A 60,948-nucleotide genomic window follows, 5' to 3' on the forward strand; every position below is an offset into this window, starting at 1 on the left:
TACTTTATAATTTTTACTCCTCTCATCCCAATTCAATATATCATATTTTCTTATTTTAACGTTCCAATTCAATATGTCAATTTCTAAAATGAAAAATCAATAAATAAAAAATATTATCACTTAACTCATTATTTACATCAAATGTTATTGTGGCCCGCAAATAATTATCTATCTTTTCACTTAAAAAAAAACTTCATTATCTCTTCTACTTTTTTGACAAACATACCCTGAAAAAATTATTTTTTCTTTCCTATTTTATTATAAACTATTTATTTTTTTAAAATTCGTGCCCAAGTCCCGTGGCCTATTGAATTGGGACGGAGTGAGTAATATAGACTAATACTCTCCGTCATGTAAAAATAGTCCTATGAGGGAGTGACACGAATTTTAATAAAATTGATTGAGTATATTATGAGTGGAAAAAGGGTCTCATGCACCTTATAATTGTGTTAATAATGATAATTAATTAATTGTATTGTAAGTGAAAAAATGGTCTCACCATATAGTAGAATAGGTACATACCTTAATATATGAAAGGTAATCTATTGTAGGGTAATGTCCATAAATAGAATATGACTATTTTTTTTGGATACTCCAATAAGAAAACTTATGACTATTTTTACAGGACGGAGGGAATAAAATTAATACCAAATTTATTATTTACAAAGTGATCAATGTAATTTATACAAAAATATAACGTGTGTTTAAAAATAGATATAATATCACTTATATAGGGAGTTGCTATAACTGTACAAATCAAATTTAATAGGTAAAAACTGAAAATATTGAGAGATGCGTGCAAAGTGTAAAAATGAACTCATCAAGTTGATTTATTAGGTAATTAATAAATGATTTATGAGATAGAGTTTTTATAAATATTGTGGAGTAAAAATATAAAGGTATATGTCATAAAGTGAAAAGACCATATTTATTGTGGACGGATGAAAATGTCAAAAATATCACACTAATCATAGACAGAAGGATAATTATTCAAGAGCATTTACTTAAATGGAATATGAATATGAAAGAGTATAAAGAAAATGACTTTAGCTAGAAACAATTTCTTTTTTCTTTAATACGAAAGTTCTTAGCAAATCTTTATGGTTGATTGTAAAATATTCATAGTCTTGTATAATTCTATTATACTCCATTCGTCTCTTAAAAATATATACTTTTTTTTGGATCGTCTCACAAAAATATACACTTTCTAGTATTGAACACTACCTCACCACAATCACTTTATTTTCAGGCTTCGCTATAAGGTAGCATATTTAATACATTATATTTAGAAATGATCAAGTGAGAATGACCAAATATAATGAGAAATGATAATGAAAAAATTTCAAGAGAGAAAAGATTGGAGAGAAAAAATATTAAAAAATAAAAAATTTAGAAATGGAGAAATTTATGAGGTAGAAAATTATAGAGATAGAAAAATTAGAAAGAAATTTTTTTCTCTTTTCAAAAATTTTAAATTTGTCTCTCTAAAATTTTCTCGCAAAATTTATATTTCTAAAGTCTCCACTTTCTAAAAAATTTTCTTGATAATTTTTCTCTCTAATAAAATTATGTCTATAAGTCTCCCAATAATTTTCTCTCTAATTTTTTTTTCTATATTTTTGTCTTTCTATAATTTTTTCTATGTAAAATTATTTGATTAAATAATGAAATATACATGAATAGTTTGATTCAATAATAAAATAATACATGTATATGAGGATATGAATAGCTAATATGTTGGGGAGTGGATGGATTTACTATTCTCATTGAGAAAAGAATAGTGATTCCGTGTGAAATGATGATTTTCAATGGAGCCGCAACTAAGGAAACTTCTCTAATGAATCAAAGAAGTAGCTCATAAGACATATAAGTTAGGGTGCGTTCTGTTTGGTTGTAAATTTATCATAGAAAAAGAAAGGATAAATAAAATTTCACTATTTAAATCCTTTATTTTTTTTTCCCACATTTCCTACTTGACTATTACTCATTCTTCATTTACACTATAAATGAGGGATAATATTATCACACCATTTTTGGAGGGATAATATTATCCCTCCTTTGTAGTGTAAATGAGGAATGAGTAAGGGTCAAATAGGAAATATGGAAAAAGAAAATGAAGGATTTACAGGGTGAAATTTGTTTATTCCTCTTTTTCCCATGATAAATTTACAACTAAAGAAAATGCAAAAAAATAAAATGGATCATAGACGTAGAAATCATTAATTCATTCTCACTCCCATTCCATTATGCCAATCATTTCCTTAGGGTTCAATAACCATAGAATTTTTCGGATGATATATTACAAAAAAACATTTACATAAAGAGGCCATGATTAACTCCATAGAGAAATACCATAACAATAAGATTTTGTTCAGTCACAATTAACGAAAATTACCACTATATCCTTAATATGTATTATGCAAGTGAAAAAGGAAAGAAAAACTTAATCTAATCTAATCCGTTGATCTTATAACCTAGATGGTCTGGATTAGTTCATATTTCTCATCAACATGATTAGATTTATTTGATTTCCGCAAATATGAATATTTTTGCATTGTTGATATTTATTTATTAAAAAAAAGAAAGAAGCATAACACAAGTAAATCCACATGCACAAATACTCCTGTGCAACCGGTTGCATCGTGCAACTGATTTCCAGAATGACGCTACTTCATTTGAGAAATGATACTTGAACATTTGCGAATGACACTACTTCAACATACAAATGACACTTAAGGATCTTCAAGAGTCATTTGTATGTTGAAGTAATGTTATTTAGAAACCAGTTGCACGGTGCAACTAATTGCACGGAAGAGTGCCTCATCCACATGACCAAGATACCTTACTAGCGAGAAAACAACACAAAAAGCGGCCATTTTTATTATAAATCACGACTGTTTTAGAGAGTTCGAAAACATAAATAAAAGTTTTAGTTTCATCTGAATCAACCATCTTTGAAGCTGTTAACAATGGAATGCAATGTTGCTGATGTTATGATTCATTTGGCGACGAGGTAAACACAGCTCATACTTAGAAGAGCACCAAGCTTTCCAAGATTCAGGCTATCAGCCGACGCCGCCATCGCCATCGCATCGCCTCTTTTTTCTTCTCTGCACTTGATTTTCTCTTTGCTATTGTTGGTGTTCTCTTGGTGGAGAAGAACACTAGGAACACTAACACTATAAAGAATCATATGAAACAACCCATCAAAGCTTTTGTTTAATTAAGAAGAATTCTCATCTTAAATGAGTTGCCACAAGTAGGTGAATGAACCCATCTTCACTAGGAAAAAAGTAATTTAATCCATCTAATCATTACATTTTCTTGTCATGTCTCTACAAAGTGAGTCATGTGTTGTTTTAGATATCAATTTCTATTAAATTGTCGAAATGGTGATTGGTAGACGATTGTCATCTTCAAACTATCAATTTTAAAAATATTGTTTTTTCACTTAAATTTGTATCTTTGTATGTTTTTCATAGAAAAGTAGAGAAAACTGTAAAAAGAATGAAATCGATCGAAGTATAGTAACCTAACTATTTTCAATTCAGTCACAACATGAAAATTAGGTCGATTCCATTAAATTCAAATTATATCAATTGACCAATTTAACCATTTCAATTTGATTCCATTTTCAATCAAACCGACCAGTATGTTTAACCCCTACTTAGGGAAATTGATGCTAGATATTTGTAAAACAAAAATGATGTATTTAGTTTAAAAACATAAAAGGGTGTCCAAATCTAAATTTTTTGAATCATAATACATTTTGTGTATCACTATCTTTAGTTAAATGGTCATCAAAATCTTCAGAGAAAACTTTGAAACCTCCATCTCCCTTAATTAATTGAACTTTGAAAATATTTAACATTAATTTTTTGCTTTTAAAAAAAACCACATTTTCTTTCTTTCTTTCTCTTCCCCGCAAAATCACCTTATTTGAACGTATTCGTCTAAAAAAAATAAAAAAAAAATTGAACGTATCTATTGAAGAATGAGGGACTATGAAGTTTGACTCTAGAGTCTAGATAGAACGTTGAATTTTTGGCAATTATAAACACTTTGTTTCCTAGAAGAACAGCTCGAATATGGAATGAATACCCTCTTTTTTTAAGGAGAATTTCACTATGGAAGAAACGACTAATTCTTGGACATTTCGATTATGACTTAGTAATATTTCAAGTAGTATGAAAACTCCCAGTTTAGGAAGTCGTGATCTTATTGGCTCGTTAAAATTGGTTCATATATTTAAAACATGAGAAATATATTCATTGCTTAAACCTCTATCTACCTAAACTTGACAAAATTCCAGAAGTAAATAAACATATAAAATCAATAAATCAATAATATTTTTGTTTCTACACATTTTTCCCTAAAATTTATCTCATGCAAAGTTAATTCCTAAATTTTTTTGTCTGGTATGAATTTTTAATAAACACTAGAATATCATCATTAGGTTCCTCTATATCTCAATGCTATTGATAAGTTAAACCTCCTCACATGCTATAGCTATATATTTTACTTTGGAACATGAATGATCAATGATGGTGACTATTGCACTATCATTATTTCATCCAAACATTATTAAATCTACTGATAAATATGGTTTTTGTGCTTACTTTCTGTATGAATCGGTCGTCATTCACTTCATGTTTTATTTGTGAAAAGCGAGCTTGCACTCTATTAGGGGGCGTTTACTTTGTATGATTGATAAAATGGATGATTGAGTATTTTTAATCCTCAAGAGTAGGATTACTCCAATCCTACTCTTTTGATGGGATAAGAATTAAGCAAAACTAGCTTGGAGGATAAAAATAATCAAGGGCCTTGGGATATCCCAAAGTTGCAATCCATCAAAGTAAACAAGAGATTAGTCTTATTATTTTTATCAATCAAGGCTTATCCACCAAAGTAAACACACCCTTATTGTATTATTTTATGAGATTACACTTTATTGTAATTTTTGCGACTTTTCAGGGAAAATCAAGGACAAATTAAAGAGAGAGAATTCCAGATTCTTGAATCCAGTGTGTACTCGTGGTCGAAGTACAGCTCGGTAAGAGTCCATGAGCAAAAACGGTGCACAAATAGGTGCTTGAACGAAGGAGAACGGACCTGAGCAAGTCAAGCGTCATAGGACCCTGCGCCCGCCCACGACCAAACGATTGCATGAAGCAAGATCCCCTCGGTCAGGCCCCGCAGCCACATGTGATGAACGCGGGCTAGCCCATTCTTGGCCCACATTCCATGGCCAGCAACTACGACCTCAGGAAAAAGACGGAGTCTAGCTTTTCATGGCCCCAAACTAGAATTTTCTCTCCCATTATAAAAGTCTTAAATTTTGGTGGGGAAAAGGAGGATCCAAGAACCACCACCATTTTTTACTTCCTCACATCAAAGAATTGAAGGTTTTGGAGGAGCAGAATTTAAGGAAGTAAGATTGGAAGCCTATATTTATAAGATTTGACCCTTAAACTCTTATTTTCTTTGATTAGTGTTTCCTATTGATTTAGGTATTGTTTATTTCATGAAAATGATTAGCTAAGTCTTTTTTGCTCTAGGGATTAGACTAAAAGAATCTACACTACAATAGGAGCTCAAGGCATTTCATCTCGATAATCGAGAGGTTGAAAGTTTGGGCGGGGGGTGTTTGATGATCTTTGAAGTTATAAGTTAGCAATTAATCAAGGATAATGATTATGATTCGTAATCTATTTCACTCAAGTGTTATTGTACACTATTTTTTAGATCCCCTAGATAATTAGGCTCATTCAAGAGTTAATTAATTTAAATTAAAGTCCAATTACCATCCATTGATGTCTAATCCCTAAATCTCTTCTTAAGTTCTTATTCACCTTTGATTTTTGTGTTATTTTTTCTTATCTAAGCAACATGTTAGTTAATTAACCACTCTTGTTAATAATTAGTTTAGATAGATTTAGTTCAATGATTTAGTAGTAATTACAAGTTTAAATCAGTAATCCTTGTGGGGTACCACTAATACAATTACACTGTGCACATGCGGTGTAGTGAAATTAAAAGGCGAAGTTTATATTTTCTAATTCAATATACATGTTCAACTCTAACTAAACCAAACCAAATCAAGTCAAACCAAAAGCTATGTTCGAAAGAAGAATGCTGACACAGTTAGTTGTGGTGTGGGATGTAATTGTACTCGTACTTGAACTATATTCATACTGGCATAGGAAATACATTTTATTTTGTTATAAGATTATAGCAAAGTTAGACATAATAAACGATAGTGAAAGAAAATACATATGAAGATGATGAGATAGCAAAGAAAGACGGATATTATTTACCTATACGAGCAGTCTAGGACGAAAAGAGCGCATCCATGGACTTCTACTTGCGTCGAAAATGAGTCTTTCACGACTCCAAAGTCTTTCCCACTCCACACTTCTCTGCATTTGCACAAAGCAGTGCTAAAGTTTTTACCAGGAAGCACCTTCGCCAAGTCAGCTATCTTCATTGATACGTCGACCTTCTGATCATCTAAGTTGAAAAATGCAACATATATTTCTCCTGATAATAGAAAATGTATCATTACACATATCCTTCTCACTCAATAGTTCCAAATAAAACTAGAGACTCGAGCACGCTTATATATGTCTAGGCATTACTCAATAAAATTAACAAGTGCTGGTTTCTTTGCTGGACTTCTGAAACTCACGTCCTATGTCCAACTCGACACACAAGAAAGAAAAGTGAAGAGAAAAGGAAACATAAGATCACTAGTCTTTTACATTTAAGCTAGCTTTAGAAAAGGGATCTTTAGATGTGAACAGTAGAATTGCAGTTCTACTACCTCTCATGTTTTCCCCACAATTAACATTTTGTTTACACAAATCCCATGGAAGTACTACTGAAATATTAATAAATATAACAAAGAGTTCTAGATGATCAAACCTCTTCTTCCAGTTGCAACCCAAGCTCGAATGCTTTTGGAAACAGAATTAGCTGGAAGAAGACCAAGTTAACAACTTCATGTAACAGATTAACTATTAAATAATATAAATCATACATAAAGATCATGAAAAAGATTCATCACCTCTGACTTTCCTCATAGATGCGCATAAGCCAGAATAGCTATTCGTCAAGGTGCCATTATTGGTCAATTCCCACATCTGTTTGAATAAAAATGATTCGGTGGTCACATGCCAAGTATAAGTGTCACTCGAGAGTTTCTAAACATGTATATATTATCTAACTAATTTGTACTACTTATTAAGTAAAGAAAATTCATCCACAATTAAATGATTAAGAAACTATCTCTACATATTTTTTTGGATTACATTTTTGCATCCATAATATACATTTAGCAACATCCTCATCATCATGCACAAGGAAATGAGACAAAAAGTAGTTTGAAATTACCTGGTTGGTATGCAATTTACAAGTTGAAAATGAACCCCTTTTCAATTCCTTGGAAGTAAGCTTTGCGTATGGAGACGCACCCAGGCAAGCCTCCGCCTTCTTTGTCTTCAATAAATGGACTTTGCCATCATAGTAATGCTTATATGTCACATCATCATTTCTGCAACAGCATCGCCAACAAAAGTGAAGGGTACAGGTCATGTACATATTATGTATAAAGATATACAAACACATAGAAAAGTGATGATTTGTAGACATAAAATTATTACAAAAGAAAAGGTTGTTTTTTGTAAAGGCAAAAAGGCTGTTTCTGTCCGTTTCTTGACATGCCCTTCCAGCAGACTTGTTCATGACCATCTTCAGTAGCTCCAGCAGACCAGCCAGTAGCCTCAGCACCTTTGCAGCTAGTGAGGCCCAGAGTAAGCGGCTCGGAGATACTGGGTCCATCTAATGCATGATCTTTTACACGACAAAAGCTTGGACTTGAGAAGTAGGGGAACTGCAATTTGTAAAGTTAAATTAGACTATAAGTCTGCTCATGTCTCATACTGAGACATGCTAATGTCTAGGACATGCCTCCATATTGTTCGAGCTGAAGGCGTTTATTTCCAAGAGAGTAGGATTAGTGATCAGACTGAATGTTGCCTCATCAAGCTGTCTCATATCTCCTCCGAACATGAGAGGAGACTTCGCCATGGACCACAATGTCATCTGTCCAAAGACCTCAGTCATATTAATAAGTGCAATTTTTTATGTTATTAGAAAGCTAGCAAACAACATACTTAACGTATAATCATATTCATTTACCTGCGTTCTTTGTTCATCTAGAGAGAGTTTACATCGTCTATGAGGGCCTTCATTTGAACCTGTCAACAATTGAATAATGCATCTATATGCAAAAATGGTCTTTGAGGATCATAATTCCTAGAACTACTTCATAATTGTAACATGTAAGTAAATGAATTCTTCCAAAGCATTCAATATTTTAATGAAGAGAACTTTTTATCTTATTTTATCCAGCCAGTGGACACCCATACTCTAAAAAGATCGGTACATCGTTAGGCATTTTGTACAAGCTTTTTTAATCAAATAACATGATTATTAGATGGCAAATTATCTTTAACCAATATGTATGGGGGCGGCTACCCAGAATTGTGGCTGAAACATTGCCAGTTTAAGAAACATGTATCTACTACTGCTCTTCGGCAACTCAAGCCATCAGCTAGATGTCATATATCTTATTAGAGGCAAGCAACAACTGGTGAACCTAAAACCAACTTATCTCAATCAATTTTAACCAATAAGACTAGATGGATTTAATCCTTTTACCTTCATTTGTAAGCCACCCCAATGGAAGCATATCTAAGTCTGGCCAGGACTTTCCATGCAGTCCTTTTGCTCCAATCATATTTGCAGCAGAAAAATCCCTAGTACGGATAGAAAACTAGGTAACTAAGAAGATAAAATGAAGGACATGCATAACATATAGAATGACGAGAACTATGAAGAGCGCGGTAATAGCTCATAGAAAAAATATCCATCTAGAACCATTAGTGACAGAAGGAACAAGGTTGAAATATAAGTTGTCAGGACAAGGTGCAGGACATGTAATATACCGAGAAACATCAAAATGGCCAGCTACATCACTCCAAGAATCCCAGTCATCAGCTGTAACTCTGTACATATTGACCAGATTACTTACATCCCTTGCCATGGCTGGTGTCACACTTGTTCCAGGAGATAAGGAATACACAACTGGGCGGTTAAGTTCGGTCAAGACCTGCAGATTTCACCTGAAATGTCAATACTCAATGTTTCTGTTTTTCAGGACATCCTTTCTTTTCTTTCTCTTTTCGGAAACGACTAATGTCTGATATAACCACTATGCTCACAGAAATTACAGAAATCTGGAAAGATTACGAAGCAGATGTACCTTTGAAACATAGCTTATCTCTTCTAGATTGAAGTCCTTGCCAAATACACAATCATGTTTAACTGTAACGAAAGAGATGCGCTTAGCAAAAGGAAAATGGAAAGCAAAAAAGATATATCTATCTATACATAAACCTATTTATGTATATCCTGTTTAGCAACAAACTCAAATTCAAGGTTAATTGCGAACACTGAACAGTGTATCTGAGAAAAGTATAAGAAGATAAATAAGAAAATGGGTTTTACAAATTAGTCATTTAGCTATGGGAGTGTACGACCTACATTATAGTCACCATCTTCAATGACTTTATATGATCAAGTATACAGGGAAAAGATTGTGGCGATATGACTTCTTTGCTTCCAAGGAAAATGAGAACGTACCAAAGTCAACACCCCAGTCAGCATATTGTTGATACAGTGATCTCAGGAACGCTCTTCCAGCTCCTAATTTGGTGTCCACGCTCATGAAACCATTTTGCATCCATGCGCAAGTTCTCTCCTTGATTCCTATGTCCTTTGCATGCCACTGCCGGCCTGACTCCTCATATGCTTTGCCCTAATCATACAATTTAAGACCATATATTTTGATCATATGGCTGTGATTTACTCTTATACAAGTACTGAATAAAAGAACTTTTAGCAAAGTGCAGTTAGACTAAGTTACCGTATTAACATCAAGGATAGGTGTGTTTGCATTGAATGCCTGTGTGCTTATACCTCTCATAACATGAATGCCAAATTTCAAACCCATTTTATGCACTTCCTCAGCCACTTTGGTAAACCCTTTCCCATCTCTAGAGGAAGGCCATCTACCTGGGTCAGGCTTCATCCTTCCCCATTCATCAATAACATCGAATCCAAGAGAATCAACATAAGCTCCCTCAACTTTCCTCCTATACCAAAGATAATCCACCACCACGTACTACTTGAAGCCACATGGTGCAGAAAATTATCACAGTAAGATCAGTCAGTTATCATGATTCATATATATATATACTAGTTACTACATTGTTCATTGGTTGCAACTCAAGTACCTCATATCCATGACTACGCAAGCGGTGAGCAACGAGTTCAGCATTTTGGAGAAACTCTTCTTCGGAAATGGTCCAACAGAATGAATCATAAGAGTTCCAACCTCGCGGTGGTAAGCTAGCCTGCTCTACTTCCCCCAGGCTAACAAAATGCACCATGAATTCTTAAATCCAAAATTTCTTTAAATTCAAAAAGAAAAAAGAAAAAAAAATCTTCACAAGATTCTTATACACTTTCATTCAGTAAATAAACAATAAGAAAAGGCACCCCTTTTCCCAGTTAATCAGTCAGACCAACCAATTAATTAGAATACAGCGCAGTATTCGAAACAAGTGTCAAGAGTTACCAAAAAAAAAAAAAAACATATCCTATACATCAAGATTTCTGCTTTAAAAAACTGCTAAGAGATATTCCATTGAAATGTACTATAGTTTTTATACCTCCTAGAAAACAGTTGACCTATTATGAATTTTTTTTTTTTTTTTGATAATACCTATTATGAATTAATAAATACGAACATATAAATTCATCAAAAAAAAAAAATGATCACCCCACGCAAGAACAGGAGCACTTTCATACTACTTATAGCAACTGGGTAGTGATAAAAATGGCCTTGGTAATTGAAAACAAAAAATTGACAGACACGAAAAGCATGAAAATTTGAAGAAAGAAAGGAAAGCAGAGATTAAGGATACCTGCCGAGTAAAAGAGTTGAAAGCGCAGAGAGATAAACGGAGCCCAAAAGAAACCACCCCATATCAAAACTACCACTTTCAGTGTTCAAGCAAGAAATTAAAAAGAAGAAATCGCAGCTGATATATGCCAGAGTGTAGCGGTATATGCGTATGTGATAAATCACATCAACTTTATAGCTAAAAATAGATAATTGCAGTTTTTGTGATGTAAGGAATATGATTATGTTTTGAACATAACTTTTAAAAGATTAAATATACTTTTATGATCTAAATTTTGGAGTTATCTTATAAATAATTTGAACTTTTGTATATTTTTTAGCATTCTCTAACTTTGTAGAGAATTTCAATTTTAGTCGAATTTTCACGCTGAGAAATCAAATCAACTTGACAAATTCTCGCATGAAATAAATCTATGAAGCATAATGATCAGAATCATCTGTAAGTTGGTAAACAATATCCATCTAATCAATGCCAACACCATCTTAAATTAAATCTATAGTCTAAACTATAAATTTCAATCCGGAAATCTCACTTTATTAGCATAAAAAAAAAGTAGGAGTATAATCACGTTATAAATTGTTTAGCTTTATTTAAAGTGACCTTTTTTTTCTCTCTAAAAATAAGTGACTTATTTTTTCCTAAAATTTGATTCCGTACGCATGTTGAGAGAGATCTAACCTCTGGGCCAATCTTCACGTTTAATAGATTTTAATAGATTTATAGAGATCTTATCAAAAAAAAAAAAATAGATTTATAGAGATTTATAAAATTTGACTTTTAAAAGTTTATGAAAATTTAGGTGTATTCGTTCAAGATTTTTAAAAGTCTATAAAAATTTGGGTGTAATCTTTCAAGACTTTTAAAACTATATGAAAATCTGGATGTATTTAAAAATCTATGAATTTTACCATTGGACTGATTTCCATTGATTAATTCAAAAAATACACATGAACAAATCCGAGTTCAGACCACGAGAATTCGAAAATCTTAAAATGCCAGCCGATTGGGATCCAGCGGCCACGGCTTGAAGAAGCCAGCGCCGACTGGAACCCAACGATCGCGGATAACAGGTAGAAGAAGCCAGCGATAGCAGGTAGAAGAAACCAGCGCCGGCTGGAGCCCAACGGTCGCTGGGTGGTCCAGCGCTCGCTTGAGCCAACGGATACTGGGATTTTTTATTTCAAATCCATAAAAATCACCTTAAATTCATGATAAAATCCTTCCAAAATCTGTGTAAATTCCTATTAGAATTCCAAAATACACGAAAGAATCTGTGTGAAATCAATAGACTTTTAAAATCCTTGGATTTTAAAAATCTACAAAATTTCTGAAGGAATACACCCTTCTTATTGTGGTTTTCACATTCTAGAATCCGAACTCATAACCTTAGTTTGGGGCATTAACCCCCTATCCTTATGCCAACACACACACAAGAAGCCTTCTAACTTTACTAACCTATTGTGTGGCATAAGCATTAAGCACTGAGTGAGTCTCCGTTTAATTACAGTGACACACACACTCCCAGCTCTCTCTCTATCTCTCCCTTCGCAGCGAACGGCAGTGTGCGAGAATTTGGGGATTCTTGCATGAGCGATGGACTTGGGCAAGAGAATCCGAGTGGTATTTAAGGATGACGACATTTTGAGCGAGACCCAGAAATTGGAGGGCTTCAGCCGCAGCTGGGTTCTGCTGGAACCCCCCCGCCACGACGCCGTTTCCGACCTCGCCTCCCATCTGCTCCACGCTTTTCAACTCCACCAATCCTGCCCCCACGGTCTCCTCCTCTCCGTACGGACCTCCCAACTCTTCTATTTGTTTCAGCCCTCTAAAAAACCTTTCTTTCTTTTGATGCCACCATGTTTTGGGTTTTGCTCTATCTTCGAAAATCTTTTGTTTTTGATCAATTGTTGGGAAAATGCGCTTGGTTTTGCTTCTCATTTTTACCGGGCCATTGTGTCTCTATTTAGCTCTATGTTTTTAAAACCATGCATAGTGATCGAATATTATGTGGATTGAAGAGTAGCTTAATTTAGTTATTATCTGTATTGATGATTTTGCTTCTTCTTTGAAGAATTATCTAGCTCCTAATCTTAGAAACTCATGCACATTGCACACTATAGAGTTACTCTGGTCTGCTTGTTTTATGAATTACGATCCCCATTTTTCATTTTCTATGTTTTATAATTTGTGTTTTTGTAGGTTCTTGCTTGATTGTTTTCTCATTTTGGCGTTTCAAGATAGCTACTCTGATAGTGCGTCTAGAATTATTTTTACAAAACATTGAAAAGAGTTTAAGCTTAGGGCAAACTAGTTCTGTGCAAAAGTTGGGTTCCAGGAATTGCTTCCCTTGCTACTTTGGCGGTTATCAAATCAGAAAAGAAATCAAATTAATTAACTCGGAATAGAAAGCAAATGCTGTAATTTTGTTATTGTTTTTATTGATTTTTCCGATGAGATATGAAAAGTGGAATCATTGTTTTGGTATTTTATTATGTGCTACTAAATTCTTAATTTTGTTTTGTTTCTGAAACTTTCTGGCAGATATCTGGCTTTGTCTTACCTCCGTTTGTATCTACCAGCATTTTAAAAGATAATGAAATTATCAGGTTAGCGAAAAAGACTATTAATCCTGAAAGCGATAGAAGAGCTTGTCTTTTTAGCATGTATGTACAAAATGATATATTAACATTTTAACTTTTGCATTGCGAGTGAAGTGTGCGGAAAAGGAAAGACATTTTGTCAATAGAAGGAAACAAAGCTGCTAATGATGTTCAAAAATTGAAAGCTCTGGAGAAGCGACCTGTGGATGGTGGCGTTCTGCTTTTAGCAAATGAGGAGTTTGAGAAAGAAAAAGGTGGTTATGAAAGTGATGAAGAATTTGAAGATGATGATGAAGTCCCGTTGGAAGTTGTCGAAAATTCTTCAGGCAGAAACTCAAACAAGAAAAATCGCAAAAGAAAAGTAGCTGAATCTAAAGATGATGATGAAGTCCTGTTGGATGTTAACGAAGACTCTTCAGGTGGACATTCAAGAAAGAAAAATCGCAAAAGAAAAGCAGCGGAGATGCTAGAAGGGAATAAGTATGTGGTGCTCTGCTCCTTCCTTGTGTGATCTACTCAAATCTACTTTATAGTTTTATGCTTACACACTCTGCTCTTAATACACTGTTTCTTAGGGACAAGAAACATCGTTCTGTGGTTACTGGGAATGGTTCCAGTGATGTTTGTAAAGAGAAAAAAGATGTTGCTGTAGCTGGAAATAATGTGAAAAACAAAGATGAGCCTGCTAAACATAGTGATAAGAAGGATGTGGAGGAGCCTGGCGAGAAGAGGTATGGTTATTGGAAATGATATATTTCTGGAAATTTTTGCTTTCTCCAACTGCTTATAATCGAAGTGCAATGTCCAAGAGTATTCTGTATCTGGAAGACCTACTTTGAAGTCAACAACAAATGACAGGGTAGAAAGTTACAAATTTCCTGCCGGCTGCCGCTGTGACCTGTCTAGTTTATCTATGGAACCAATGTGATATTCCTTTTACTAAGTAAATAACATTTTAGTCAATCAAATAGAACTTATACCTACAGGTGACTGAGCCTAGGGCTGCATGAAGTGTCAATTAGTTTATTTTGGCTCTAAAATGATTATAGACAAATACCTTTAAGGCTTCATAATTGTTGTCAAAGATATGATGAGAAGGTTAGAGTCTCTTTGAGTCGCTAGCAGGGCTGTAACAAAGCTTGAGGTAAGCAGTTGTTCTATTAATAATAATATAATGAAGATGCAGAGAAAAATTTTATTATTAAAAAAAGAAGATACAGTTTCCATCATGGATGCAGATATGAAGAGCAAGTCTATAGATGAGGAATATATTTTACAATACCTTCCTATGTGCTGTGCGATAAAGTGATAATGACATGTCTTAAAATATTTATAGCTATTATATATTATCTTTTTGATTAGTGTAGAATGGTAAAATATGGAGACATAGGAGAGGAGAAGAATAGTTTATTATGTTCAATATAAAATACAAGAGACTCCCACATATATAGGGAAAACTAGGCTTATAAGATAAATAAGGAAACATATATACTAAATATTCTACAACAATTAGAATATTAAAGATCTATAACTGGTCTAGTGACCGCTACATTTTTTCTTGATGTGAAACAATATTTATTAAATTAGAAGGAAGTCAAACATAAGTACAAAAAGGAGTTGAGTTATCCTCTCAAATGTATTACAGATCTGGAAAATAGCAAATAAGACTCCAATCTCTTATAATGCCACTAACTAGAAAATCCTTGAACTCTTTGGTCTAAGACTAGTAACTTGCGTATACAGTTTTATTCTTGTTTCTCTGCCTTTTCTCCTTTCTTTTTAGACATTCGTGAATATATTTTATTTATGTATTTCTGTTAACTTTTTCCAAATGATCACATATCTATTTATATTCTATATAATCTTTGCTATACATGCATACATGCAGAACTGTTGATGTTCAAGAGAAAGACAACGAGACCGGTGATGCCAAAATTGCCCCCAAGGAAACAAAAAAGGTAACTCCTCTATCATTTTAATGGATTATATTCGTCTTGTAAGCTGTAAATTACCATTTATTCTGTTTGTCAATAGATTTTGCTGATTTAAGTATATAAATGTGTAGCACCTCAATGTTGTGTTGTATTAAATACTAAGAACATGCTTGGTATGATGGAACAGAATGACGGGGGAATGGAGGTAGGAATGGAGTGGAGGGGGGAAAGGAATGACAAACCTTGGGAATGCAATGGCTAATACGATGGTTGGTGGAAGGAATGTCTATTCTCATAGAAGTAGGAATGGTGATTCCTGAGGAAAAATATACCAATAAAGGTATGGAATGGAGGTAGCAATCACCATTCCATTCCCTCCTCTATTCCATCATACCAAGCATGTCCTAAGGATCATGTAGCCAATAATTTGTTCTAAATAAGAAGCTTTGCAGTTTTCATGAAATTCCATTTTCACCATTATAGGTTCCCAGTAATCCTTTGGTTGATGACTTGACGTCAAATTCCGAGTTGGTTTTTGTGGATGTGAAATTTCAATTTTGATATATCATAGTATATGGTTATGTTTTGGAATTACATGATTCAATTTTGTAAAGTATTTTCCTTGATTGTTCTAAAAGCTCCTTTCTCAGTCTCTTCCCTATAAGTCATCCTGGAATTGGTATGTCGCTGATTATTTGCAGGCTCGAAGTAGAAGTGCTCGGCGGAAGACTGAAAAAAGACGTTGGTTGCGTGAAATGGCAAAAATTCAGAAGCAAAATGCAACCTGTGAATCAGAGGGTCTTGTAAGCTATTGGATATGTGGATTAACTATCAAGACTCTTCCAGTGTCAGTAATCTAAAATTTGACTCACTTAATGTTGCAGCGAAACTGGAAAGAGGACCAAGCTAAAGCTGACAGAAAAAAACCGGATGGCCAATTGAAAGGACAGGTTAGTGCTTTATTTTCTTATCACCTCCTGCAATTAAGTTGAAAAACTGAATACCTCAACTTTACAGCAAAAGTGGAAAAAATACCAAGCTGATGATGAAAGGAACAAAGCTGATGGTCAGCCAAAAGGACTAGTGAGTTATCTTCTGTGCTTAGAATTAGAGCCTATTCTTGATCCCTCTGGTTGTCATTTGATATTGACCTAAGTTGTCTATCCAGCTACACTGGAAGCTATCTTCCCAAAACAATGGGCTTGTTAAGGGAAAAAAGCATAAACGGCATAACCAGAATGATGACTTTCTTGAACTTCTAAATCAAAATGGTGATGTACGCAAGCAGCAAACTCAAAATGGTGATGTACATAAGCAGCAAAATCAAAATGACGATATACATGAGCAGCTGACCCAAATGGGTGACAGATTAGAGCAGCCAAGCCTCAGTTTGCATGAAGAACCAGGTCAGAGTAGTCCATCCGTACAAGAACATACAAATCAAAACTGTGATGCATCAAAGCGATTAAATCACAAAAGTGCGGAGGATAATGAAGTTGTTCCAATTGAAATAAGGCCAGGACATATCCGCTTTGAACCTTTGGAGGAAGGTATTGCTTTCTGTCTGCGGCCAATTTATTTGGATTAAGGTTGTGATGACATTATAAACTTGGTTATTCTAATGAGGTGAATAGTTATGGGAGAGTTATTGCTCAATAATGTTAATCATGTTATCAACAATGTAGTTTCCAGCCTTCTAATTTTCGTTGCTAATATGACTAGCATTCGTTAGTTTTCTTCTCTCTTGTCACTAGTCTTTATTGTAGAGAAACACAGTGAACTAGGTTTAATAGTTCTTCAAGTTGAGAAGCCCAATTTTCTTTGTAAATTGTACCTGGAATTAAATACATCCTATATTATGCATCATCAACTTCATTAATCTGTGAATATGATATTAAAAGCAATATTAAGTTATTTCTCAGATGCTACTGTTCATAAAATGATTTTCCAACAATTTCTCCCTTCATGTCCTGTCCTCACTGTTGGGAACAAAATCTTCTATACTGCACTTGGATATTCAAATTCTACTTGGATTTACATGATACACAGTGAGACTCTATTTTGTACATCTCATATGTGATTCTTTTTGTTGATGCAGAAGAAGCTGTGCAGCAAGATCATGCACCTCTGGTAATTTATGTTATGTATTAGGTGTTGGTTGCACAATATATTTCCATAATTTTATTTCCGTACCTGAGTTTTAGGATAATTTTCATGACATGATATTACTTCAGAACAAATGCCATGTATGAGATCATGCAACCAATATGTCCATCTTGGGTTTCCTTTAGGGGTGCCTGGACTCAAGGGATACAACCCGTGTGACACAGGGTCAGACTCATGTATGCAGCATAGGATGTTAGACAACGTGGAAGTTAACTTTCTTGGTTAAGCTGCCTAAGTATGTACTTTTTCAGGAACTTACAATTTTAGCCAACCTAATATGATCCATCAGGTTTGAGATAAGGAGATATAAGAAAATTTACCTTTTATTTGTGCTGGCGTTGTTAACATGGAACAAGGCTATACAATGTAATGAGCCTTTTGATAACGGTGTGGAGGAAAATATTTAGCTCAAGGTTTCGTTGAGTTGTTGATGGATGTCTGTTCTTGCAAACCATTTATCCTTAGTTTTGTTATTTCTGTCAGTTTTTCTTTCTCATTCAAATTGCTGACACGCTTCCTCGTGATGAATATGTTTCCATTAGGAAACCTTTAATTGGAATGGAATTACTAGCAAGAAGAAAGGCCAACAGTGGGGGAAGGAAAATCGTAGATTCACTCCTAGAAACGACTACAGAACAAACAAAGAGGATTGTGAAACACTGACTAAAGAAAAAGAGAAACAACCAAAGGAGAGAATCAACTTTGATAAGCTTCCACTTCTTTCTGGCTCACCTAAGGTTGTTCCTTGATTTCTTTTAAGATCATTAACAGTAATGATTCCATGGCGTACGTTTTGAATTTCTTAATACTATTCAAGGAAGAAACTGACCTTAATCATCTGTCTCTTCTTTCCTTCTTTACAGAAAGGAGATCTCATTGCGTATCGGATTCTGGAATTATCATCAACATGGACCCCTGAGCTTTCTGCCCATCGAGTATAGTTCAACTATAGTTGAAGTGTTTTTTTCCCCTTGTTCTGTGACCATGATAAAAGGTTGTGAGACATCTTCTATTTTATAGGTTGGAAAGGTATCTTGGTACAACGTGGAATCCAACCAAACAATGTTATTGCCAGTTCCAGAATATCCAATCGTTTCTGAGGAAGATGATGAGGATGAAGCCGCTCAACTTGATAACTCCCTTTATAAAGAAGATGGGTCTTTGGAGGTAAGCAGTGTATCTGTGTATGCATGTAAAGTAAGCCTATTTTTATCATCTTCCTGCATGGAGATGTATGCCAGCAAAGCCTGATTCACCTTTGGTTACTAAGGCTGAATAACTATTTCTTATTGTTTCCACTGTGATCCATCTCTTGCAGGTTGATTTTTCGTCACTTATTGATGTCCGTGTCCTCACCAATGGGGGATCAAAACCGGACAATAAAACCGTTGCATGTGTGAATGAAGCATCTACAAGCAATGTAAATGCTCTGAAGACAGCATTGCCTGGCAGCAGTGGGGAACCGACAGCTGAACCCAGCCCAGGTATGATGTTTACTCATAATAAAGAGCCCACAAGTTATCTGCATCTGTGCATCCTAAATAATCCACCATCTGCAGATACTCAAGAATCAGACCAGGGTAAAGAGATGCAGCTGCCTAGTGGAGGTAAGTGCATTTATTGCACTATATCTATATATTGTTTATATATATATATATGTACACACAGTCCAACGACTCAATAATAACCTTGTTGTAGAAATTGGCGGGAGCGTCTGGGACCAATTGAGTGAGGCTCTGAATGCCAAAAAGGATCAACTATCCAAGGAAAATGGTTGGGGCAGTACCCCCAAGAAGGTGGTAGTCTCTCATGAGAATAGTTGGGGGAAGAATGCGAAAAAGGTACAACCATCACCTGGAAGTAACTGGGAAAAGAATTCCCAGAAACCACAGCCATCGCAGGGAAATAGTTGGTGCAAGCAAAATGCAGGCAGTAAATCATGGTCGTATAAAGCCCTGAGAGGCAGCGCACTTGGTCCAACGATGGCTATGCTGAGGTCGAAGAGGGATTCATGAGGGATCAGAACTAAAAGAAATTCGATTGTTGGACTTTTCGTGAAGCAATGGAACTTGTTGGCTTCAGTCTTTGCCAGTGGCGGTGAGGCTTTTTGCTTGTGTGATAGCGTACGTCATTGTCAATCCGTGTAAATGGCCGTCTGTTTGATGTAGCTCTCATCACTTATTGTGTAGGAAGCTAGTTCAACTTGTTAGATGGTTGCGCTGCTAACTTCACTTTCCAAGTTCCAACTAGTAGCTTGAGTTTCGCTAATTTTGCCTAGTTGGTTCTCTTTCCTACTGGCTTGATGGTTTCTTTTTCTAAATATTTTTCGTGATTGGTGTTTCCATCAAAGTTTTGGTATATTTCCATATAAAGTGGATGTGTTTTTTTTAAAACTCCATTAGATATGTGTTTGATACATATCTAGATCTCGATTTGTTGTTAGATGGCCGAGTACAAGCTTCTGTGCTATATGAATATTGGTGTCTCAAATCTCAACAAAATTTGCTATTGTATTAAAAATATTGAAGTACTGATTTTTCCCCCTCTTAACTTTACCCATATCAATATTTACTAAAAACAATAATAGTTTTATCTTGCATGAAACAGAAGAAAGATTTGAAGCAAGAATGCAGACAATGTACAAGCAGTGATTCAAGATACTTGGAAAAGGTACAACCATCCTCCTGCATTGATGTAACTGGGAAAAACAACACCTTTGGTGCTGAGCAAATTTGAAGAACGCACATAGCTCTTTACTTATATTTCCCAACCTTAAAATTCAGAAGATTATTTCTTGTACATTCTCTTCTAAAATTTCAAAATGAGATTATCGCCTTTCATCTCACAAGCAGAATCAACAACTTCGCCTGCTTTGGGATGCCAACACGCAACTCCTTGGAGCTGCGGCAAGTACGTACAAAACTAAAAGTTACTTACTGTCTGTATCTCCTGAGTTACACTTTCCCACAATCTACATCTTGTTTAGCGAGAGGAGACTCACATGCTCAAGGAGCTCCACTGGTTCCTCACCTTCCTTCACTATCTGTAAGAAAGTTGAATTAATTAAAACAGGGAAGCTTAGCTACTACTGCAACTTGACATAGGCACAACTTGACCATAACTAGAAAAGACATCAACTAATGCTTAAAAGTTGTCACTAATTACTTCTAGCACATGGGATGCACCACTCAAACGAATTTTCTCTAGACATTAACTGCCAGAATAAAAGAAGCTTTAGGTGAAGAAACCATTAGAGCATTATGAAGTCCCTATGTAATTGACAAGATATGATAGTGGGGCAGCATTACTAGAAGTTACAAGAATTTTCTTCTGCAAAATTTGATGTATAAGTTTGTGAACGAAAATGTAATTTTCATGCTCATCAGCATCTGCCCAACTTGCCAGAGTTAGAGGCAATATAAGAAAAACCACAGAGAGGAGGTCCTAGGGGCGTTTATGTCTAGCTTTTACCATAGGATTTAGTATTTGAAGAATTACATAGGTGATATCCCCAATCAACCCCCCCCCCCCCCCCACCCCAAAAAAAAAAAATCAAAGTTAGATACATCATGTGATTCGTCATATATTTTGAAAATAATCCTGGAACCCAAGTTATTCCAAATATTTCCATCCTTTGAAGTATGTGGTAGATTAACCTATATTATTTTTGTACATCCAAACTAACCACCCAAAGTAAACAAACCCCTCAATGTTGCTTGCATGACAGGGCACAGAGTTCTCTCTCAACTACTACTAAGTTTCCAAAATGCATCTTGTCACACCCATCAGACAACTAGTAAAATTGTAGGCAACTCAGAGACAAACACGCATTTTATGCATCAATAAAATCTGAAGTTTTCGAACATTTTCCAACTGATTCCTTGAGGAAAGATTCTGAACATTACAGTGATATAGGAAGATGATCCCTGATTTTAACTTACTTTTGCCCCATTCTATAAGAATCATACCAAATACAAAAAATAACACCAGGCAGTTTGGTCCCCAATTTGAATGATATTGTCACCAAAATCAAGGTTTTATAGTATTACTACGATTAGTCTTCAGTTGAAAGCGTACTGAGGATGAAAATAGCATTAAATGACAAATCTCGACACTTTAGGTAAGTAAAATATAGTTACTGTACAACCAACCTTTTCCATAACATAATAATATGCCATGTCAATATGAGAGGATTGAGTACCTTAATTTGAGCATCTGTGCTAAAACCCTTCTGAATGAGAAGATTACGATCTACCAATTCCACAATGGCGTGACTATCTTCACATTTGCCATCATTCCTGATCAACTGACTATAGCTTCCTTCTGATGACACATTACACCCTATCCATAAATATAAAACATCAACATTTTCCGTGCCAAAATGTGCTGCCGGCATAAGTATGACATATATGGATCCAGAATCAAGTGTGCCAGAATGTGTGTCCAGTTTAAGCATGGAGGGCCACTTGTAGAATACTAGGTTATTAGTGCCAGTTGCTTTATTATTAGCTAGTAATCTACTTGAAACTTCATCCTCAGCCATATAGCTGTTTGAATCTGAAAGCAGATCTTTCTCCTGCATCTCAAAAGACACATCACATTTGAAGTTGCAGGCATCAGCGTCTTTCATAATATCATCTTCCAAATGTCTAGTCAAGTTTTGCGAAGCTTCATAATGGGAAGGCAAACTCATCTTTGGAGGAATATTGCTTCCTCGATGCCCCAAATGGGAGGGCCAAGTTTCTTTATAGGTAGGACATGAACCTTCCGCTCTCAAGGCAAGGTTAGCAGAATTTACCTCTTTTTCCGGAGGCGAAGTTGCATTATCAAGTAAATATGTACTTTCACCATCAGCAGAACCAACAGTTTCCTCTGAAGGACCACTCTTGCTAGGATCAAAGTCACTGCATCCAAGTCCGTTCGGTGATGGCTGAGCAGACACATGTGATAGGTCAGACCAGTTAGACGATGAAGGAGAAAAGGTAAATGAACTTGAGTAATCAGATGTTGAAGGTGAGAGTGATGGTGACGTGGAACTGGACTTCGGTTTACTGACAAGAAAAGATGAAAAAGATTCCACCAAGTTGAATGATGGTGATCGTGACAGTGAACAATCAGAAAGAGGGGCTGGAAATGCCACTTCTGTCAAGTTATTCTTACTGCATGCTGGGCTGCTCGTTACATATGAAGAAAGTGAATCAGGTGAATCACACTTATCACTGGTAGATGTTGAAAGATTGGCTGGGGAGACAAAATCATCAACTTCTTTGCAAGTGTCCATTGTCAGCAGCTCACCACATATCGGTAAGGCAAATTTACAAGAGTTCAACTTAGAAGAGGTGAGAAGTTCTTTGACAACGCCACTAGAAAATTTTCTTCTGAATCTGTTCCAACCAGTCTCTCTGGCAGGAAGACATGTCTCCGTTTCTGCTCCTGATAATGGAGACAGTGGTACCACCCCACCAGCCAGTGCTCTGTTAAAGATTTCAAAATCTAAATCATACTCAGCAAGTTTCCTTTGATCAAGACCAGGATGAATTAATTCAGTCACTAAGTGAGACCCTGCAGACAAGCTCTTTACCTCCTCGGACATTGCTTCACATCCATCTGTCAAACTCTTCCTGTAAGTGAGGGCATCCCAAAACTCAAATGTCTCTTCACCTTCTTTGATAGTTATAACTGGACCCTGGGCCCTCTCATAGCGAATAACTTGCAAGGTAGCTGCCTTGGCATTATCTGACAGCATCGCAGGGCAGTGCTTCCCAATCCAGACATATAAAGCTGAAGGAATTTGAATGATGAATGCACCACGAGAGTCAAGCTTATCTGGACCTGGTTCAGACAACATTTTAGGCACAAGGTGAAGGGGGTCATATGGCGAGTGTGGTGCCATTCGATACATCCTAAGAAGAGAAGTTGGGCTTGCAGGCAGTGCGTGCACACGCTTCTGGCACTGCAGAAGTTGGCAAGCAAATCCCACATTTGGATTAGTCACTCCTCTTGCTGCTTTGACATGCTGGAATGCATCATCAAAGCTCTGCCCCTCCTTCCACATGAGATAAGCAATCACCAATGAAGTAGACCGTGATACCCCCTGGCAACAGTGAACAAGGACACGCCCACTTTGCTCCTGAACATCCTCAAAATAATCGAACACATCATAGAGAATGCTTGTGATATCCTCGGACGGGCAGTCCTGCAGCCAAAGAGTCTTGTACACAAGCTCATTCTTGAAATATTCCGGGCAAACAAACCCCACACAGTTGAGCACGTGGGTGATCCCATTCTGGCGTAGGATCTCACGATTCTTGGCAATTGCATCACTCCCTAAATAGATGTGATCAAGAATCCTCGAACATTCCTTATTGAAGAAGGCAAGCTTGTCCTTTCTAAACTCAAATTCTCTAGGAGGTTGATCAGAATTTGAGTTCTCACGAGGAGTCACTGATCCAGGAGGCTTCCCACCAGGGGTAGGAGGATTATTAGGCCATACGCCAAGATCATCAGAACCAGCTCTAGGCCATTCCTCAATGCTCGGACGGATGATAGAAAGAGGCTGAAGAGGCGGCAAACAAGAACGTGCTTTGCTGTTCCATTGTGGCTTAGAAGTAGAAGTAGAGGCTCTTGGTGGGCGTTCAGTCCATGACACTGAACGCGAGTATGTTCTCCAACTTCCACCTGAAGCCCCATCCTTTTCCTCTTCCTTTATCATTTCAAAACCTATGCTGCCACTCTGCAATCAAATAAACACAATCTCATCAAACTCATGCTATATTTGAACCTTTCAACAATAAAATTTCACATCAATCATCAAAATTGACCGAGTCTTCAAACTTGTACAAAAATATTATAGAATTTTCATAAGCATAATCATCCCTAAATCTGGTCTTAATATCACTAGTAAGATTAAGAATCCCCAAAATTTTCATCTAAAGTGTTCTCACCCAAAACCCATGACCATGAATTCCTTTTCCATATTGATCTAGAGAAGTTAAAAGGGAGGAAAAATGAAAAAATAAAATAAAAAATACCTCAACCAAGACCAGTAGAACAACTGAGCATAGGCATCAAGTGGACACAATTAAGATATTAACTACACACACAACTGATTATACGAAACAGCAACCCATTTGAAAAAGATTGGAATTAACTAAAGGAATCACAAATCAACAGTAAGAGTGCCAAAGAGAAGAAGGTGAAAAATGAAGCCTTACATGAAGTAGGAGGATGTTGGTTGGTGTAGAGAGGCAGGAGGAACTTGATTAGCTTATATGAATAAACAATATGGTGATGGTATTGTTATAATTATTATTTATTATGATGAGCAGTACTATTATGAGTATGGAAAAGGGAAGGCAAAAAAGGAAAGATCCGTTCAACGAAGAAAGTATGTCGATTGAGAGAGAGAGGAGGGAGTTGCAGGTAAGAGGCAACGGAAAGTGAAGAAGACAGGCTGGCAAATGTGTAGATCTGGAGCTGAAATGGTCAAACTCCCACATCATCATTGGATCAACCCCAAACTTACATGCACACATTATTAAACAGTCATCAAATAAACATAAATTATCTTGCATTTTTTTTTGAAGGAATAAATTATCTTGCATTCAAATACTACAAACTTTTCATCTCCTAGAAATGTAGAAATAGTTCTTGGACTTGAAAGTTGAAACTAGAGGGAGCACTCATACTATATAAATTTTAATCTAATAGATCTTCATGATAATCAATAGGTGCTGTGCTAAATTATTAGTATGACTTTGACAGTTATTATATCTTCCAGTGATGAATAATTATTTTTTCATCCAATCCAAAAAAATAAATATTATTCATATGTCATCATCGGTATATATGGTCAACAAAGACTGATAAAGAAAGTAATTAATCTAAATTTTAGTTTAGAAAATCAACTACGTACTACCAACGTTGATCAATACTCCATATATATATATATATATATATATATATATATATATATATATATATAATCAAGATGAGGACTTCAACTCTAATAAATCTCAAATTTCATCATTTAATAAAACCTAATTTCCACAACATATATATTTCCATTTCTTTTAGATGTAAGGTGATATTGATAAAGCATGAGCAATTATATTTAAAAATTAATTGTAATGATCAGATTGATTAATATCTCCACAAGTGACAAATCATTTTACTGTATTTTATCCTTACTCGCGTACTATTATCTAGAAATTTTCTCATAAACAGAGAATCAATGCATATAAGTTAAGTTAAGGCCGGAATTCCTAATTCTAATTGAATATACAACTATTCATAAGATCTATATAATTTATAATATATATTAAAAAGATAAATTTTAATTTAAAATCAATTTCTTGTATATTGTACTCAAGCAAATGCTAGTTAGTCTTAATATAAGTACGACATAAATTAGCACGTTATCAAGTGATTGTTAATACGACAATTGGTGGATGGGCGATATATTGTTTATTTGTTTTAGTAATATATGAATATAAATAGTAAGTGCAATTTGAGTCTTAGAATCACAGTAATTCTAGATATTTTGGTGTTAACAGTTTATGAATTTTAGACCCAAAAAAACATCTTATGAGTTTTAGCCTTTAGGACCAAATACAAAGTCCAGATCATTATTTATTTGTAATACTTCACGTTGAATAATTAATGATGACAAATCATAATTTTAGTTGCCGCTTGCTTTAAAATCACTTTGAACAATTCATATATTTTTTACCATTATTTTATGTAGGTAAGAGTGTACAATACAAATATTTGGGTCGAGCCTATTTTTTCTAACAAACATTAAAAATTAGAAGGTGGACTATTTTTAAATTTGAGTATTGTTAGAGTAAAATTAGTAATCTAGTATATTGTCACTATGTAGATAAGTGATAGTATTCACAGATATTTTTCTCAGAATTAGTACAATATCTTCGGATATACTAAGTGGCGACATAAACAGTTAAAAACTGTCAACGTGAAGCTTAATTGGATCACAATTATAGATATACTCTGCTTTCATTGATCGAGTTCTATTTGAATTAGAACTCTTATTAGGGTCGTCTATCTACAATAGAAGATAGAGACGTGAAGGATATATAAGAAGGCCATATTTCATTCAAGATGGTTGGGAAAATTCGTTCTTAATTAATCTCGCAATTTAGTCGAGAATTCTTGTTCCTGCTAGGTGTCCCCCGAACTTGTTACAGTCTGTAATACAATCACTGATATTGTGCATTGATTTGTTCTAGCAGTAAAAGTTTTTGTGAGGAATATTACACTTTAGCATATATTGTAAAAGAGTTATAAACTCTTCTTTATTTAATTTTTGTTTCTCAAGGGATTAGGAACACCTAAGAAGTTAGTCATTGTCTAGCTTTTAATTATTTATCGTTTGTGAGGTCTTGGAAGATATAGAGGCTATAAGTAAGAGAGAATCTTATTATGCAAGTCCTTGTATATCTTAACCGAACTGGGTTGTTTCATTCTCTATGTATTGTTCTTTCTTGTTGCATGCATGATACATCCGTGATATTGTATCATCTTCGTATTCACATTGATTGTTATAATACATCTCACCATATATTTTATGAATTAGTCATTCTTTCAAGTATTAATCTAGAAAGAATTAGTTATTTTGGAACTGTCATGTAAATGTAAGTGAGAATTCGGGAAAAGATTTCAAACAGGTTTTACTATTATAAATGAGTTTTTTTTTTTACTATTATAAATGAGTTAAATACAAGGAAAATAATTTCAATTTTTTTGGTGAAAACGTTGCTGGGAAACTTTCATATTCGGGAAAATATTTCAAACTGAAATGATTGTTGCAAATGACTCAAGGTTTGCTAGAACCCCAATAACACATGATATGAATCATCTATGCAAAACCAATGGTGAAATGCTTCTCAAGCAATAAAACATTCGAGCATCATTGAAGATCTGTGTATCTGCATATGAGTAAGATTAGTAAGTATTTGTTCCTTTATTATTTGACAAATTCAAACTTTATCAAAGAAGCATTTAAAAGAAACTAACGAAAAAATATGAAATATAGCAAAGTCAATGAACAAGTCAAAGATTGACGACATATAAAATTTTTTTTTTCTCCAACACGCTAGGGTTTCTCTAGGGTTTGAGAGAGTAGATCTTCACCGCCGCTGGCAAGGTGATAGGTTTTCCTTCGACGGAGGAGGCTTTGGCCAAACGTTTCCATGGATCCTGACGAGATACAGAGGCTGGTGGATCAACTTAAATTGACGGAGGAGGCGGATGAAGCTACGGTTGCTCTACCGGCAACTTTAACGGAAGATTTGAAGAGTAATACAAAGTTCTGCTTGGTGGGGAAGGTTTTCGCTGGAAAACAGATCAGTAGAGATCAATTATTACTTCATCTCCCGAACATTCTTTTAACACAACAACGGATCGATATTGAGATTGTGGGGGCGAATATATTCATTGTCAAATTTACGTCCCTCTTGGATAAAAAGCATGCTTTGCATGGAGGTCCATGGCACTTTTTCCAAGATATGCTTGCCCTTGCTGAAATTGAGGGATTTCAGAGCCCGGCGGATGTTAAGTTCGATACTTTTACTGGGTGGATACAATGCCATAATCTCCCTTTGGCATGTATGCATCCAAGAGTTGTTCGTAAGATTGGAGAACAAATTGGAACGGTTGAAGAGGTGGACCTAGGGGTTGGGGGTCAATGTTGGGGAAGGTTTGCGAGGGTTAGGGTCAGATGGTCTTTATCCCAACCTCTCAAAAGGTGTGTGAGATTGCTACCGGATGGGGAGATGCAAGGCGCGATTATTTTACTATTATACGAGAAATTACCTAATTTTTGCTTTAAATGTGGGAAGATAGGACATATCCTGCGTTTTTGTGAGGAAACCGGTAACGTACAAGATGAATTAAAGTACGGCACATGGCTCATGGCTCCGAAACCAAATGAAGTCAAGCGAAAACAGCCACACATGCCAAAACATACTGCTACTTCGCATACTAGTTCGACACAGGGGGCGACTCACTCGACTAATGAAATAATGAGAAGGGAGGTGTCGGAGAAGAAGAGAGAGGAGGAGGTGAGCCAACTGTTGGTTATCAGGGAGCCCATAGAGGAGGTTTCTAGGGAGCTTTTGTCTGTTGATCCTGGCGAAGGAAAGGAGGGTAGCAAGAGGAAGGTTTCCTCGAAGGGGAAGGTTATAAACGATAAGAACAAAGGGGGAGAAAAGAGTTCTACTTGGAAACGAAGGGCGAGGGAGAAGAAGGGAGAGAGTGGACAGAAAGGGGTTTTGAGGGAGCTGGAGAGGGGACGAGGGCGAGGTGGGAGAGGAGGAAGAGGAGGGAGAGGTATGGGGGGTGTTTCAAGGGAGTTTGGAGGAGAGAATGAGGGAGTTCAGAGTTCCTTTGAGAACGGTGAGGGAGTGCTTCAGATTGAAGGGGGGAATGAGACTATTTCAGTTGGAAAGAAAAGAACCGGGAGCTTCGCCGAGGCTGAGGAGGCGACGGCTCCGTTGAAGAAGATTCCTCGCACAAATGACAACTCTTATAATGCAATAACGGCGGAGGCTGCGGAGCAGCCCTGCCGAGCACAATGAATTGCGTTGTATGGAATGCGCGAGGGTTGGGGAAACCTCGGGCATTCCAAGAACTTCGCCAGCTGGTAGCTGGGAATTCCCCTAGTTTATTATTTATTTCTGAGACAAAAACATGTAGTCGCAAGTGTGAAAGATGGAAATTTATTCTTGATTTTGATGGACATTTTGTGGTCGAACCAAGAGGTTCGAGTGGGGGTCTGATGTTATTCTGGAAATCGCCTTTGGATGTGAAGATTGGTAGTTTTTCGAGTGGACATATTGATTGTACGGTTACATGGGATAATAAATTCTGGCGCTTTACTGGATTTTATGGGAACCCGGATCAGTCTAAGCGCTATCACTCTTGGGAGTTACTTAGACGTCTTGCATGGGGCGATCAAGCTGAGGTTCCTTGGTTTGTTGGTGGTGATTTTAATGAAATTCTTTGTCAGAAGGAGAAGAGTGGGGGTCCGAAGAAACCTTGGCCTCAAATGATGGGATTTCGATCTGCTTTAAATGAGTGCGGGCTGAAATCGATCGATAATGACATGGCTTTTACCTGGAGTAATCGAAGAGATGGAGGTTCTTTGATTCAGGAGAGATTAGATCGATTCATTTTGAACGAGTCTGCTGCTTTGGCTTTTGGTGAAGGGAAGGTGAGTGTTATTGACAATTATGGCTCGGATCATAGAGCTGTTTCAATGAAGATGGAGGATAAGGAGAGTGGTTTGGCAGTTGGGGGCTTTCGACGTTTTCATTTTGAGCAGAAGTGGCTGCTTGACAAGTCTTTTGCAGCTGATTTTTTAATGAATTGGAGATTGCTTGGGGGTGAACCGATGGAGTCCCGATTGATATTGTGTCAGCAATTCCTTGCCAAATGGGATAAGTCTGAATACAAAAATCCATCAAAGTCTATCATTGAGCTGCGGAAGAAGAGAGTGAAGATTTTAAATGGCTTACAGCAGACTCATACGAGTCTGGATCTCCAGTTGATTGACAAGGATATAGAGAGGTTAACTGAAGCGGAGGAAATGCATTGGAAACAGAGATCCCGGGCTAACTGGTTGAGTTTAGGGGATAGAAATACGAAGTTCTTCCATTCTTTCGCTTCTACTAGAAAGAAGAAGAATACTATAAAGAGCCTTTTAGATCCGTTCGGTGGTGAGAAAAAGGATGATAAAGAAAAGGCTAGTATCATTGAGGATTATTTTCGGGAGTTGTTCACGACGGCGTCCCCAGACAAAGAGGATTTTGTTCATATTACTAAGCATATAAAGAAGTTTTTCGATGAGGATGATCGGAAGATTCTGAATAGCCCGTTTACTAAGGAGGAGATAAGAAAGGCTATATTCCAAATGCATCCTCACAAAGCTCCGGGTCCGGATGGTTTTCCTCCTTTGTTTTTTCAGAAATTTTGGGGTGAAGTGGGAGATGACGTCACTCGTGAGGTTCTTAGTATTCTAAATGGGAAGAGAAGCATCAAAGAGTGGAATAAAACACATGTTGTTCTCATTCCAAAGACCAAAAATCCCAAGAGGGTCAGCGAGTTTCGTCCCATAAGCTTGTGCAATACCACCTATAAGATCGTGACGAAAGTGTTGGCCAATAGACTCAAAGGGGTGATGGGTAAAGTCATTGATGAGACTCAGAGTGCTTTCGTCCCGGGACGATTGATTTCTGACAATATTCTGGTTGGGTTTGAGTGTATGCACTGGTTGAGAGGGAGGACAAGTGGTAGGGATGGTTTTGCGGCAGCTAAGCTTGATATGAAGAAAGCATATGACCGAGTAGAGTGGGGTTTTCTCAAGGCGATGATGTAAGTGATGGGTTTTCCGATGGAGTGGATTTCTATTGTTATGGACTGTGTGACTACGGTGGACTTCTCTTTCATTATCAATTCAAAAGTATTCGGGGCGGTAACTCCTTCTCGCGGGCTCAGACAGGGGTGTCCTCTATCCCCTTTTCTTTTTGTGATATGTGCGCAAGGTTTGTCGTCTATTCTCCATCATTTTGAAGGAAATCGTGAGTTTGAGGGGATTAGGGTGGCGCGCAATTGTCCATCTGTCTCTCATCTTTTTTTCGCGGATGACAGTCTTCTTTTCTTCAAGGCTAAGGCTGATAATGCGGCTGTAATTAGAGAAGTGTTGGATTCCTATGCTCGAGCCTCTGGACAAGCTGTAAATTTGGAAAAGTCGGCAGTGAGTTTCAGTCCTAATACTTGCCAGAGGGATGTGGAGGATGTGGTGGAAACGATGGGGATTAAGGAGACTAAGGGCCACTCAATTTACTTGGGTTTACCTACTTTCATTGTGAAACAGAAAAAGATCCAATTTGATTATCTTCGGGAAAGAGTTTGTAAGAAGCTAAGTTCATGGAAAAATAAACACTTTTCGGTTGGAGGTAAAGAGGTTCTTCTGAAATCTATTATACAAGCCATACCCACATACACTATGGGATGCTTTAAAGTGCCAGATGGAGTGAGAAGAGATATTGAAAAGGCGTGTGCGAACTTCTGGTGGGGAGAGTCGGAGGCTGGAAACAAGATGCATTGGACATCTTGGAAGACTTTGTGTAAACAGAAGGTGAATGGGGGAATGGGGTTTAAGAATTTGGAGATTTTTAACAAAGCTCTACTCGCTAAGCAAATTTGGCGGATTATCAAGTTCCCCGACACTCTTATCGCGCGTATTTTGAAAGGAAAATATTTCAGAGATCGTGATGTTATGGAAGCTACTCCACCGCCTAATGCCTCTTACTCTTGGCGATCCATGTGTTGGGGTAAAGAGTTACTGGCAGAGGGTTTGAAATGGCGTATTGGTGATGGTACTAAGGTTCGAGCTTGTATCGACGCTTGGATTCCGGGGAATGGAGAGGGTGTGGCTGCTGAAAAGAGAATTATTGATGCTACTGTTAAGGTGTCTGATCTGTTTTCACCGTCTGGTAAATGGGATGATCAGAAGCTCAAGGACTTATTCTTGGAACACGATCGGCAGGCTATTCTATCTCTCGAGCTTAAGAACGATGCTCCGGATACTCGGTACTGGCGTTTTGATGAGAAGGGAAGATTCAGTGTTAAATCGGGGTATCTTTTGGGAGTTGGCTTCTATTCTCCGAATCCCTACTCGACGTCAAAGGCGGATAGGAATTTCTGGAAAGAGTTGTGGGGACGGAATCTGCCTCCGAAAATTAAAATTTTCGTTTGGAGGTTGGTGAATGATTGGATTGCTACGGATGAGAATTTAAAGAAACACCATATCCCTATAAATGGTATTTGCTCTTGGTGCAAAGGGGACTGGGGGACAGCTGCGCATTGTCTGATTTTCTGTTGTAAGGTGCGCGAGCTGTGGAAGGGAACAATGTGGTGGAACGTCTTGAAACAATACCGATTCAAACCTATGAGGGCTCTCTTTGAATGGATGAATGAGAACTTAGATGATGAGGAGATGAATCTGTTTTGTGTTTGTTTATGGTGGACGTGGAAGAGGCTATGTGATATCAAGCATGATAAGGTGACCTCTAAGGAGTGTGATATGATTGGTTTTTGTTCTCTCTTTCTGCATAATTTCCAGGAAGCTCGACGCTTGAGCAACGTGGAGCAGCGTCTACTTCCTAAGGAAGGCGACAGGCGATGGGTTCCTCCACGAAGAAACTATCTGAGGCTGGATACGGATGTCGCGAGAAAGGATGGAGGAAGTGCAGCTGGTGTGGGTTTGGTTGTCCGAAACTGGAGAGGAGAACCGGTTTTAGCTGTGGCGCAGAGAATTGGATGTACAACCACCACGTTAATGGGGGAACTTCAAGCTATTCTTATCGGTATCGGACATTGCCTTCAGCGGGAGTTGGGACCGATCATGGTTTTCTCGGATTCTTTGCTAGCAGTTCATGTGATTAAAGAGGATCAAGTGAGTTCGGATTCTCTTTGCGAAGATCTCTATTCTGTTTTTTCTAGTGCTAAGGAGGCTTGTGTGGTGGATTTTTGCCACGTTCGTAGAGAAGCTAATAGTGTAGCTCATTCTTTAGCGAATTTCGCTATTTCGTGTTCTGATGTAAAGATTTGGGAGTCGGATTTCCCGTCCTGGCTTCTCGACTTGATTCATCGGGATCAAAGCTAATATATATCTTTGCTTTCCCCTCAAAAAAAAAAAAAAAATGAACAAGTCAAAGATTTTGATGTTCAATGTTCAACTTAATAATATTCAACATTGTTGTAAATTCCCCTAAAAAAAAAACATTGTTGTAAATTGAGCCGTTATAGTATGTAGTATATGTGACATCCCTCTCAAAAAAAGAAAAGAAAAAGAAATATGTATGATATCATACATATTTTGTAAGGTTAACATATTTAAATTTCTAAGGGTCCGTTTGATTCGCAGTTTAGGATTGATTATGATTAAAATTATCTTGAAAAATTAGTGTGGATTTATACTATTTCATGGGTGTTTGATATCATGGCTACTTAATACTATATTGTGTTTGATATCCATAGGGTTATGTTGGATTATATTATCTAATACCAAAACTATCCTCATATAATTTTAAAAATATCATGTGTGTCCACCATTACTTGGGCATTTGCATCGATATGCGTGAGGAAGGTTAGCAGAATTTTTATCCAACTTCGCAGTATTAAAGTTATCCAAGGGGGGAGGGGCGGATTATTAGTATGTGTTATTCCCACAAAATAGCATGGAGAAGTGAGATTAAGTAGGAGTTGACCATATTAACTGCACATGATATCAAATATCACACTAATCTGTATTAATTTAATTTATCCTACCTATAAACCCATATCAAACAGGCCCTAAATGCATGCATAATTAGTAGTAATTGGTACATTAGTAAAGCGGTGCAACGACAGTTCAAATTACTATAATTTTGAAATTGTAGTTTTATATTCTACACATTAATGTTACGATCTCATATGGTTTGATTGGAATTTGAACTTTTCTGACCCTCCTTATGATATGATGACCTTAACTAATATTAGTAGTATGTTTGTAAAGGAACTTTGAAAACTATTTTATTCATTATATTTTATTATACGAATTTAGAGCATTCGTAATGGGCTTACTTGATAGCCTACTTGATAGTGAGGGACCACATTTAGTAAGTAGTGCTGCATTGGGGTTACTTGATAGCCTACTTGATTTTTTTAGTTTTGATTTTTATGCTTTTCAATTAAACCTCATAAGACCTCTCGATCGCTCGAGTATACCTGAATACTCGAGCAACCCTCGAGTAACCCCCCGCAACGCCTTACTCGAGTGCAACGCTCTACTCGAGTAAGTGATCGAGTAGAGCGTTGCGGTTTGTTGTGAAAAAAAAGCACCCGATAAATACAAGATGCGCAGTGAAATAAATTAAAATTTTAAAAAATCAAGAAAGCAAAATTTACATAGTTCAACAATTGATAAAATTTACATATTTTATTGATAAGATTTTGTGTTGTAGTGCAACAATTGATATCAGAATAAGGCTAGATGGTTGAGGTATTGGCTTGACGTGAAGTTTGATCTCATGAAGTTCGATGAAATTGAAAATTTTGAATTATGGCAAAAACGTGTCAGGAATATTTAATACATGCAGTACTCAAATAGTCTTTTTATTTTATTATGTTCAGATTGGAAGGGCTATATAGGGAATTAGCAGACAGAATTCAAATTATAATCTCATTATAGTAATTTATAACTACATTTATTAGTTCAGCCTTGTCACAACTTTGCAGTGATAGCAATAATAACTAACGAGAAGAAAGCAGATTTTTAGGTCACATTTATTTAGTGGGTTGCTTCAGTTGGAGGGCAGTCCCCTCATATGCCATTTTCACGGCAGATTTCTATCGTACCACGTTTCCAAACTTTTACAAGTTCTATGTATAAATTTATTATTATGTCACGATAAAAGAATTATTCGTATTCATTATTCTTAGGTGGAATTTGGTCGAGTATTATTCAAACAAGAATTCTACAATAAATAAATCCACCTAATGTATTAAAATGTGTATGTATTGACCTAACTAGTCATAAAATTCATGCACCAAGTGTAATGCAATTTTTCTGCACTATGTGTATATATATAGATAGATAGGGAAAGGATCAAATAACTATTTTCTAAGTTAAATATGAATCTGACCATACGTACTAAAAATCAGGAAATAAGCACATTTTGAACATTTTTCAAGCGTTTCCTAAGTCTTTAACGAGTTTGAGCTCGAATATCATGTATACGAACATCTAACAAGTCGAGCTTGGTAAGTGGGTGACGAGTCGAACTCGATCAATAAGACAGAAGCTTGAATCGAGCTCGAGCCGAGCTCGAACACTCAAATATTCAAACAAACCAAATTCGAACCTGCTGGTATTTGGCTCAGCTCGTTTACCGCCTAATTGTGTTGGATTATAAAATTAAAGGGCGGAGAAAATTGGATGGGCCTTACCTGCCCCCAAAAAAATACACTGCCTTGATGGACTTGTGCAAGGTTTCAACTAGGGCTGATAAATCGTGCGTATTGAGTCATTATCAAATTAACTCGATAAGGTTAATGCGAACACAATTTATTAAAAAAATTTGACACCAACACAAATATAACATGATTTACAGTTACATATGTGAACACGATAATAACACGATTCAATTCGTGTTGACACGGCACAAAAGACAATATGATTCAATAAAAACTTGAATTATGAGTGAAGAAAAAGTTGTTAGCAGTATTAACAATGTGCAAAAGAAAGTCTCAATTCAAAGAAATTCTAACTATACACTATGAATTAAAAATTTTATTTAATAAAAATAATAATACTGTCAATTATAACAAATTATACGAACTCGAGACAAAATTGTCGTGTCGTTATCGTGTTCATATTGACACAATAAGAACACGAACATGATGAAGCTTAATATTAATTGTGTCAATATGAACACGAACATGATGAAGCTTAATATTAATTTACTAATTTCGTATGTGTTCATATTGTAATATTATGTCAGTGTGCAAAATTACCAACCATTAATTGAATTATTAGACTATTTCTATCAATGACTTTTTGATGATTCATTTTGCTAGAAGATGAGAAAAAGATTGAAAAATATAAAGTAGGAAAGTAGTTCCCTCAGAGATCACCACCTGGATCGGTCTGCCAATCTGAGCCACCAAATAATATTTTCATCAATCCTCTTGTTGTCAAATGATGCAATTTATTGCTTTATTAAAAGGGAAAATTACACCTAAATACACAAACTTTGTCGAAAATCCATATTTGACGCGAAGTTAGGATTTTACATTTTAATACACCAATTTAAGAAGTTGTTCAATTTTGACACAATTTTGAATTCCGGCGACCGGGATATTGACGTGGCAGCCGGAATTGCCACGTCACACACACACACACACACACACTCCACTCTCTCTCTCTCACACCCCACTCTCTCTCTCCTTCCACACGTCAGCTCACCCCCCAGCCACCCCGGTCGGACCCTCCTCCTCCCCACACCGCTGCCGTCGAGCCCCCAGCCGCCCTCTACTGCTGAGATCCAGGTCGCCGCCGCCGATTGACCATGGTGGAGAAGGCGGCGTGTGCCTTCGGCGAAGATCTGAGCAACGCCAAGTTCAATTTCCCCGAAAATCCGCCGAAGATCGAGATCCAGGTTGCCGCCGCCCGCTTTGCCCTTGCGTCCACCGGCGCCGAGACCTCGGGTCAGGTCGACGATCTCGACTCCCAGTCGAACTCGCTCTCCTCGTCAAAGGCACTGCAGTACGCTGAGTCGCCGTGCCCGTCGGTCTCCAGAAGGTTGTAGACGACGGCGGGGGATCGCTGCTGCTCGCCAGAAATCGTGGCCACAATTTGGGGCCTAGGGTTTCAGGCCCCAAATTGATATACAATCGGCGGCGACTGAAATTGTGGGCTCGCCTGCTGCAGTCACCGAGAATTGAGGGCGAGGCGACAACCTTCACGGAAGAGGTGTGGTGGTGGAGAGAGCAGGGGCGGCGGTGGGTGCGACGGCGGTGTGGGGAGGAGGAGGGTCCGACCGGGGGGGAGGGGTGGGGTGGGGGAGCTAACGTGTGGAGAGAGAGAGAGAGTGGGGTGTGAGAGAGAGAGAGTGGAGTGTGTGTGTGTGTGTGACGTGGCAATTCCGGCTGCCACGTCAATATCCCGATCGCCGGAATTCAAATTTGTGTCAAAATTGAACAACTTCTTAAATTGGTGTATTAAAATGTAAAATCCTAACTTCGCGTCAAATATGGATTTTCGACAAAGTTTGTGTATTTAGGTGCAATTTTACCTTATTAAAATTATATTTAGATAGAATATACTGTATACATGCACTCTATTGTAAATAATTATTATGAAAAGATATAAAAAGTTATACCAAAATTCATAGTATTATATTTTTATATAAATAGAGTTTGATGTTGTTATGGAAATTTTTCTTTACTGATCATATAATATAATTATGAACTTAAGAATCTGTTCTCATATAAGGTTATTATGAAGATTGAAATATACTTTGTCTTATACCTTTTAAATATAATGAATTTATTTTAGATAATAAGTAGCTAAAAATAAGGTACAATATGTAAGTGGACGAGAAAAAAATGTTTGTTTGCCTCCACATATATTTTCAAAGTTTTCATATTTATGTCTTATTTCATGAAGTTAATTAGTATAAATTTCTTTATATCTGTATACAACATTAAATTTTGAATCCATTTAATATTATTTGTGTATCGTACGAGATAAACTCTAGTAAACTTCACAAGGTTTTTTGTTTTCTTTATGGTGTATTGAGCTTGAGATGGAGAAATAGAGACATGTGCAATGAGAAGGAATTAAATGACAAAACTTCTAAGTATTTAATCAGAATATGTGTGTAATGTGTAAATTGATTAGAATTTGTGCAAAAAATTTATGATTGTATTGTATATTTTGTCACAAAACTATAGTAAACATGATTAATCCTAGTTAATTGAAAAAAAAAAACTATAAGAAGCCGAATAGACAAACATCATTTCAAAGCCCAAAAGAGAAGCCCAATACTAGAAACTCAAAAATTACTGGTCTGAAGGTGGAGAGTGTGGACTTGGTTTTGCGCCACCACCGCTTCCGCCTCCTTCTCTACGGCCGAAACCAGAGGATTCTGATTCCTAACACACACATACACAGTGTAGAGTCAGCGGCACCCACCCCTTGCTTTGAAATTTGAACCACTTTGTAGTTACAACTTTTCTTTTGTCGCATTGCTTGCACTCAACATTTCTTTTTCTTGTCGGAATTGGAGCTCAAATGCATAAGCTTCTGCGGAAGCGATTTCGATAAATGTATAAGGCTCTTGGCAAGCAACGACTCATATACCGTTCTCTCATCGCCAGCTACGTCAAAGCCGGCCTCATTGATAACGCGATCAAAGTGTTCGACGAAATGTCTCAATCAGACTGCAGGATTTTTTCGGTGGACTACAACAGGTTTCTTGGTGTTTTGATAAAGAACCAGCGTTTTGAGCTGTCTGAATATTATTATGATTCAATGAATTCCAAAGGGTTTTCTTTGAATTCGTTTACTTACTCTAGATTTATTTCTGGGTTGTGTGAAGTTAGAAACTTTTACCTTCTTTCTAGACTTTTTGGGGATATGGATAGGCTTGGGATTGTGCCCGACATTTGGGCGTTTAATATTTATTTAAATCTTTTGTGTGGTGAGAGTTTAGTTGATGATGCATTGATATTGTTGAGATTAATGGGAGAAAGAGGACGGGAGCCAGACGTGGTGAGCTATACTATCGTTATCAGTGCGTTATGTAGAGTTAAACGACATGATGAAGCAGTTGACATGTGGAAAGTCATGATCAAGAGAGATGTTAAACCAGATAATAAGGCGTGCAGGGCACTTATGCTTGGGCTATGTGACATTGGGAAAGTTGATTTGGCGTATGAGCTCACCGTAGGAGACATGAGGGGAAAGGTCTGCTTTGACACCGTGATTTATAATGTGCTCATTTGTGGTTTTTGCCGAGTAGGTAGGATTGATAAAGCACTAACACTCAAGAGTTTTATGAAGAGGAATGGTTGTGAGCCCGACTTAATCACATACAATGTGTTGTTGAATTATTGTTGTAATGAACTATTGTTGGATGAGGCGGAGAAATTGCTGGAGATAATGCAGAGGAATGGGATGGAACCCGACAGTTACAGCTATAACGAGCTTCTAAAGGGTTTCTGCAAAGCCAATAGAATAGATAAGGCATATATGTTGTTAGTTACCAATATGGAGGTCAAGGGATTTGCAGATGTTGTTTCATATAACACAATTATTACTGCTCTTTGCAAATCTAGTGGCACTAGAAAGGCTTATAAGCTCTTTGAGGAGATGAGAAGGAAGGGAGTTGCTCCTGATGTGGTGACATTTACGATTCTCATTGATTCTTTTCTGAAAGAAAGAAACTCCGTTGTAGCTAAGGCCCTTCTTGATGAAATGACAAAGGTTGACCTATTTCCAAGTCTTGCGTTATATACAACCATTATTGACCATCTATGCAAAACTGGTAGAGTAAGCATGGCTCATGGTATTTTTCATGATATGGTGAAACATGGAGTTGTCCCTGATGCCATATCCTATAATGCACTTATTGGTGGATACTGCAAGACCTATCAAGTTAGTGAAGCCCTGCGTCTATTTAAGGAGATGCAAACTGGAGGGATCTATCCAGATGAAGTGACTTACAAGATGATTATTCGAGGCCTTATAAAGGAAAAGAAAATTTCTTTGGCTTGTGAAGTTTGGGATGATATGATGAAGAATGGATTTACTCTTGATAGTTATTTGTCAGAGACTCTAATAAGTGCTATCAACTCAAGAGAAATCTAACAATTTGTATATTATATTCCTAAACATTATATTGGAGTTCAACAGAATCCATTGATGAAATCACAATTGCAGTCCTTCTGGTTGGTGCCAAATGCTTTCTTATTGAATTTTTGCGTTTCCAGAATTAATGTTTCCTTTGGTCAGTGTTGAGTGTGGGTACAAGTTGACCCATTTATGATAAATAGGGAATGGTAACATATAAATTCTGGTCTTTTGGATCGTTAAGGGTGCTCGGTACTTGCTTAGGTACTGCTGAGAGATGGGTATGGACAGATCCTGATGTGTTCTGATGTTGGGGACATCTGTCTGCATCCTTGTTCTGAACTAGAGGTGAATTGGTTTAGACATTTATCAATTTTATGCTCATGTACATATTCCCCTTTTGCTTTCTAGGGCATTGGCTTGTCATATTTTTTTACAATTGTTAATTTAATATAGAAGGTCTATATGTTCATCGACGAAAGTAATAAATCCTATTTCTTTGATTGGTATCTTTTAGCATTCAAAATCTATAGCTGAAGTTAATAATGTTCCTCTATTACTAAATGCTAATATGTTGCTATTGTTGGCTGAATTCTTGATACTCCTAACATTGGGTGCAAAACCACTTGTCACCATTTTATCATCCTTTGTACTTTAAACATTCTTCCTTGTACTAATTCAAAACAAAAAATTTGATACCAAAAGATGCTCTCTACTTATTTCTTTGTATGCATTTGTTTGTTATATACGGTATGGTATCATGTTCCTAGATGCAACTGATTTGGTGCACGCAATTCATGTAAATATTACTTGGAAAATAAACTACTTTAGTTGTCAACTTTCTTGTTAAGTTCCCATTCTCATTTCTCAACATTGTCTTACTTCACTCAAATTTAATATATCCTGTGTCTGCTACTGATGGAAAGCTTGTTCAACTGCAGGATCTTTTCTGAAGGCATTTTCTCGACATTATTTATTACCTTCTCCCTCCACTATGAAAGAAGTCTCATTTCTCTAGCTAATGTGGGATTGCAAGCTCTCTGTTTCTAATGGAGGGTTGAATTTTTTTAACATGGTTGGAACTTGAAGAAGCTCCAACAGTATTCTCTGTGGAATGAAAAAGAAAATCACTGGCAAAAAGTATGATATCTATTGTATAGTATGCTAGTTGAACTACATTTTATACTAAGATTCTAATTTATTCAGAAGATAATGTTGGTTCCTTTTCTTCCAGTTATGAATTGTAATTTTCTTTTTCTTGTTTTGTTACTCAGGTATGGTGATAATCCATGAGATTTGGTTGATCAACTAGAGATTGATGTGGTAAAGCGTTGAGGGTGAGTCGTATGTAAACTTTCTGAAGATATGGTGAATGACAATTTTGCATAATTGGCAGATACCTGATTTCATGCCTTTTGTTTTAGCTCCTAGCAGAGCTTTAGCCGATACTGAGTTCCATGTCTTTCATTTTAGCTCCAAGCGGAACAGCACCCTGGCAAGTTTAGACGAACCTAATAAGAATGGAGAGAGTTAGGGAAAATTGGGTGGATATGTCTACTTTTTTGCTTAGCAATTTAGTGTCAAATCTAGAATGCCCACAACGCCCCGAGGAACTGTAAGAAAGCTTATGGTTGATGTTGCAATATAGATATATGATTTCATTTATAGCATGTTGATTTTGTTGCCAACCATGCTATGATTAAATGAGTCAAAGTTTCATTTTAGTTACAAACTAGTGAAGTAGTGATTCTTCTCTTCGTTTATGAATATGGATTTATACAGTTGCCCTTGTTGCATTGCTTATACAGACTTATGGTGAAATCTAATTCCACACGAAATTTATAGAACTGTTCTACTTTAAGTAGCTAGATAATTTCATTTGCTCAAGCAAGTATATGCATATTACAAGTTCTTTTCTTGCAGTGAGTGTCTGCCATTATATTCTTCCTAAAGATTCTCAAAAGCTATGAGAAGGACTATATTGTATGTTATAAGTTTCTTTTGTATTTTGGGGTGAACAAATATTCTACTTTTTTCACTTTGCATCAGTTTGTTTACTTGCCTTGTATCCTTAACTAATGTCTGATTCTTTTCCTCCGCCTTTGATTTCAAAGCCAGTTGGTATCTTCTTAAAGTTTCCATATATTCTTCTTCACTTCGTTTTCGCCCTCCAATCTCAGCCACCACAATGTCCCACCACCATGAGACAAATCCACACTTTCTCCCCCGTCAACGCGATCCGGTCATCCAGTTTCCTTCACAAACGCCACCACGGCGTGCCAGGCCGCCGCCGCGCCACCACGGCCGTGCTCCAGTCGTGGTGGAAGCGCCGTCTCACGGCCACCCTGCCTACCACCCTGCACCACCTGATGCCCCACCTACACACCACCCTCCACCGCCTCATGGCCAGCCTACATACCACCCTGCACCACCTGATGGCCACCCCACACACCACCCTCCACCGCCTCATGGACCCCCTGCGCACCACCCTCCACCACCTCATGGCCGAACGTCGCCCCACCGTCCGACACATGTTAAGCCCGTGACACCCCTTGTAGTTGAGGCACCGCACCAACCCCACCAAGAATCCAGACCCCATTCCGATTCTCATTCGCGTCCGCCTCAACACGGCAGTGGCGGCCACCACCATTACCACCCCGCTTTCATCCACCCCCCGACGTCACGACGGACCAAGCCGATAGCCTGGCTGGTGGCAGCATTCTGTATGCTCTTCTGGATACTGGTGATTGTGGGAGGCCTGATCATCCTGATAGTGTATTTGGTGTTCCGGCCGCGCAGCCCTCGATTCGACATCTCGAGCACCACCATCAACGCCGCGTACCTGGACATGGGTTACCTGCTGAACGCGGACGTGACAGTGCTGGCCAACTTCAGCAACCCCAACAGCAAGGTGAAGGTGGAGTTCAGCTACGTGATCTTGGACCTCTACTACGACAACAACTTCATCGCCACACGTTACATTGAGCCGTTTGCGGTGATGAGGGGCGAGTCGAGGTTTGCAGACGTGCACATGGTGGCTAGCCAGGTGAGGCTGTCGACGGAGCTTAGCATGAAGCTGCAGAAACAGATAGAACAAGGAAGAGTAAATCTGGAGATAAAAGGATTGTTTAGAGCTAGGTCTAAATTAGGAGGCATTTTCCACTACTCCTACTGGATGTATGCGCATTGCCAACTCGTCGTCACCGGCCCTCCCACCGGAGTTTTGATCAGAAAAAAGTGCGTTACCAAGAAGTGAATAAGTCAACCCAATTTGATCATCATTTATTTTTTATTATTTTGATCATAAATATGTCCAGTCTTATTTTTGTTGTCATTTCTGGGTTATCTGCTCACCTTTCCTTTCTGTCATAGTCTGAATATTTAAATGTGAGTTTTGATCGATTCATTCTTCTACTTTTCATCTTTCCCGTTTACATGTGAGCAAGGTAACTCCATTCTATAATAAACCGCTATCAAATACCATTAAGATCATAGGCCACATCAAATTTCATGTCGACAAAATATGAAGATTGAAGATACAATACATTCAGAATTTTTTTTTTTTGAGATAATAAATTTAGAATTTATAAGCTCTACGTATAAGTTACAACCAATGATTATAATGCAAATGAGAAAAGGCAGAAAGCACAAAGAGATTTTTACACAACCATCAATTGGTTAAGCCTCTCATTCAACAATTAAACAAGAATGATTTATAAGCATAATGTACATCTGATTTCAACAAATTTGGCAGATAAAATTTTGCTATCAACTAACATTGTACAGATTTTCCATCGTTCAAGACTCGATAATAACGAAGAAGTAAACAAGAAAAGGTCGCAAGGAAAAAAGAATCAAATAAGTGGTTCGGAAAGTTCCATTTCATTGGCAGTTTGTTCCGGTGGTTCAGACCGATGGGACCCTACATAGTCCAAGCCAAGCCATTGCCACGGCCAGCAGACATATCTCGGCCTATTCAGGCCGGTTCTTGAGGCTTCCCGTGTATCAAGTTCATCAAGTTGACGAGTGAGCTCTTCCACACGATCTCTCAGCCTGGACGCCCTCGTATCTGCCAATCTCAATGACTTTTCAGCAGCATCTCTTGCTGCCATGGCGGCTTCTGCTGTTTCTTCTTTAAATTTAAGCTTTTTCTCAGACTCTATTACAGCTTGCCTAGCCTCTTCAAGCTCCTGCCGCACCGATGCCAACTGCAGAATCACAGAATTGAAATTCAATAAACTCAAATGTTAGTTAAAGTAACCATCTTAGGAATATATATCTTCAGAATGTTTCAGGAAAAAACAAGAAGGCAAAAACAATAACTAAGACTACGGAATTAGGAGACTGCAAGCCATTTTCCACGGGCAGATTATTTACATAACATCAGGATTCATCAGCAGGGAAGATTTGGAATAGAATAATGAAGAAGCAAAATGACATCTATAGACAAGGTCAATCTAATATGTTTTAAGGAAACACACTTATTGTCCACAATGAGATACATGATTTAGTTCGATGCGATGTATAATGTCAACCTCCACGATGAAGCATATGGTTCGAATAGAGCGTACGCCCTATAGTCAATTCATATGCAAACCTCCTATGACATGGAAAGATGGCAAAGTTCTTCAGGCAAACAATCTATTGGTATAAGAGCTACTATATGAATGAGAAAGCTTGAATATCCTCTAAATAAGGTCAGTGCTCAATCTTGAAGCATTCCACACTATCCCTTTCTGTATATTTTGAAACAAAGACTACGCCCCCTTGGAAACTAAGAAACATTCGTAAATTGCTCCGAAGAAGAATAAGTTAGGCGTCATGCATCTACTTCCAAAGGGTAATCAGCAAGTAACTTAACTAAACATAATGTAAATGGTAGAGAATTGTTTGGATACAGCAGTACTAGAAAAGCAAAATTGTGACTGAAATGGTGTATGCATAATGCATTCAGAAAATATGTATGATATCATACATATTTCTTTTTCTTTTCTTTTTTTGAGAGGGATGTCACATATACTACATACTATAATGGCTCAATTTCTAAGTTGAAGCAATATCACAAAAGAGGTGTGCTCTGAGTGAAAGATCCAACTAAAACTTTCAAACTATTGTAGTACGAGCAAAAATGAAAAGAGAGAAATCGAAATAAAGTTTCAATGGTATTGCTTCCAGAACAAAGAGTAAAGCCTAAACAACATATAAAGGCCCTAGGTTCATCTACATACACTTCAATTTCCTAGTTAAATTTTCATTGTGATGCATACATAGAATAAAAGGCATCATATAGAAAAAAACTAGTCCATCAATAAAGATGATTATGATAAGTCAAAAGATAGATCGTCTTCCCATTTTTTACTATACCTGTGATATATACTCTTGTTCAACTGCTTTTCCTGCATCCGCTTCTTGCTGTGCTGCTATCTTCCATCTCATGATTTCTTCTTCAGCTCCAGCAATATCCATCATAAGCCCCTCAACCTTGTGAATGAAATTAAGCATCAGATGAGATGAGCCTTGTATACTGGGCAGCATAAAGACAAATTACAAATGCGCGGTCCCAGACCATCACGAGAAGATAGAATGACTAAAAAGTTGGAAGTGCTAGATGGTTGGTATAGCCAATTAACAGAACATCGACCTACATTTTCATTAGCCACTCTTTCCTTCTCTTCAAGCTCTTCCACACGTTGCTTCCACTGAATCAGTTCCTTAGCTTGAGCATCAACACGCTCCTTATATGAATTTGACTCTGCCCTTAATTTTAGCAACATTGAATATAAGCCATGACAGTAATGAAAAGTTCATCATTGCTACAATATCCAAGTAAAATTACAGGATATTATGCATGAACAGAACATAAGAAATCACAACCTAATAGAAACCATCCCACCTCCAGTGGCCTGCTAGTATATGCTAATCAATTTTCAGATAATTAGCCTTTTTTTATTGATGCACAAGCTAAAGCAGCTACACTGTTCCAAAACCAACAAGATTGAAGTTAATGATTCCTTCTAAACTTTTTATTTCATTCTTCACATATAGGTACATGATTTTCCTTTCAAAAAGTAGAGAAGCACTATATCGAAGTAAGATACACAATGACATGCTTCTCGAAATATAAGAATTTAACACTGCAAAGAGTACTGCTGCCAGTCCCTATTGGATTATTAAAACTAGAAAGAACGTAAGTTCTTGTTCGACGATCATATGATGCTCACTTTGACTAAAGAATATAAAAACTTTTAGGATTTTCTTTGTTTGAAGGATTTGATTTCAGAAGAAATCTGAGGAATGACTTCAAATGATATATATTACGTGGATAGGAGTTCATCCCAATGACTAATAGAATAGTGCACAATGCGGGGCTCATGTTTTTGAAAGCTATTATAGACTGACATTATCAAAATAACCTCAATGAGTTCTTCCAAAATAAATTTAAAATTCTTAGCTCCAAAACCATCAAACCAAACTAACTTCAATGTTCCCTTTATCAAAAGGAACTTGTCTTCGGCCTCAAGCACTTATACAAGAGCCCATGAAGGGCACTGGGGAACAGAAATTAGCGCACGATGGGGCACATATTACAACCATGCATGAAAGATTATGCTTCAAATGTTTTGAATTCAGGAACATTAGCACCATATGTAACTAACTTCTTTCAATCAATCAGTCATAGAAATTTTTCGAAGAGGGGTCTTCTTATGTAAAATTCTTTAAAGATTTTATAGCAGAACAAGTACCTTAGTTCCTCCACTGAATGTTTTAGCTCTATGATCTCAATCTGAGACTGCTTAATTATGTTCTCCAGTGCACTGGCCTACAATCAAAAGTAATGGTTACCAATAGGAGCAAAATCAGAGCTGATATCAGAAACTAGTGTTTGAAATGAGTAGTGCAAGGGAAAGCTTATAAGTCATAGATCAAAGCCAGAAAATCACACAGAAATTAATGCTAGAAAAGTAGCATACCAGAGCATAAACTTCGTCGTCTGTGTCATCAGGACCTGCTTTACCTTTGGATGCATCAAATTTGCTGAACTTATATTCGATCCCAGCCTCTTTCAAACCATTTTCGGCAACTTTAAACAATTTGTTGGTTTTGGAGGACATATCCACCGACATCCTCTGAGACAAAGTACTTCTCAATAGAGACCCAATTTGATCTTTCTCATTTATTAGCTGTGAAACAGTTTCATTTAGTTTTTTCACCTCACAACTTCTCTCCTCCACCAGTTCCTTTGTTTTCTCAACAACAATTCTACTCAACTCGTACACAGATTCCATCCCCTCTAAAGATGCCTTAATATTTTCCTCCATATTTGTTTCTTGAGCAAGGAACAAGGATTCTGACAATTCAGAGGATTTGTTAGCATCAACAATCTCCATAGCCTTGCACATTTCTTCATGAAGTCTGGTTACATAATTCAGTTGATCAATCAACAAAGGCCTTTGCGCCTCCATCTTCGACTCATAGTCACTGATCAATAGCCTCAACCTTGAAAGTTCACCATCCATATCTTCCTGTTTCTTAATAGATTCTCTTTCCAATTCTGCTACTTTTCCATCCTTCTCAAGTACGGACTTCTTCAGACTCTCGATCTCCTCACTTTTCTTCGCCACTTCTTCTCTTAACCTACTAATAGCCGCCTCAAGTTGAGAAACCTCAATGGCAATCTCATAATTTCTCTGTTCAACCAACTCCCGGGCCTCATTCCTCCCCTTGATACTCGAGTCAACCTGTCTTAGAAGCTCCTCCACAATCTCATTCGTCCTCTTAATCACACCATAGGCCACTGCTGGCAATCCCGAGTACTTATTAGACTTTGGCAAACCGTTTGCTCCGAAGTCCTTGTAGCTACTCACTTTCCTCGAAATCTTCTCAATCCCACTCACCAGCATTGACGATCCTGTCTCCATTTCCATCCTCATCGACTCCCTCGCCTTGCCCACCTCCTCCAGCTGCCTCGAAACCTCATCTTTTTGCCTGTTTACCTCTTCTTTCAACTTAACCTCCTCACTCAAATCCCCACCAACCCTCTCCAACTTCTTCAGAGCTTCCTCCTTGTCGCGCAATGCCTCATCGCGCTGCCGTGAACACTCATCCCGTTTCTTAATTGCCTCGTGACACAGCAATTTGAGCCTATTGAACGAAACTTGGATATCATTTTTGGCATTCTCAGCCGCCTCACGAGCAGCTCTCTCGCGATCGAGCTCCGTCAGAATTTCCTTAAACTTCTCGACGGACACATCCTCAGGGTTTTGAATTACAATAGGGACTGGATCATCGGCCTCGACATCGCTCAATACGGCGTCGTTTTCTTCGTCGCCGGCGGTTGCCATCTGTGTACACCAGTTCCCTGAAAGAACCAACTCAAAATCCAATAATCGATATGGGATCAACCAGAAGGGGGCAAAAGAAGGATTGGGGTTTTTGATTGGTTTTGTCGATCAGGGGAGATAAGAGTAAATCATATGAGAAATTAAATTGATCCTCTAAATCAATAAATGAGATTGAATTGGAAGAAGAAGATGATGATGATTGGGAGTGGAATTGGAAATTGGGAGATCCTACCCGACAACTGGAGGAAGTCCAAAGGCGTAGAGAAAAATTTAAGATGAAAATTAAGGAAATATGTTCCCCTCAAGTCTTCTTCCTTCTCTCAACTTCCACCTTTTAGTCTTGCGATAATAATAATAATCATAATAATATATTTATCCAGTTAGTTTTTTTCATATATACATAAATCCGATTTGTTTACTCGATCACAGTTTTATTACTAAAAAAATAGTTATTGTTCCAATATTTGCACGAATTACTGCAAATGTCACCACGTATGCATAATTGTAAAACAAATACGCAACATTTAAAACAGTAGTACATATATTTGTGTCTCGAAAATTATTTATGATGCTCGGAAAATGATATATCTTGTTGGTAGTGGCATATCCAAAAATTTATATTTGGAATGCGATAAATAATTATGTAAAATATAAATATAGAAAAATATTTAATATTAAAGTTAAAAAAATTTTCTTTAAATCAAAATGACCAAACAATCATTTAAAAATTGATCACTCGTGTTGTTTCACACCTTATTTTCAACATAAGTTATTTCATAAAATATTTTCTTTACACTTGTAATAGTAATAGCAAGAATCAACACCAACTTAGTAAACACATTAGAGAATAAGTCATAATATATGTCCCTCTCAAAAAAAAAAGTCATAATATATGTCAATTTGATTAAATCAATTTCATTAAAAGAGAACTAATAGTCTAATATCATGCAAAAAGGCATACAAATATATATATATATATAGGGAGAGGTTCAAATAAGAACCACTAATAAAATAAGAACGGAGAACCATTTTAAGCCATTCGATCATCAAGATCTACGGTGGATGCATCATCTTGGTGGATGGATGCAGATGCTGGGTTCGAATCCTGAAGGGAGCAAAAAATTATTTTTTTCGGATGCATTAAATTTAATAGCGGATGCATTAATTTGTATAGCAGATGCAATAATTTTATTGGTTCTTATGTTCTCACGATAATTGTGGTTCTCACTATAACCGCACCCTATATATATATATATATATATATATATATATATATATATATAGGGTTGCATTTTATGACAACCACTCCCTTAAATAAAGAATAAAGATCAAATCAAGGTCATTCATCTCACCCCAACGAACCAGATTTCACCATAATATCATTTTATTTAATATTTATTTAATCCAAAGATGGTAAATATGTAAATCCCGTAAATCACTCAATCTCGTATATCACTCACTTCTCATTCAGTTATGAACATGACTCTGTTATGAACATAATTTTAACGAACATATACATGAACATGACTCTGTTCTGAACAAAATTGTTATGAACATAATTTTAACGAACATACACATAAACATGACTATGTTATGAACAAAACTGTTATGAACATGACTCTGTTATGAACAATACTTTTTACCGAACATATACATGAACATAATTTTTTTCCGAATATTTAAATGAACATTATGATTTATACGAACAAATCGATGAACATTATTTATTATCATGAACATACTAACTTTTTGAAATAATGAAAACGGATATAACGTATCTCCAATTAAAAAGTACCATAAATAAAAGATACTATGATTAACGGATATGCATAATACTAAAAGATATCATCACCGTTGGATATACTAAAATCGACGCATAGGATTTGGTCTCCGTTATTTGAAATCTTGATGATCTCCATTGAACTCTCCCCTATATATATATATATATATATATGTATATATGGAAGAGCTACCGTGAAAATACTTCTTAAAATAAAAATATTTTTTAATGTACGAATTTTATGTAGAACACGTATGAATTCTTCCAACAGAGTTACGAATTATGAAAGATAAATTTTTGTTACCTTTGAGATTCGAACTCAGGACCACGAATTCATCCAACAGGATTACGAATCAACCGTAGATCTTGATGATCTAAGGGCTGGAAATTATTTATATTTTATATTTTAAGAAGTATTTTTATTTTAGCCCTCCCCTATATATATATAGGGGAAGGCTAAAATAAGAACGCTTCTTAAAATATAAATTAGGAACCATTTTCAGCCCTTAGATCATCAAGATCTACGGTTGATTCATCATCTTGTTGGATAAATTCATTGTCATGAGTTCGAATCCCAAAGGTAGCAAAAAATTATTTTTCGCAATTCATACCTTTATACAGTTTATTCATGCGTGTTATACATAAAATTCATGCATTTTTGCTGGTTCGTAATTCTTAAAATAAGGGTGGTTTATTGAATAACCGCCCCCTATATATATATATATATATATATATATATATATATAGGGAGAGGTTCAAATAAGAACCACTAAATAAAATTATAACAGAGAACCATTTTAAACCATTCGATCATCAAGATCTACGGTAGATGCATCATCTTGGTGGATGAATGCAGATCCTGGGTTCGAATCCTGAAGGGAGCAAAAAATTTATTATTTTCGGATGCATTAAATTTAATAGCGAATGCATTAATTTATATAGTAGATGCATTGATTTTAATGGTTCTTATGTTCTCACGATAAGTGTGGTTCTCACTATAACCGCACCCTATATATATATATATAGGAGCGTTCAAATGAGATCCTCTATATGTAGTGAGATTTTAGATTCAATCTTATGCGTAGATTTAATGAATCCCATGACTATAATATTTTCTGATTTTATTCATTATTTAATTAAGATAAGGTATGTAATTAACCAAATTACACTAACTGTATATTACCATTATTTATATAATGAAATAGAATGAAAATGAAATGATGATTCCTGCTGTCATTCCCAATCTTATGCTTGGTAAGATTTTTATAATGAGAATCATCATTTTCGATAGAATGCTATTCACATGAATATGAAATTAGTCATTCCTCCCATCCCCATGGTATCGTGTATACCCACAGATATGGAATTACTCACAAATAAAATTCTATTATTCCATTTTTAATTAAATTGTAATTATTTATTTTTTATTTTGATAAATTTAATCTCATATAGTAATAATTATAATATAATATTATTCATATAATAAATAATAGCAGTAAAAATAATAAAATAAAAATAATAATAATAAACAAATATAATAATAATAATAATAATAATAATAATAATAATAATAATAATAATAATAATAATAATAATAATAATAATAATAATAATAATAATTTTCTTATGGTTAATGAATCAACTAACGCCCAATAAATTAAAATTATACTAGTATTAGATTGAACTCGAATCATTACTTTGTAAAATTGGGGCTAGCCCACTGGCCACCAGGTCCTCACTTAAGTGAAGTGACCCGGGTTCGATCCCTCTTGGGAGCGAATTGGAGATTGGAGATATAAGGTGGATTTGGTGAATGGAGAGATAAGGTGGTTCTTGGAGTGGATGAGGAACTAACTACTAACATCTAATATGACTTTGCCCGATCAAAAAAAAAAAAAGATACACCGTATACGGTAACGAAACGTGATACATACAGGTAAATCATACTCCATCTAAAGAATTAAGAAGCATTGAACATGTCAGTATATGCAGTTGAACATATCACTAATATTTTTGAACGTTTGAGAGTTTGGAGGTTCAAATCCTGTAAAAGTTCAGCATAATTCCCATTGAACGTTAAACAAACGAACGCTGACAGTTAGATTAAATAAAATCAACGGCTGAGATTGCTTCTCATTTCTTTGCAAACATTTACTTTTCCATTGAATGTTCTCCTATATATATTGGTATCTTTTCAGTAAGCATATATGTTTTGCATCCACGATGATAAAATTATTTTTATGGTCATTTAGAATATTTAGGAATTCAAAAAAAAAAAAAAAAAACACACGCATGGGCCCCATGATGATGTAAGCATTTCGAATATTTTGGAGGAGGCAGTCGTGTGTGTGTCAATACTTGAATATTTCATAACTTTATTCTTAAAAGGATATCTCATCAATACACGATAAATTACAGTTCTAGTACAGAAGCCGCGGGCACTGGTGAACAAAATCATTCAAAATTGGATAAAAACTCTAATATGCCTAATTTTCTTGGGATAACATAAACTAGTTCTACATGGTGGTGACCGAACCAATTTGGCAGAAAAACATAAATGGATCCAACATTCAACAGTAGACATGCGAGTCTAGATGGCTTCTCAATTGCAATCCTTCAGGTTCTTTCATGTACTGCTTTGACTCAATATAATTTCGTATCGACATCTTGACCTTGCTGACCTTGGCGCTCCTTGACTCTCTACCACCTTCTTGTAATGCATTCAGAAAGTCACCGGCAATGATGCTCAGTAGCTTCTCGAATTGATTTTTGTATCGACAGTACATTCCGTATCCAGCCATCTGGGCGGGCGCAACAAAATCATCATGCATGTTACACATTAAAGAGGTAGAGGACTATCATATTTCCAGTTATAAAAGATATGTGCATTGTTATCTTACACCCAGAAATGAATCCAGGGCAACTGCAGTAAATAGATTCGCTGGAATCGTATTCAAGAATCTTGCAAGCCATGCCCAACCTTCCTTCGTTCCATGCAGGTTCTGGAAGCCTCCAACGTCAGTCTGCCATAACAAAACAGAATGTAAAACTAGTGTACGGCATATTGCAGTGAATAGCGTAGCTCGTATTAGTAGGAGCAACACACCTGCACTAGAGCTCCATATAGTTTCATATAAGAGCTCAACCTTTCTACATACTCATCGAGGCCCTCAATCTTGCCATCTACTTCCATGTAACCAATAGCTTTGAAGTAATCATCTTTGGTTCTGAATGCTACCTGAATGAACGAAGGCAGATCTTTATATTAATGCAAAAATAAGCACTATATGCATCAAAGATTAGAAAAATACAGAGTATCAAACTAGCACGAGACAAAATTGCAGATAAGAGAACGAGATCATTTGAGCATAAGAATCCATTCATGTTGTATGAGAATTTTGAAGCATGAGGTACAGTAATGAAATAAAATAGATTACCAAACATGGCCAGGGAGCACGAGGAGCAACAATCGTAGAGTAGACACCCAATATCAAGTCAGGAAAATCACCTCTGAGTAACTTATGTGCTTTGGAACTGTGTAGATGCAAACTCTGTTCAACTCAGCAATGACAATATCCATGGCTAGTGGAATCTGTTTTCATAAAAGACAGGTGTCGAACCTTTAGAGCAGAATGGGCAGAAAACTATCTAAACCTTGCAAACTTGTATATTTTACAAGCATACACTTTAAGCAAACTCCCCCCAACCACTACATCCAAGAAATATTTATTCACATGTATTACTATTTTTTTGTCAATTATGTAGAACAAGGTAAACTCTTGGATAAATACATTGAATTAAATATTAATTTCCTTTATAGACATGTCACAAACAGATATGAGAGGCGAAATTGTGAGGTGGGAAAGAACAATGACAAACATGCACCATATAGGTTTAATATATAAAATGCTCATTCCTGCAGAGTAACAATTGTACTTTGTAAGATATAAACACTATTATATATTTATATATGTTTAAATGCCGTATAGCACATTTTCCACAGGTATATTTAATTAAATATTTGTTTAGAATCCTATATGTAAAGAAAGATATTGGAAAAAGAAAAGTTAGGGAGTACTTACAAGTGTTGTGAAAATATAATTTACTCTATAAAATCATAAATTAGTAATAACTATGATAAAAGGAACTCTTGATAATCTTACATAACAAAGAAATTTAGCCACATAAAAATCCTTTATCCCTAATTATTGATACTACAATCAATAACCAAAAAGTTTAATTCTATTCAATATAAAAGCAATGATGTAGTGTGTACATCAGAAAAAAACTTTAGAACTCTACAAATTTTTTATGATATTATAAGCAGAGAAAAAGAAAGAAAGAAAAAAAATCACATTTGAGAAGAACAAAGAACATAAAATTTGAGTTCGAGTCTATTCATCACTTTGTATAAAATGCCGAGAGATTTGTATATGGAACTAAGAGTGAAAAGGAAAGACTGCATCCACAAGAAAATTAGGCTTTATATATATATTAAGAAAAATAATTACTAAAACACCACTAAAATTATGTGATTTCAAGGGGTCAAGGGCCCCGTGGAATCAATGTAGGTTGGCTAGTGACTCATAACATACTAATGTGAACACTGAATGTTTTTATGCTTATTCCTACTTTAAATCACTAACAAGTTTGTCTGTAACTTAAATGATTCTGAGTACTGCTAGTTGTTATCTTATTTAGTCAAATAGCCAACCAGAAACCTGATCGTAATAAAAACTTTCATTTGCAAAGTGAAGTTATTTTACCTCTTGATACTGCAATAACAAATAAAAGTAGAAGTAGCAAGAGGAATAGGAGATTACTTCGATTATATTGTACCTTAGATGTCACAATAACAACAACACGACTGGCAGCGAATATGGCATTAGAGCTCCTTTGATTTGTGCAGTTGGAGACAATCTGAAATAATAATGTGCTCCATAAGTATGAGTAACTTCAAGATTATAATCAGTAGCAAGTTCCACTACATTAAATAATAAAAAACCTTTTCTGCAAATAATTTTATACTGATGGACTGCGGATATTGTGAACTATTAATCAGCTTGATTATTTCTTCTGCCCTTGTCCTGAATCAAAAACAAGACCAATATATCCAGTGAATTCATGGATGAGAAGATTAAAAAGATAGTTTGACAGCATATGATTGTCAATAGTACAAATGAACAACACATTCTACCTGATATTTTCCATGGTAGCTGAGATTGTTCTAATTAGTCTGCCTATAAGTTTTCCAAGGCTGTGATAATCCTGCAAACAACAAACAACAATAAACAGAAGTTAATTGAACTGATAGAATGAAGGGTTTATATGGTCTCTTCTTCAAACTGGACAATACCGTTTCTGGATGTGTGGATATTCCATTAAAAGCATCGTTTATAGAGAACGTGGAGTTCCTAATTCGGCATCATTTGCCTTATTCAAGCAAAAATTCACGCATAAATCTGGTTGCCAACTAGATTTTTGGATGACAAAAAATTGGTCACGTAATATAATATATATTATCTTGTATGTAGTTATTTTATTTGGACATTTAAAAAAATGAAAACATGGTTAAAACAATAGATCCATCCTACATAAAATAACTAAAACAGAGATTGTAGAAGGTCCCCATGATCCATCTCTAACAACTCCACCAAAATATCTCAAGATAAAGATTGCAGAAGATCCTGCAATCGATCTCTAACATGAACTCGAACACTAATCATAGGAAAAAGGAAAAACTAGATCACTTTAACTTATAAAAAAAATATCATCTGCTCAGAAATCATCTGTTAACTTATTTTTGTATATCAGTTGACCACTTGACCGACATTTTTGATAACTTTTAAAGCTGAGGCTGCAGTTTCAGACTTAAAATCAGCTGTTTATAATGATATACCTGATTTAGAGCCTTGTTTTTTGTAGACAATTCTTCATAAATTTGCTGCCTCCTCTTTTCCAATTCAAGAGCATTTTCTGAAGCTCTAATTATGTTTCTTACTGCCAAAGAGAAGCCAATACAACATGCGAATCAATCGGCAAGTAATGCATTCTTATTTGCAGAAAAGTAAACAGAACCTGAGGGCCTGGGGGCTTCCTTGGAATCTTTCCCTGCATTAGGGGCAGTGTCTAAGGCTTCAGAAGCATGTTTGGCTGCAGCTTCTTCAGCAGCTTTCTTCTCAGCCTCTAGAGCCACTAATTTAGCTCGCTCAGCCATTTCAGATCTTAGTTTGGCCTGCTTTTATGCAATACAACTTTGTTAAAGCTGGAAAACACATAATGTAAGTAGCAAAGGATAGAAAGTGAGATATCAATGTGATGCTGTCACAAAAGCATAAAGATGAACCACATAACATGAACAAAGACAGACCTCCTCTTCTGCTTTGATCCTTTCTTGCCGTATTTTTTCTTCCTGGATTGCCTTTTCTCTTCTTTTAGCCTCCGCACGAGCCATATCATCTCTAATTCTTCTTTCTTCTAATTGGGAAATGTGCTCATGATCCCTCTGTACAGCTGTCAGGTGATTATCCAGGGCTTCTGCACTGTAATAGTTAAGGGAGACGTCAACAACATTGATCTTCAAATCAACCTTAAAACTGATAATGGAAATAACAGTACTCGCACGCTCTTGCAAAATAGTATTTATTAGTAGAATCAACTAATTAAGATCCTTACAGAAAAGAGACATCATCACATTTTGCAATAATGTGATATTTTTCAGGTCATTTGGCTCCACGTGATATTCTATTCTACAGAACTCTGAGAATTAAGTCACCAGGAACAAGTTGTTTTGCAAACATTAGTGCATTCTATAATAGTTCAACTTTCCATTTTTCTGCCAACTGTCACACTGCCAGAAAATCTAAGAAAAATACAAGGCAGTTCCAGGAAGCCTCTCTTTTTAATATGGTTATCTGCAATTATTAGATTCAAGTTGGTTTATAGTAGTAAGACACATGATCTCCTATTTTTTCTTACAGTTATTGGGTCATCTTAACATCTTCAAGCAAGCATGCATAAAGAAAGAATAAACTGCAACCACTCTTTTTTAGATAGTGAAATTTAGTAATAGCAATATCAATAATACTTAATTTTAAAAAAAATGACGAATTGAGTATAAAATGTACAAAACCAACCATTGGGAATCAACAAGAACCCCCATCAATTTTATCAGCGATTGAGACACAAAATTAAATAACTTACATTGTGCGTTGATACTGCAAGTCCAATTTTCTCTCCCTCTCGTGCTGTAGTTCTCTGTATTTATCAATTTTAGTAGTCAATGAGCCAAATTTTTCATTTTCATTGACCAGCTCAGTCTCCAGAGATGATATTTTGGATCTCACTGCATCCTGTTATCAAGGCAACAATGAATATACAAATTCCATAGGAACAAGATGAAGCCTTTTTAACAGACCTTAAAAGTTGCTACCACAAATAAAAAAATGCTAAATCACTATCTGGCCAAAAATTAAAATGTCCAACATATAATTTGGACCAGCAATTCTAGATGAACTTCTTCATACCGTGATACTAAGCCGAAATTCATTTGTTAGCTCATAGACCGCACCTTCAGCTAATCCGGCTTTATCCATCAATTGGTGGCATTGCATCCCAAGAGTTACACCATCTTCAGAATCATCACTGCCGAGAGAGAGAACTATTTTAGTCAAGATTTTAAAACAAAAATTACGAATTTTACTGAATGACGGAGGTGTACAGAGCTAACAGCATGCACAGTTCTAATAACAATGTGTTACAAGTCCCATTCTCCTCACACTCTTTTCCCTTATCTTGTGATGCAGGTACATTTCTTGTTTGTTGCATCACAGTTCTAATAACAATGTGTTACAAGTCCCATTCTCCTCACACTCTTTTCCCTTATCTTGTGATGCAGGTACATTTCTTGTTTGTTGCATTATTTCTTAGTGTTCAAAGAGCCACTTCTGGAACATGACTTAAGTAAAGCTTATATAAATATGAATTGAGTCCAAAAGATCTGTTTGTTGCCCGTTTCAAGTCCCATTTACTATCAATCCGTGATTAAAGTACACTTCTTAGTTTTGGCATATTAGACCAAGCCTCGCCAAAGAGGAAAAGGTCTACTGCAATCAGCAAAGGCAGATTATTCATCAAAACCATTAACAGCAAAGGAATATAGTTATATATTTTTGCATGGATAGCCAAGATAAAATGCACAACTATAAGCTTACTCACCTTTAGTACATAAAACTCATAGTTGAAAGTTCTTCAACTGAATATGTAGTAAGCACAAACCTCATATAGAGTTCATCACAGGTAAATCTTCTGCCAGATGCCACAAGTGAATTTTCAGCATCCACATCACTATCACTGTCATTATCGGACACATGCATTACAAAGCCCCGTTTGTCCTTTGAAGCTTTCAAATCTCTGTAAGATTTATGTACGTCATAAAATATCACGCGACAGAATTAAAAACTAAAGCAAATGTGGAAGAATACCTAGGTTCTGTTTTGGTAAAAGGTGAAGGAAAATCTAAAGTTAGACTGAGCTCTTTGTCTATTGAATTGAGCTCCGAAAGTAACTTGTCGAAACTCCAATCAGGCTGAGGATCAGATGCGATCCCATTGACATTTTGCGGACAACGAAGCCCTAATTCAATGACTCCCCTGATTTTTAACAAGGAAACAATGTATTCAACATCCACCGTGAATTACCCATACAAACGCAAAAACAACCTAGCTTCACAAATCACAAAAGTGTAATTTCCCAGTATACAAGAATGCAGCAACTCTAAATTATTACATAAATCTTCTGAATCACAAATTAAACTCCACTTCTTGAAACGGAGAAAAAAAATGCATAAAGAACAGAGAGAGAGCGAGCGAGAGAGATGTAAACATACATGATTTCACGCCACCAGTGCTCCTTTTTTATCCCCCACAAATTCTATGTTCGAGAACCTTAAATCACGTAATGGTTAGATAATCTGGAACATGAAAAAGTTGGAAAATTCAAAGAAGCTGCAGAGATAGTAGGGGTAGAGCGGGAGACGCCATTAACAAACTGTTCAAATTGAGCTCTAATAGCAGCTTTTGCAAATTGAAATCCAGCTCCCACATTTCAAATTGCAGTCGATTTACCTGCTATTGGGCGTTGGGTTGGGGAGGTGTCGGCAGAGCTGCTAAAGAGTTGCCGGAGGAAGCAGGACAACGAAAACTGATAGGCTGCACAGTGAGGCGGAGCACGGCGCAGGCTGTTGCTGTAGAGATTTCGAGGCGAGAGCGTCGTGGGCCGGAGGGGGCGACGAGCGGCGGAAAACAGAGAGATTTCTAGTCTTTTTATTATTACTAATATTTACTCCATAAGAGGTTGTGATTTTCTAAACTAATGATGATTAGGAAAGACGAAAAAAGAGATGATATTAGAGGTAGACCTATTTTTCATTTTATAATGATTATATTTATTTTTAATTTTGTTTTTGATTGTTGAGTTTAATTAATTTTTTATATTATTATTTGAGCTTTAGATTTTGGGGCTAATTAAGTATGGACTTTAATACTTTTATAATTTGAAATTTGAACTTTTAAGAACCCAAAATTTTAATATGAAGTGTGGGCTATTAATTTTGTTTTATAAATGCCAAAATTATAAAATTAAGAATGACCTATTTTGTTAAATTTAATTGTTTTTTTATGTATTGGATGATGATTTAATAATAGTTGGACTTTTGATTTAAGGTTACTTAATCCAATTAAGTGTTCAAAATTTTCATATTAACATAGATTGTTAATTCCTATAGAAAAAAATACTACTCCATAAGTTTTTGAATAATATACATTGTTCATATACTATTATTAACTTTATTTCTTATCTATCATAATTAATATCATATATTATAACTAGGGTCCAAATATGATAAACGTAAGAACGATATAAATTACATAAGTTAAATAAAATTAACAAGTTTTATGGACTAATATATAATTTAGAAAATATATAGGTAAAATTGAAAAAATATAAAATGTTACATAATCATACTATAGTATAAAATAAGAGTGTAAATAAATTCAACTAGAAGAGTAAATCGAAATTGACAAAAAAAAAATAATAATTTACAATTGAATACAAAAGTAACAAATTTCAATACACTTCAAAATAAATAAAAAAATTGTTGACAACAAATTAAATACAAAACCACCGAAAATTTTATTGTTACAATATTAATTATAAATTTTAATTTCTTCGTTTTTCTTCTCATTTTATAGATAGGGCTCATTATTCTTATTTTCATGTAATTATATCTAGGATAAAATATGCAATATAAATCTTTAACGAAAGATCATGAAATGAACTTTAATTTATTAATTTTACTATTGCAATATTATTTATAAATTTTAATTTCTTCCTTTTTAGTTGTTTGGACATTCTAGGCTAAATATGTAATGACCCGACTTTTTATTAAGGATTATATACTTTTAATTACTGATTTAAGGATTTATTATGGTAATTAGAGTTCAGCATCCATTAATAAAATACGAACTTATATGAATTTGATAATTTATATATGTGATGATTTATTTTTTTATTTTCAATAGATGATGCACTCAAAATATATTTTGAGTCCATTAATTTATTGTGGAGAATTTAACACTGAAGTGTTAAATATG

At 36.1% G+C, this 60,948-nt stretch overlaps 8 protein-coding genes across 18 annotated transcripts; 4 read left to right on the plus strand and 4 right to left on the minus strand.

Annotated features, from left to right (window-relative positions):
• Window positions 1–2,846: 2,846 nt before the first annotated feature.
• Window positions 2,847–11,592, minus strand: LOC130995515 (uncharacterized). Of its 3 annotated transcripts, none has more exons than XM_057920822.1 (15): window positions 10,853–11,592; window positions 10,362–10,818; window positions 9,992–10,249; window positions 9,709–9,883; window positions 9,329–9,390; window positions 9,012–9,175; window positions 8,725–8,822; window positions 8,203–8,261; window positions 7,972–8,106; window positions 7,665–7,894; window positions 7,396–7,555; window positions 7,070–7,145; window positions 6,928–6,978; window positions 6,321–6,543; window positions 2,847–3,179 (listed from the first exon to the last, which is right to left on the minus strand). In XM_057920822.1, exons 2-15 carry the CDS (start codon window positions 10,515–10,517, stop codon window positions 2,999–3,001), a joined length of 2,028 nt encoding a protein of 675 aa, XP_057776805.1. In that variant the 5' UTR covers window positions 10,518–10,818; window positions 10,853–11,592; the 3' UTR covers window positions 2,847–2,998. The 3 variants fall into 3 exon arrangements, with proteins under 3 accessions (XP_057776805.1, XP_057776804.1, XP_057776806.1); XM_057920821.1 differs by having other exon boundaries at window positions 10,362–10,500; window positions 11,055–11,508; XM_057920823.1 differs by lacking the exon at window positions 10,853–11,592 and having other exon boundaries at window positions 9,992–10,252; window positions 10,362–10,501.
• An 841-nt stretch (window positions 11,593–12,433) lies between these two features.
• Window positions 12,434–20,152, plus strand: LOC130995517 (coilin). Its single transcript, XM_057920826.1, has 16 exons — window positions 12,434–12,842; window positions 13,596–13,660; window positions 13,769–14,134; window positions 14,230–14,385; window positions 15,543–15,612; window positions 16,290–16,391; window positions 16,473–16,538; window positions 16,606–16,671; window positions 16,757–17,138; window positions 17,687–17,718; window positions 18,297–18,491; window positions 18,618–18,689; window positions 18,775–18,921; window positions 19,073–19,238; window positions 19,314–19,361; window positions 19,453–20,152. The coding sequence occupies exons 1-16, from the start codon at window positions 12,648–12,650 to the stop codon at window positions 19,767–19,769; spliced, it is 2,445 nt and encodes an 814-aa protein (XP_057776809.1). The 5' UTR covers window positions 12,434–12,647; the 3' UTR covers window positions 19,770–20,152.
• A 201-nt stretch (window positions 20,153–20,353) lies between these two features.
• On the minus strand, window positions 20,354–25,419 carry LOC130995516 (protein-tyrosine-phosphatase MKP1-like). Of its 2 annotated transcripts, none has more exons than XM_057920824.1 (3): window positions 24,969–25,419; window positions 21,956–24,487; window positions 20,354–20,797 (listed from the first exon to the last, which is right to left on the minus strand). In XM_057920824.1, the coding sequence occupies exons 2-3, from the start codon at window positions 24,464–24,466 to the stop codon at window positions 20,726–20,728; spliced, it is 2,583 nt and encodes an 860-aa protein (XP_057776807.1). In that variant the 5' UTR covers window positions 24,467–24,487; window positions 24,969–25,419; the 3' UTR covers window positions 20,354–20,725. The 2 variants fall into 2 exon arrangements, with proteins under 2 accessions (XP_057776807.1, XP_057776808.1); XM_057920825.1 differs by having other exon boundaries at window positions 24,786–24,986.
• Window positions 25,420–27,965: 2,546 nt separating this feature from the next.
• LOC130993883 (uncharacterized) lies at window positions 27,966–29,351 on the plus strand. The gene has a single exon (XM_057918919.1). It carries the CDS (start codon window positions 27,966–27,968, stop codon window positions 29,349–29,351), a length of 1,386 nt encoding a protein of 461 aa, XP_057774902.1.
• An 8,989-nt stretch (window positions 29,352–38,340) lies between these two features.
• Window positions 38,341–42,021, plus strand: LOC130995519 (pentatricopeptide repeat-containing protein At1g13040, mitochondrial). 4 transcript variants are annotated; one of them, XM_057920831.1, is made up of 4 exons: window positions 38,341–40,272; window positions 40,419–40,522; window positions 41,116–41,314; window positions 41,449–41,878. In XM_057920831.1, exon 1 carries the CDS (start codon window positions 38,648–38,650, stop codon window positions 40,190–40,192), a length of 1,545 nt encoding a protein of 514 aa, XP_057776814.1. In that variant the 5' UTR covers window positions 38,341–38,647; the 3' UTR covers window positions 40,193–40,272; window positions 40,419–40,522; window positions 41,116–41,314; window positions 41,449–41,878. The 4 variants fall into 4 exon arrangements, with proteins under 4 accessions (XP_057776814.1, XP_057776813.1, XP_057776812.1 ...); XM_057920830.1 differs by having other exon boundaries at window positions 40,439–40,522; XM_057920829.1 differs by having other exon boundaries at window positions 38,341–40,522; window positions 41,449–42,021.
• Window positions 42,022–42,362: 341 nt separating this feature from the next.
• LOC130995520 (NDR1/HIN1-like protein 6) lies at window positions 42,363–43,588 on the plus strand. Its single transcript, XM_057920833.1, has one exon. It carries the CDS (start codon window positions 42,363–42,365, stop codon window positions 43,428–43,430), a length of 1,068 nt encoding a protein of 355 aa, XP_057776816.1. The 3' UTR covers window positions 43,431–43,588.
• Window positions 43,589–43,830: 242 nt separating this feature from the next.
• Window positions 43,831–48,878, minus strand: LOC130995518 (probable myosin heavy chain ECU04_1000). Its single transcript, XM_057920827.1, has 5 exons — window positions 47,146–48,878; window positions 46,918–46,994; window positions 45,820–45,931; window positions 45,539–45,655; window positions 43,831–44,382 (listed from the first exon to the last, which is right to left on the minus strand). The coding sequence occupies exons 1-5, from the start codon at window positions 48,514–48,516 to the stop codon at window positions 44,029–44,031; spliced, it is 2,031 nt and encodes a 676-aa protein (XP_057776810.1). The 5' UTR covers window positions 48,517–48,878; the 3' UTR covers window positions 43,831–44,028.
• A 3,763-nt stretch (window positions 48,879–52,641) lies between these two features.
• Window positions 52,642–59,672, minus strand: LOC130995521 (mRNA export factor GLE1). 5 transcript variants are annotated; one of them, XM_057920835.1, is made up of 16 exons: window positions 59,422–59,672; window positions 59,184–59,267; window positions 58,780–58,947; window positions 58,574–58,708; window positions 57,823–57,940; window positions 57,500–57,648; window positions 56,667–56,838; window positions 56,375–56,531; window positions 56,196–56,296; window positions 55,494–55,564; window positions 55,302–55,383; window positions 55,136–55,216; window positions 53,805–53,888; window positions 53,403–53,534; window positions 53,197–53,319; window positions 52,642–53,097 (listed from the first exon to the last, which is right to left on the minus strand). In XM_057920835.1, coding segments are annotated over exons 2-16 (1,806 nt in total). In that variant the 5' UTR covers window positions 59,186–59,267; window positions 59,422–59,672; the 3' UTR covers window positions 52,642–52,866. The 5 variants fall into 5 exon arrangements, with proteins under 5 accessions (XP_057776818.1, XP_057776819.1, XP_057776820.1 ...); XM_057920836.1 differs by having other exon boundaries at window positions 59,184–59,241; window positions 59,422–59,671; XM_057920837.1 differs by having other exon boundaries at window positions 59,184–59,301; window positions 59,422–59,671.
• Between the last annotated feature and the right edge of the window lie 1,276 nt (window positions 59,673–60,948).

Source organism: Salvia miltiorrhiza, chromosome 7 (assembly GCF_028751815.1).
Source record: "Salvia miltiorrhiza cultivar Shanhuang (shh) chromosome 7, IMPLAD_Smil_shh, whole genome shotgun sequence".
In the NCBI taxonomy this organism is placed as follows: Eukaryota; Viridiplantae; Streptophyta; class Magnoliopsida; order Lamiales; family Lamiaceae; genus Salvia; species Salvia miltiorrhiza.

Excerpts from the sequence above, each read along its gene's own strand:
- LOC130995515 (XM_057920821.1), bottom strand. The coding sequence starts at position 11,116 with ATGGGGTGGTTTCTTTTGGGCTCCGTTTATCTCTCTGCGCTTTCAACT. Across the intron at positions 9,884-9,991 it reads CTATCCTTGATGTTAATACG|GGCAAAGCATATGAGGAGTC; the intron begins GTAACTTAGTCT and ends TTGTATGATTAG. Across the intron at positions 7,556-7,664 it reads AAAAAACAACCTTTTCTTTT|AAATGATGATGTGACATATA; the intron begins GTAATAATTTTA and ends ATGCTGTTGCAG.
- LOC130995517 (XM_057920826.1), top strand. The coding sequence starts at position 12,648 with ATGGACTTGGGCAAGAGAATCCGAGTGGTATTTAAGGATGACGACATT. Across the intron at positions 15,613-16,289 it reads CCCCCAAGGAAACAAAAAAG|GCTCGAAGTAGAAGTGCTCG; the intron begins GTAACTCCTCTA and ends GATTATTTGCAG. Across the intron at positions 16,392-16,472 it reads CCTGTGAATCAGAGGGTCTT|CGAAACTGGAAAGAGGACCA; the intron begins GTAAGCTATTGG and ends TTAATGTTGCAG.
- LOC130995516 (XM_057920824.1), bottom strand. The coding sequence starts at position 24,466 with ATGATAAAGGAAGAGGAAAAGGATGGGGCTTCAGGTGGAAGTTGGAGA. Across the intron at positions 20,798-21,955 it reads GCACAGATGCTCAAATTAAG|ATAGTGAAGGAAGGTGAGGA; the intron begins GTACTCAATCCT and ends ACTTTCTTACAG.
- LOC130993883 (XM_057918919.1), top strand. The coding sequence starts at position 27,966 with ATGGATCCTGACGAGATACAGAGGCTGGTGGATCAACTTAAATTGACG.
- LOC130995519 (XM_057920829.1), top strand. The coding sequence starts at position 38,648 with ATGTATAAGGCTCTTGGCAAGCAACGACTCATATACCGTTCTCTCATC.
- LOC130995520 (XM_057920833.1), top strand. The coding sequence starts at position 42,363 with ATGTCCCACCACCATGAGACAAATCCACACTTTCTCCCCCGTCAACGC.
- LOC130995518 (XM_057920827.1), bottom strand. The coding sequence starts at position 48,516 with ATGGCAACCGCCGGCGACGAAGAAAACGACGCCGTATTGAGCGATGTC. Across the intron at positions 45,932-46,917 it reads CATTCAGTGGAGGAACTAAG|GGCAGAGTCAAATTCATATA; the intron begins GTACTTGTTCTG and ends GCTAAAATTAAG. Across the intron at positions 45,656-45,819 it reads AAAGAGTGGCTAATGAAAAT|GTTGAGGGGCTTATGATGGA; the intron begins GTAGGTCGATGT and ends TTCATTCACAAG.
- LOC130995521 (XM_057920835.1), bottom strand. Across the intron at positions 57,649-57,822 it reads AATTTCGGCTTAGTATCACG|GATGCAGTGAGATCCAAAAT; the intron begins GTATGAAGAAGT and ends CCTTGATAACAG. Across the intron at positions 53,535-53,804 it reads AGCACATAAGTTACTCAGAG|GTAGCATTCAGAACCAAAGA; the intron begins GTGATTTTCCTG and ends TCGTTCATTCAG.